Source organism: Ambystoma mexicanum, chromosome 11 (assembly GCF_040938575.1).
Source record: "Ambystoma mexicanum isolate Mex_15411 chromosome 11, UKY_AmexF1_1, whole genome shotgun sequence".
NCBI lineage: Eukaryota > Metazoa > Chordata > Amphibia > Caudata > Ambystomatidae > Ambystoma > Ambystoma mexicanum.
Window position 1 is genome coordinate 1,446,663,452 of NC_090934.1, and position 72,089 is coordinate 1,446,735,540.

Genomic DNA, 72,089 nt, shown 5'->3' on the forward strand with positions numbered 1-72,089 from the left:
ACACCCTTTCTGATCTCTGGCCCAAGCCCCGTCAGTTGCCCACCTGCACTGCCTCCCTGGTAACCCCTGCACTTTGGGACCATTTTCTGGATCCCTTCAGCCCCCCTACCAGCACTTATGTCTGCACTTCCTTGCGAATGCCACTATCTGGCTGTTTTATTTGTCTTATTTATCTTATTTCTTCCGCTTTCCCACGTACTGCACTTTCCCCTCTCCCTTCCCCCTGTGCACTTCTCCTTCCCCCCCCTTCCCATGCACTTGCATGATCTGAATGACACCTGGCCTAGTAGGATCGTTGTCTGTCCTCCCTCTGCCCCCCCTTTGCAACATCACGCCTTGAAACACTTGTGTATAGGTGCGTTATAAACGCCTTATCATATCATATCACAACCATACAAATGAACAGCAGGATTTATTTTTACAACAGAAGGTGAAGTTGAAGCTCGGAATGTTGTGTAATGGCTTCAACTCGTTGGATGAAGGAGACATCAGAATCAAATGTCACTCTCAGGTTCTTAATTTTAAATAGTGGTACTTGAGGTGGACCCATTGTCTTGGGGAAAAAGGAATGGAAGATAAGAAGGAGCATCAAAATGAGGATTCGAGATTTATTGGCTTTGAGTCACAAGTTGTTCTCAATCATCCAATCCTGTATGAGGGTGAAGCAAAGTGAGATGTTTAAGTTGTCACTGTGGTTGAGTCAATGTGAACATTATTTGTGCATTAGCCACATTTTGCTGGGGAACTGCCAATCTTAGCATTAGTGTATCTACTGTAGGATTCCTGTACGAGGTGATGGGCCAAGGCCAGGATGACAGTGTTCATTGATGGATGATGCTATAACTCATGGCACGAGATGGAGCCAAGTATTGACCCAGATTGACCTGAGTCGATATCTCTTCCAGAAAGGATTTGATCTCGTTCAGTACTGCTCGATTTAGGACCATTGAGTGAATTAGATGTCTAAGGGTGATCCTGTGCTCCACCTTGTCCAATGCTAATGAGAGGTCCAAAAGAGTCAAATGGAAGACACGTTGCTGTCTAAGGCTATGAATATGGCTTCACAAATGTTCAGGAAGGTGGATTAAGTACATTATTTTTTTTCTGGCAATGGATTGTAGACCGTTTGTGAGAAGGTTGGTTTATGAGTGGTCACTGAGTTGGCAGATCATTACTTTTTCACTTATGTTGCCCAGGAAATGGATGGTTGATAGGGGACAATAGTTTGCCAGCTTCTCGAGAGTTGCATTTGGTTTCTTCGCAGGGCAGGAAATGGTTTATATCTTGAGCTATCATGGGTCCATTGCAGAATAAAGGGCATTGTTGCATACATCTAATATAGGTCTCCCAGATTCTTGATGTTGTATTGTTTGATAGAGACTGGACACGGATCACAGTCTTTCCCAGTGGATCATAGATTTTGTTATGTTGATAAGGTCTGTTCTGGATATAGAAAGAACATGGGAAAATGGTTTGGGGGTCCTTGATCTTTGCAAAAGGATAATAGCATTTGATATATCCTTTACCTTGACTTGAGAGAACTTGGTAAGGTAATTAGCCAGTTCTTGTGAAATGAGTCTGGGAACATGAGTATGGTCAACTCATCCTTGATGGCATTTGCCAATCGCTAATGAAACAGCACAAAGTTAGAATACCACAATGGAAAATTTAAGATTAACATTCTCAGTCCTTAGAGACTGAGACAAGCTGAACAAAGTGAAGTTGGATTCTACAGGGAAGTGCACTTTGCTAAACAAATTCACTTTCCATCTATGCCAACCATGATTTCACTGGTTACACGCAGACTGGCTTCCTGCCCATGTGTATGCTACTAATGTATGCCATGCAGTGTTCAAGACAGAAGCTCAGGGGAGAGGGGGAGGGGTGGAACTGAACCCTTCCAGAAATAAACTGCACACAGCCTGAAATGTGCTCATGATAAATTAGTCAACAACTTTGATTGATATCTCAGTTTACAAGTTCTGTGGAATTGGGAACGTTTTTAATATTATCTAGATGTCTCTTGGAATCCCTGACCTTGTCAATAACAGAAAGTACTCCACTGATAAAGTATATTAGCCAGAAAGACTTCAGGGCCAAAACCCGCACCTGGGAGCAGTGTGGTTCTATTGCAAATAATGAAGTCGCATTTTAATCTCCATTTTTATTAGCAATGTTCTTTCATATCTGGTGGCAATGGTGAACCGTCCCCCAGCATGCATGGGCTATTCTGTTAAGAATAAAGCGGCATATTGTTAAAGGGATGTTTGGTGGTATGAACAGAAAGGAAGTTATGTGCATATTTGTCTTAACCTAAAGATGCTACACTTGGCATGTACTGACTGGAGTTCCTGTAGCTTAAAGAAGCCTTTCTTTCAGAACTGGCAGGATCTGGCTTGTGCCCAGCCAAGGAAGATCAGTTGCCCTATCATGAAACACATTAACAATTGATCTATGTGGGAAAGGAAACACATATTTAATCAGTGTTTGTCATTAACAATAAATAACAGTACATACAAACCATAAAAACAAATTGTTACCATTTTAAAAACCAGTCCCATTTTTAAAGTAAAGCAAGAAATGTTAAAAAGGTCTGCCATACCATCTAAAACCCTCTCTTACAAATATACAGACATCTGACATATGCATATCAGACATCTGATATAAAATGAATGTCGTTAAAATTCATAAATAAACACACTGTATTCTTGGTATCTCTGATTCCTTTGTTTATATGATGTGTTCTGAGGAGATGCCTTCTAATGTCATCCAACAGGGGGCAAAACAGCAGAAAGCATAAATGGTTTCCCTCATGGCCGAACCCCTCAGCCAAGTCATTCTTGCTAACAAAATTCATTAAAATTATACTCCTTTGCACCGGGGATCTAAATCTACCTACTGGACTCTTCTCAATAATGTTTTTGTTCGCTGGTGCGGTATAACTTTGTTTCATTGGCAGTAATTTCTATGTATGCCTTTTAAACGTGTACGAAATTATGCAAAAAAGGTAATCGAAGATTTTTGGGGGGTGGAAAAGGGCGGATAAGGGGGTGAGGGGTTTGTGAAGAGTAAAAAATAGGTGGCGGGGGGGGGGGGTTGGAGGAGGGTGAACCCACCCAAAAAAAAAAAATTGGTGAGCTTTTTCGTAAATTTGTACATGTTTAAAAGGCATTCCTTATAATGTCTGATGATGAAAGAACATAGAACCGCTGCAACAAAGGATGACATTTGACGGTAGAGTGCAGATCTAGTTTAGCGGACTTGCATGTTCTAACTTAACTGCCTTATCTTTTAGAACCCTCTTCAGATCAGCTGGGCTGTTTATTTGGTTAAGTGCAATGCCCAATTTCCTCAGCAACATATTTCCATATTTATACCATGTATGCATTTTCTGTGCAGTGGACAAACACATTTTGTTCACAACATTTGGCCTATTTGTGTTTGTGACATCACATTTTGTAATTCTTGCAGAGTCCAGAAACGTGCTTTCAGCATGGACTGCAGTGCTAAGTACCCCCAGCTCCGACCTTATGACATCCCCCGGAGCACTGGGGCCAAGCCCAGATATTTCCCTTAGGAGTTCATTTTGGGAGGCATCTAACCTGGGGCAGATGGGAAATCCCCATATTTTGCAGCCATATAATGCAGAGGAGTGGACTTTAGCTTCCATCACCCTTAGGCATTTGTCCAGTCTTTTCTGACTGAAGTTATAGTACAATCATATCAGGCCCCCTAAAACATGTTTCGATCCATTGTGCTACATTTTAATATGATGCAACCAGATGCCATTCCTATGGAACAGCATACCTTAATAATGGTATGCATCCTCAATTGAGATACTAACGTTATGTATTGATCATACAGAGTTATTTTTGCTGTTCCCAAATACCACAATCTTCGTTTCCCCAGGTTCAGTTCCAGACCATGCTCCTCAAAGAACCTAGCTGCATGGAGCAGACTCCGTTGGAGACGGCTCTGAGTTTAATCTATCAGAGCCGTATCGTCAGGGTACAATAACGCCCCATACCTGACCCGATTAATAACTATGGGATTGTTTTTTGTCACTTAATTATCAGGGTCAAAGGCCAAGAAAAAACAAATTAAATAATAGTGGGGCAAAGGGACACCCCTGCCGCACCCCTTTATTACTTGCATATTCCTTAGTATATGTCACGACCTTGACACCTCGCCTGGGAATTCAGGGCCTCTGGCCCTCACCACAGTATTCCTACAAGGCCCCAAGGGCCCAGTCGTGCCCCTCTCGGATGTCCTGGAGCCAGCCCTGGCGTTGTTGGCGCCAGGCTCATATGATAGATGGAGCTTTCATTGAGCAATGGACCAACATGGCTGCCCCCACAAGGATCAATGTTGAACTGCATCATGCAGTCTAGCATCCAGGGCGTGGTCCGCCCTGAAGGCACCTGGGCTACCTGCTGTCTATTTAAGCCACGCCCGAGCTGAGGTAGGTGCTTTGCGTTGTTCTGCACTTGCAGCGTGACGTTCACCTAGACCTGCTCGCAGCATCCTTGGCCTGCATCCTCAGGGAGAAGAAGAACTCAGTTAATTCATCCTTACCTGTTCTGCATCCAGCTCCTCGATCATTCCGGAACCTCCCCTGGAACTCGTCTTCTTCCACTAGCAACATCCTAGAGAGGAGAGACAAGAAGAAGACAATTAGTAAGCGTTCATCTTCCTATTCCATTGCCTCCAGTCTCTGCTTACTTACCGAAGCTCTCCTGGAAATTCTACGACCGCCCGGACCTCTTCCATTCTACGCTCTGCTTCCATCAGCCGCAATTCTTCCAGGAACTTCTCGGCGACCTGCAAGGGAAGATAGCACAGGTTAGCCTTTTTCAAAGACGCTCATAGCGCAGCGCTTCGAGCATTCTCTTACCTACTCGAGCATTGCCCTCTCCATCAGCTCGACATCTCCATCATCCCTTTTGCATCAACGAGAGAAGGAGAAGGTCAACAGGGCAACAACAATTGCGGACACTCATTCCTTTCAAAAGCTAAAGACTTACCTGAAGAGCGGAGTCGCAGCCGGCCTGGACTCCCGGGCCCACGCCAGTGAAGTAACTCGGCGGAAAGGTGTGCAGCCACGACGCGCCCCTGCACAGAACGGCAGGACGGAGAGCGCACCTTATCTAAATACAAGGTGAGAGAGGCTCCAAGGGGGGTTGCAACGGGAACACTTGGGAGGCGGACCCAGAGAGAAGGTGTTTGGGCCTAAAACTGAACTCCTGTCTTCCAGACTAAGCCCACAGCCGCGTGAGTCCCGGGGGAGGTGAATCCGTCCCAGAAGCGCTCCAGACCAGTTGGGTGGCATCCCTGTGGATACAAGGTGAGCGTTACAGTATAACCATCTGAGCCTAAGCATCCTACAGAGGCTGATGTTTACGCATATAGAAGTTGAATCAGCAGCAGTAGTGCCTTTGGTACCCTTAGTCTATTCAGTTTCTTCTAGAGAATTGCCCTGTCTAAAGAGTCAAATGCTCTTGCCAGATTCAAGAATGTGACAAACACCCCCCACACTCCCGATCTTAGCATATTTTTCAGTGATAGTGTTAAGCAGAATACAATGTTCTAGCATATTACAACCTTTTCTGAAACTCGCCTGCATATCAGGAAGGATGTTACTGGACTCTGCCTTTTCTTCTAACCATAGCAAAATGCATTTTGTAAATATTTTACTAGAGCTATCAAGCAAGGACCAGGAGACCTCTTCAACAGTAAATGGTAAGCTTACCTTGGCCCAGATTCCCTTGCCTGTCCTGGTGACACCATCCAATGTTGCCTTAAATAAAATACCCAAGAAATGGGTACTGTAGACCGCGTGCTTAATTGTGCTTATCTCACCGTGCCCGTTGGGTTTGAACTCTTTTGGTACCAGTCTCCAAGACTCCTTAGTATTATTTTCATAGACTATTTATCCAATCAATCCCACTGTTTATCTATTTATTTGGGCAGCTTTTTTCATTTTCAGCAGATTTCTATTGTCAAGTTTTAACTAATGTATTTTGCAAGCTTTCAGACATCTTGCCTTCCTCACAGAGCTTCCATTTTGCAGCTATGCAATCAGAGTCGAACTAGGATGCGTCAGCTCTCCCTTTAGCCATTATGTATGATGTACCCCTTTGCTTCTTAGAGAGAGCCCCTGCAATACTCCGGATTAGCTCCTCAAATACAGCTACAATTTGATATTCAGTTTTATCCGGGTCAAATATATCAAATTTTAGGAGACCAATATCTTCATTATTTAAAGTCCTTACAACCAAAGGAGAGTACGGCACTAACATGTTTATGCTGGTTTTACCTAATCATGTTAGTGCCAAACTCTCCTTTGTTACTCTAGGTCCTCTAAGAGATCTTCTCTTGATATTTTCCATTTGACAGACAGCGTATTATGATCACTCTCCGGGGGCTGATGACTGAAAAATCTAAAATGTTTTTTAGTGCAAAGAAATTCACCAACCCGTACCCAATCAGAGAGGACCACTCCCCTGATCTAAAAGTAGCCATTGGCAGAACATCCCCAGCACATCTCCCATTTAGCGCCGCCAGCCTTGCCTGTTTCATGAGATCAATTATTATATAGCCCCGTGTCCTGTTTTGGAAGGGATATTGCAAGTTTCGACTAATACCCAAATTTCTCACCAAGATCCTTGTTTGCTGCTAAATTGGCATTGAGGTCGCCCACTATCAGGCAGCTTTGCCATTGCACAACTCCGGTCTGCTGTTAATACTTGTGTACTGCACCGCTCAAACTTCGTCCATCTGCTGAGTTACTCTACTGAGAACCACACTGCCCAGTCGCGGTTCCTTGCTGTGTGACTGGAGCTGGGTGAGACAAGTTAATACTTCTGCTTATGCTAAGGGGGTAATCTAGCCACGCCGCTGTGGCTCTCTGCAGCTCTCTGTCCCTGATGCCTTTGGCCCTGGACCTGGCCTAATGCATAATGCTCCTGGAAGGCTCAGATGAGCTCTGGAGGATGGTTGCCCAAAACATCACCACCAATACCTTAACCCCATCTTTGCATCTATACTGACCGGCCTCTAGGGTTAAGGAAGACTTTTGCCCACTGAATACTGCTGTGTCCCTCTGCAGGGTACCGACGGCACTCCCCACTTTGGCATACATGCAGGGCTGAAGAATGGAGAAAGCTTCCAGCGAAGAACAATGGTCCCCCTGGACTCGCAAACACAAGCCACAGATCATCAGAGTTTACTGATAAAGTTCTGTGGCTCTGCTCACGACCAGAGGCCTAGACAAGGCAGGGCCTGAGCAGGCAAGTCCCACCCAAAATCATGAAATGCCTACTCAGCAGCGCTATGTGAGCATTTACAGATGTTACTGGGCCGAACTAAATTAGCTTCAGGCCCCACTCATTAGACAATCCAGTCTAGCCTCTGCTCACGACACCGTAACAGCAACCATCAAGCCGTACTGCGAGGACAAGAAACAGACGCACCTATGTGTGAAGGTAGATTCAAAGATAGAGGTGAACCCATTACACACTGTTGGAGCCCCCATAGGGGCAGGTGGTTAGGGTCAGGAAAAAATGCCCTTGGTTCTTGAGGAGATAGGAGTATGGTGTATGTAAGAAAAGCTAGCATCTGAGAGACAGATTCTGGCACTGCTTAGTCATTGCTGTTCTCTTTTTCTTGGGAAGAATTAACACACTTATCAATAACAGCAAAGACAAGTGATTGACTACTAGGGCAAGAGGGTTCTAATACACATAAATAAAGGTGACTACAATAGAAATTAATCTCTGGTTATCACAGAAAAGGGAAGATGTTTTAGTTTCACAAGCAAGCAGAAATACAGAAATTAAGCGTTTTTAGTATAGATGTGTTTGGTATGTGGCTAAAGACAAGGTAAGTGGAACTAATAAAAAAAACTTGCACAAGGCCGAGCAGGCCAAACACAACCCGCTGGCATTAAGAACCTAAAAGGAAAACAGTCTTCCTTTTACTTGTTTAGACTTTCTGTGATGTTACACATTTACAAGGAACAGGGGCAAGCACAGATGAAATATTTTGGGGTAGGCAAAATAAGGGTAAAAAGGAAAGATGACAAAGGTAACCTTATAAACTCACACACAGATAAAATAGAGACCAATTATCACTGTAATATAATGAACTCTCATGTCAAATAAACAAACCACTCCACATTTACCGCATCTCCCCTAGAATGGAAGTTATGGGTTACCCTGCTCTTACCACCTAACACAATCCACAAGCAGAAAGTGGAAGTGACCTGGTCTTTAGATAGGGCTGCACACTCTAATAGCACACTATGGGCTGCTGTCAATACCAGCATGACCAATAGTACAAAATGAGCATGTTCAGCTCATGCCATGAGCCAGCCTGGGTTTATGATCGTCCAATCATACAAATGACATCACATTGCCAATAACATAAACAGCAGCATCACTCATGGCATTGCCATTTCCACAGTCACTGACACAACTCTGATGACATCAAAGAGCATCGTCATTGGCTGTATAGACAACATTCCTTATTAAATCACAGACAATAAAAAGAGTCTGTAATGGGAAACTATTTCTATAATCTGAAAATGCCATTTTAGATTTCTGGTGGGATATACAAACTTCTCTCCAATTAATTTTGCACAAGAATAACTTGATGGCAGGTTAGGGATACATGTGCACTCTATAATAGGTTTTCATTTATCTTGAGAATTGAAATTACCAATCTTTTTAGTAAGAATAAAGAAATCCTTACCACATGTTGAAAGTGCAGTTTCCATACCTAATTCAATTCAGCTCGTGCAATTTGCTTATAATCGTACAATTGACTTATTATACAATCATTGTGTATATTTATTTTAATAAGAACATATGAGTGTTGGCTGGAACTGAAAATGTTCGTTGACACAATTTCTTATATTTGTATTTTAAACTGTAAAAGAAATGCAGTGAAAATAAAGAATGCTTGCTGGGTGTCTAGGGTATATTTGAGGAAAGTGAAGCGTTTGATTGTGCATTAGTTTAGAATTTTGAAGTGACTTGGCATTTAAATTGCATACCTATGAAACTGCTGTGGAGTACCAGCAAAGGAATTAGTCAGCCTTGGGCGCCTTCGCCGGCTGCTGTGTCTTTCTGATACAGTACCAATTCCATGATAATCCCCCTTGAATGTTAATAAGGGGGGTGTGGACCGGGGAGACTTCATCAAAGAGTTTTCCGTTTGTACTGTATTACTGTGGCCATCTGTAAGCAGTTTCACTTCCTTATCTCTATCCTCCAGCTCGCAGCTTTGCCTTTGTAAATTTAGCATAAAGTAAGAGAAAGGGGGACGCTGGAGAACGGAAGGGGTGGCGGCCGCTGGAGAGCGCGCGGGGTGGACGCCTGAGATAGGCAGTGGCACATAAATGGAGAAACAGACATGTTTGAATTTGTGTTTACCTGAGCAACGGGATCAACAGGTCAACAGCAGTATAGTGGATATTGTCACCTTTCGGGGCTTTAACAATTATATTGATAAATTAATACATAATAGATTTGGCTGTGGTGGTGGGAATGTGGAATGGGGACAGCAGACTGGCATCACAAGGATCATACATCATGTACAGTTATGTATGTAAAAAGGCAGACAGGCAGAGTCTGATACAAAGTGTGTTCATCAGCTGTCCGTGAATACATTCTGAATACACTACTCTTATTTTTGGGTTAGCGCTCATAATTTCGACATATGTAACTTTGTAATTCAAACATGTGCAACGTGTTATGAAATGATCCTAAGATGGAAAATGGAAACTATTGCTGAATAAAAGAACATACTATTCCAATGTAATTATCACAGAGGCGACTCACATGTTTGCATATCACCACATTTGTGAATAGTTTGTTGTGCACTATAATGAAAGGTATAAAGATATGAAATTCATATGTTCAGGGATTAACGTGGCTCCTAACTGCCAAGTGGCCTTTATTCAAACCTTAGGTGAGAAGCAAATCCTGCAAGGCTGTCACATTCAACTTGTGGTTGCTTCTGCTGAGCTGTCTCCTAGATGCTGGTGACAGCCATCATAAACAGGTCGTATCTGGTTCTGTAAACTGTATCCCTCACACTAAGATTAAGGCAGTAGCCCAGCCATTCTGGGACATACATACCCCACTCACTTTCTCTTGAGAACCATGTCTGGCCATATATATATAGGTATTGGATTGGCAAAGAGGTTTCCATTGAAGGCAGCCCTGAAGTAGAACTTGTTGGATCACACTATAACCAGACATATCCTACTGCCACGCATTTCATCACAGACATCCAGCTGTGCACAGAGACTGGCTAAGGAACACAAGATGCATTGGGGAACCCTAAACATGAGGGTCTTGTGGTCTCTCAGGAGCACAATTGTTATGTGTATCACTGATGACGCCTCTGATTCAATCATATCAGGGAAAAGTCAGCTGAGCAAAGTCAGAGAAAATCATAACTATTCAGGGCAAAAAAACATAAGTGTAGGATGAAACTTTCACTCTAACAAACCTCTAGCCTAACACAATCCATAAGGTGCACCTCGATCAGAAGAGCTTGGGTCCTATGAATGAAGCCTGGAAGTCAGTCTTCTTTAAACCACATGTTCACACTAACCTCTGGATGGTGATTCCCCGCTTTGTACTTTCCTCTTTTCTCTGAAATTCTGGTTATTTTATTTTCCTTTGTGTAGTATTAGGTTTAAATTCTGAGAGGTGCCATCTCTAATCTGATGTTGTAGTCATGGCTAAACTGTGAGGAATATTCTCAGAATATGTACGAATTAATCATGATGACTTAAGTCATGGACCATATCAGACTGCTGGGTTTTAGGGTGCAGGGAGAGAAAATTGCATGTGCATTTTGATTGTTCACATCTATGGGCAAAGGCAGATTTTTTCTGCGCATAAATTAATCCCATATAAAGGTAATCTAAGCAGTGAAAGTACACACATTAGCATTTCTGTTTACATCTTTAAAAAGCTATATGCGTCTGAAAGGAATTCCGATAAAGGAAGATTCAGTTAGTTTTCTTCATCACCTCTGATAAGCTCTCCAACATATTCTCTATGCTAATTCTCCTTGACCTGTCTGCTCCCTTTGACACTGTCAATCACTCTGATCTCCTTAATACTCTCTTTATTATTGATCAAAATTTCAAATGGCATCTCAGCCGTTAAATATTGGATGGGATTGCACTCACTGATGTTAAACTGTACCAAAACAGAGGTGCTCTCCTTCCCTGCCAAAAGCGCCCTCTCATCTCTTCTTCTGCGTATCCAGTTCCCACCTGACACTCTCCCGTACTCTTCTTTGGGTAGAAACCTTGGTGCCATCTATGACACTTTTCATACCTTCTCAACTTTCTTCTCCAAAACTGGAACAGCAGCTCACCTGAACATCCTAAATATTAGGAAAATCAGGCACCTCCTTCCTTTCAACACTGCCAAGCATCTCTTAACCACTTTTATCTTCTCCTAACCTGACTACTGGGCCAGCATCCTCTTTGGTCTCCCAACTAGGCTTTCTGTCCTCTCGACAAGATAATTAACTTTGCTACCAGGACTCTCTTTTATTTATTTATTTAATGTGTTACAGTTTAGCTAATAAACTTTACACATGAATGACAACAAAATACAATGATAAGATTAAGATTACACAACTAAGTAAAAATTGAGAATGCTAATAACAATAACAATAAATAAATAAAACTAGCCTAGACACAATCATGCATTCTAAGACCTAAAACAACCTAGATCGTCCTAAATCAAACCCTGTGGAAATCACATCAGAACTCACCAGGATACGAAATACTGACAATATTTGGGAAGACGGTTAACAGTTGGAATTCATAATTACAGGATTCACCATAAATAAATAAATCTAGCCCAGACACAATCGTGCATTCTAAAACCTAAAACAACCTAGATCGTCCTAAATCAAACCCTGCGGGAATCACATCAGAACTCACCAGGATACGAAATACTGACAATATTTGGAAGAGCGGTTAGCAGTTGGAATTCTTAATTGCAGGATTCACAATTACAGAGTCACGCATGGCCCAGGAAGGGTTCTAGTAAAGGTGTATCCCATCTCTGCACCTGGGTGTAGATAATGCTGCCCATTCAGATCCTAATGCACAATTTTCCCTCTATGACCAACCAGATGTTATATAAAGCAGTAAAAATGTGGATATTTTCGGAATTTAAGCAGTGATGCCAGAATAATGCCTTAGAGGTTGTTACAGAGTCATGCGTATACTTTCCCATATGTTGATATATTATGTTTGTCATCCCACTGCATTGAGTCAGGACATGTCTTGCTGTCTCGAGAACATTATCGATTTTACACAATCTGCAGATCCTTAGTGTCGACAGCAGTCGATCTCTCCTGCCCGTGACCCAAAGGGTCGGGAGTTGGCCCAGTCTTAATAGGAGTACAAAACGTCGCAGTCTTTTGCAAGGGCATAAGTTAAGGTAATCTTGCGGTCTCATATATGTATACAACCTAAATTTCACAAATTCATAACTTTTCAATGTACTGAGGTGGGCAAAATTTTCCAACCAATCCCACATATCTATTCGCTTGTCTAAGGCTCTCTGAACTTGCCGGGTATAGTCCCCTTCACGATACGTCCATCCTATATCAGCGAGATATTTTAACATTATAGCAGCGGGTGAGAGGATATTTTGTTTTTTACATATTTCCTTGTCCACAGCAGTCAATATTGAATTTGTTGTACCACTAGGCATTTTGATAAAAAACCCTAGTCTCTTTTTCATCACTGTAGCTTTCAATGATGGTATGCCCAATTCTAGGCGTAAAATGGCCATTGGAATTCCTGGGGGCAGCCCCAAGACCCGCCGCCAGAATTTCCCTTCTATAACTTGTAGCCAGCTAAGATCTAGGTCGAACAAGGCCTCTAGACCATAGGTTATCATGGGAGTAAAAACCTGCACATATAGTTGGCGAGTGCCCCATAACGTGAAACCTCCTTGCTTGTTGGTAAAGTTCGCAACCAGCGATGTGACCTGCGCTGCTCGCGTCATCCGAGAATGTTTACATATGGTATAGTCACCACTAGGTTCGAAATCGATACCCATATACCGATAATGTGGGGCGTAAGGGATTATGTTCTTACCCACCATAAGATTTACACGTGACACTCTTTTATTGGTAAATCGCAATACCTTAGTCTTGTCCAGATTGATAGTGAGGCCGTTATGATTCGCATAATCCCACAATGCAGTGGCCGATCTGCGTAGGCCACTGATTGTGTGATCAAAAATGACCAAGTCATCTGCGTAAGCCAGAACAGTGCATACCAGCTCCCCAATCTTAGGTGGACAGTTTGAGACGGCCGTTATGGCCACTGGTATGTCATAAACATACAGGTTATATACCAAGGGGGACGTCACACAGCCCTGTTTCACCCCCCTGTTCTGCAGCACTTTGTCAGTCAGATGTCCTTCTTGATCTAATTTCAGTCTGACTGACATATTGTAGTGCAGCAATTTAAGGTAATACAGGATGCCTGCTGGGCACCCCAGACCGTTAAGTTTAGCCCACAAACGTTCCCTAGGGATGGTGTCGAAAGCTGCTTTAAAATCAATATATAAAGCATATAAAGGTGGTACACCTTTGCTGCGTGCTTTAGTTCTCAACAGGTTCATGACCATTAAATTGTGACTCGTTGAATAACCTTTCCTAAGTCCACACTGGAAGATGGACAAAATGTTAGCCCTTTCTACCCATGATTGTAATTCCTCAAGCAGTAAAGAGGCAAACAATTTACCCGTTGTATCCAGCATGGAGAGGAGCCGATAATTAGTGGGATCTAGGCGATTGCCCTTTTTAAAAACAGGTATCAGTACTGCTGTTTGCCATGAGCTCGGTATTTGCCCCTGTAACATTATCTTTTTGAACAGAGTTGCTAATAAACTCGCCCAGAACTCGGGCTGTTTTCTCATAACTATATTGGCTAGGCCGTTCGGTCCTGGAGCTCTGGACGGTTTGAGCGTCTTTATCTTGGAGATTATGGCCGTATATGAGGTATCAAAGGCCAGATGGGGAGCCAAGGTTATCTGAGGGCCCAATTTGTCTCTCGGTAGTTTTGTGTTACGGGCAAGTAAAAACTCAACCCATGTCTCAGCTTTAATTGGATTAACCATTTGGCCCTTCGATGACTCCCTAGTTTCCCCCAGAAGTGCCCAAATACTACGAGAGTTTTTAGAACAAATCGTTTGCACTAATCTCTGGTGAGCCCAGGTATTAGCGACAGATTTAATATTTTTAATAATAGATCTATACTTATTTTTGATTTTCCTCGCAACCACTCGTAAAACATCAGACGGTCCTAGCTTTTTCTTGCTCATACGCAGTTCCCGTCTCAAGTCCCTTTTGGCCTCTCTAATCTTATTATTATAAGAGCAGGGCCCACCCTCCGGTCTATACATGCTAGTGGTCGGAACCAAAGCATGTGTATGAGAGAAGGCTTTTATCCAATTTTCTATGGATTCAATAGACATGGAATGGAAATTGGGTAGATTTGGCCATTTATCCATCTCGAGTGCCAGTGCAGCCTGATTAATATTCTTAGCCGACCATCTAATGTTGGAGCCTGATTTATTCGCGTAGACTGTGCCCATATTGCACTTGTCGAAAGCTCTCTGTTGTATGTTTAGTATGCAATGGAGAGCTGAATAATCGCTCCATTTGTTTGGTGATACAGACATATCTTCTACTAAGAGCAGCATTTTAGGGCACATGAAGATGTAATCCAGGGTACTACTATATAGCCCATTGGACCAAGTATGTTTCCCCGGGTAGTCACTATTCGTGTAGCCATTCAACATTTCCAGATCCCATTCGTCAAGCAACCGACGCCAACGTGGTCCCTCGATGTCGGTTTTGGTATGTGTTAATAGATGTTTCTCTCTTAACTTGGGGTTTTGAGGATATTTCCCTGTCACAGCAGGAATGCGACAATTAAAATCACCCACAACAATCACTGCTCGGTTACCAGGTAGTACAGACCAGGAGGCCAGTAATTCATGAAGGGCTTCTTGAATAGGTTCACTAGTTCCCGCATGCGGGGGATTATATATATTTATCAACAGAAACTTCCCCTTATCATCCTGTGATCCATATTCAACCTCTACTGCCAGCTTATTATCACAAACATTACAGGGTATCTGCCTCGAGGGCAGAGAGCTGATCACACCTATCAAGAGCCCTCCAAACGGTCTCCCTTTATCGCCCTTCTTAGCATAAGATTGATAATTCATGTATCCATCAAGTAATAAAATGTCCATTGCCCATGTCTCCTGTAGGCATATCAGGCTATGTTTCACAATAAAATTAACCGACCCCTCCGACGTCAACAGATGAGCAAAACCTCTTGTGTTCCACGATAACAATGTCAAATTTCAATGTTTAGGTAAAACCTCAGGAAGAGATTCCGCGAGCCATTTTAGGACCAACTGAACATCAGCAATTTCAATTTTCTTTCCTTTAGGTATCAAGGGATACTCCTCTGGTATGCCCGGCCCACTTATTTCCACAAGTTCGGCACTGGAGTCAACTTCGTCCAAGTCTGCATCAACCTCAACATCCACAGCCCTCAGCTCTTCACGGTATTTCCTAAGCATCTGTGCGGTGGATATAAATTTACAATGTATTGCCGAAACACAGGGGTTAAGGCCTTTTAATGGTTCCACAAACAGGAAATCATCTGATTTTAAGACGCGTAGTTCAGGGACCGAATGCAGACGTATTAGGAACTCTGATCGTGGCAGCCATCTACGTTCGCAGGTTTTATATAGGTTTTTGATCAGGCAGATTCTGTTCCCTGAGAGATCGGGTCCGTCCATAACTGATCTACCGGGAGAGATGATGGTACTAGCCGGGGCTGGTTCCGATTGAAGTACCAGGTCAGGGCCCCTGATCAGTGTTTCTTCCTCCTCTTGAAGGTCGGCCTCAAATCGTTCCCATTCGTCTGCCTGGTCCTCTGTTTCATCCACGGTCGGCAATCTTTCCACATCATCAGTCGGATCCACCGTCACTGGTTGATCATATTTGGACGGCGAGACTAGCTTCGTATCTTGATGAGTGATAAGCCAACTGCAGAGGCGACCTTCTCCAGAGCCCATCTTTTTCTTAGCTCTGGCTGCCCTTTTTTTTGCTTTTTTTGAGCGCCCCCCAATGTGCGCCGTCTTATCTTCTTTAGTTCCTTGCATCGTGTTTTCCTTATTCTTTTGCGCTTTCTTAGCCAGTTTGCGTTGTTTACGGGAATAGAAGACTGACTCATTCAAGTCCTCATTTACCGAGGGATCTTTGTCAGGTATCTTATTTATTTCCTCAGCGATACCTATAGCCTCCAATAGATTGATTTCCGCCTCATCCTCCTTATTCTTTTCTTCTATTTGTGTATTAGGCAATGGGTTGGTATTCGTGAGTATCCGACCCGTCATTTGAAGCAAAATTTTGAGTGCAAATTGAAGGGAGGCCACTGAGGATTGAATCTCTGCCAGTTCCTTTGCCCCAGGGAACAGGGTGGAGAGATTTCCTTCCTCTGACTCCGGTCCGTCTTCCATAGAAACCATTACTAGATTAGGGGAGGCTGACAGTCGGCCCAGAGGTATCTCGTGGCCTATGATGTTATCAGAAGATGACATAGAATTATTCTCCTGTCGCAGACCTGTGTCTTCCAACGGCCTGAGGGTCTGGGGAGTCATCCCCCGCTGGATACTCAAACACAGGTCTAACAGCGAATTGTTATCTATGTCGTCAAAGTTAGTGGAACTCATTGGGTCACCACCCCTATCATCCGATGAGACGGGGTCCTCAATGATCGTAGAATTAGTTTCTGTTAAGGGAAGGGGGGCAAAGAAACCAGTTATGGCTCCCTGTCCCGAGGGGATGGTTATGCTGGATTTTCCCTTATTATTTATTTTAGATTTTCTCATCTCATCGTTCGTTAGGGTTGCAACTTCCAATTGTTTCTTTGTCTTACGCAGATTGTACTTATTTTGTGTCATTTTCTTCCCTGGCGCCATTAGGTTTATTACAGAGATCAAGGTGCCTTCTCTCTAGCCAGTTTTCTAGATTTTGCTGCACCCAGATCCGAGCTGGATTTCAACACGTAACCTGCACTGTCCTTATTAAGCTGAAGAGGCGCAAAGCCAGCTGTCACCAAATCGTAGCGCCCCTCAGGCAGGCCCTCAGGCAGGCACTATGCAGGTTCAGCACACGCACCCAGATGGACTCCTCACCATATGGTGGCTGTACCATTAAATCAAACCAAGGGAGGGAGACTGGGTATAAAGCTGGGGGGGGACAGGTATCTAGGGGGAGGGGGGGAAGGGGCTCAATTTAAGTGAGTAACACTGCTTACTGGGCAGTGTAATCACTGCAAGTCAGTATAGCTCCCCCCTGCACTTTTTCCCCATGTGCTAGATACCCACCACAGCCTCTATCCGCTCCCACACCGAGAGGAGTCACTCTCCCACGGGCGTCCCGCGGACGGCGAAGTGCTCAGAGCAAGCTGACACTCCGGCGGCTCCCGTGTGCTCCAGCTGGCTTCCCACCAGGCTTCCCGCAGGAGGAGGTATCCAGCCGCGGCCGCGGCTGTACGATGAACGCCCACAGGAGCGGACAGGCACCGCGAGCAGATTCGTACGTCGTCGTACGCTGGCAAGCGAGGGCGGGCTCGGTCGGGCTCAGTCTCAGGGTACTGAGGAAAGGACCCAGAAGGAAAGAAAGAACATCCGCGTCGACTCAAGCCGCACCTCGTAGAATCGTGACGTCACAACGATTGAGGCCGCCTCCGAGTCACCTCTCTTTCAACTTCCTCACTTCGCACCTACTTTCTCGCCACCAGGCTGGATAGCTGATGATGCAAAACAGGGGCAGATTGAAATGTCCTCTCCTGGTTCACAAATCTATTCACAGTAAGGCATCACTGTATCATTCCTACTCTATCCAATCCTTCAAGCTGTCTCGTAATCTCTGTTCTGCTTCCTCGACTACCCTTTTGGCTCCTCATCCACCCTGTGCTTCCTCTCTCGCTTCCGCGCTTTCTCTCTTCTTGTTCCACTTGCATGGAATTGTCTTCCCAGAGACATCCGAGAAACAGACCACACAGCTTTGTTCAAAATCAAACTAAAAGCCTACCTCCTGACCTTTGAGTTACCCTACCTCTTATCTACCTGCTAGCCAAAAATGCCCCTCACCTCTAGCCTCTCTCTGCCCCTCCCTTCCTCTGCATCCACTGTAGCACTTCACCCATCATGGTCACATCCCAAGCACAGCTTGCCATACAGCCTACCTGCACTTAAAAATATCCAATGTTGCTTGTCCTTAATCTATGTATGTCCACTCATGTATTTTTCCCGGTGACTGTTCCATTTACACTCCTCCACAATCTTATCAGAATGTCCCTCATACTCACCCCATTGTAAGACGCCCACTGCTTCCCATCAAATCTGATTTCTTAGTTATTGTATGCTCTTTTGTGATCAAACGAGCATAGGTCCTACTGTATATAAACATATGTATTGTCCCCAGTGACTGTTCGATGTACTCCCCTCCACAACCTGGTCAGAATGTCCCTCAGCCTCACCCCATTACAAGAAGCTCACTGCTCCCCTTCAAATCTGATTTATTTTCTATTGTATGTTATTCAAAAGAGCATAGTTCCTTCTTTATATCAATGTACATAAAGAACTATAAAAACATAAACTCATTACATTACAACTCATGGTGCAGACACACTGATGTCTATTGCTTATGGTGGTGACACAGGAATGTCAACAGAACATGCAGAAAGTATAAGGAGATGGTTCTATACGATCTTTATGAGACACACGCTGGAAGATGTTTGACAAGAAACCAAGGAGACTGTGAAAGGAGTACCAATAACTCATAGAACCATTGACCACAGAAAGTGCTGCCAATTTATTGTTGAGTTTTATCAGAAGAAGGAATTATTTTTTGCTTCGGGTGGTGAGAAGGAAATGAATGGAACCTTTGAAGTCCTTACCATAAGGAGGTCTAGGTTGGAAATATATCTGAGTCAGGGTATTATATTCTAATTTATGTACAGTGATCACTAATGAGCATGACTTGTAACCCAGACTTGGTCTGGTTTGTTGATCTGTGTTCATGATATGACTGTGCCTTTCATTTGCCTGAGCACTGTGATCCAATCATATGTGCTTTTATGGGTGGGTCCTCAACACTTCTCTTTTCAGGATTCTCAGCACCTCTCTTACTGCCTGGGAACTTTTCAGGATTCTTGGAGCCCCTCTCATGTTCCAGGTGCCTTTAAACTTTTTGATCACTACTTCCGGGTTCCATTTGCTTTTTAAGGCCCACAATTCTTCTCTTTAATTCTATGCACTTTTTAGTATTCTTAGTGCTACGTTGAAGTCCCAGGTGTTTTCCAGGTGCTCTTTAACTCTCAGTTTCTAGTCACTGTTCTTGGTTTTCAATGTTTTTTTTCTGGTTGCAAGTGCTTTACAGAGGTCTCGGTTTCCAGGCAATTGTAAGGGTTCTTAGTAGCTTACCCTAGGTTGTGTGCAAATGTCAGGATTATCAGCATAATTCCCAAGTTCTAGTCACTTTTCAGGACCCTTAATGCTACGGTAAGGTTCTAGGCACTTTACATGTTTTTCATCACACTTCTCAGGGTCAAGACATGTGTCTAGGTTCTCATCATCTGTCTTAGGCTCTAGACACATTTCAGAACCTTTACTACAACTCTTAAGGTCTACCTGTTTCACCAGGATTTAATTACCACTCTCAGAATCTGAGCACTTTTGAGGAGATTATTCCAGCAACCTGGGTGTCATCTTCGACTCCTCTCGCTCCTTCTCACCTCATATTGCTGCCCTTGCCTAGAAGGCCCACTATTGGCTCCACCTTCTAAGAGAGGAATTCTCCCTTTTCTCGCCTTCCCCCAGAAACTCAATGTCTCTGGAGGTCTGATTCTCTTAAGACTGGACTACTGAACAGCCTCTTCCTCAACCTGCCTCTTTCCTCCCTTTACCCTCTTCAACTAATCCAGAATAGGACTGCAAGACTTATCCTTGGCCTCAATCACAGGCACTACATCTCTCCATCCCTAAAGTCTCTCCACTGGCTCCCGGTGACTACAAGGATCAAAATCAAGACCATCTGCATTATCCAAAAGGATTTCATGGGCACATAGTGCCCCACTATTCCAATGTTCTCTCCCTAAAAACCTTCCTGCTAGAGTCCTCCAGTCCTCTAGCTCCAATTATCTGCAGGTCAGATGTCTCTCCAAGCAGAGAGTGGCGCATTGATCTCTCTCTTTGACAGGGTCTTCTCTCTGCAACGGCATCCCTGCCCCTCTCAGACATGAGCTGTATCTCCTTAAGTCCAGAAGCTCCTTAATAACTTCATTTTCTCCTCCTCCTTCCACCTCCCTTGCTAATTTCCCTCTGCCATTGTGACTGCTTCCTGGTCCCTTATGAATCTTCAGGGGCCTGGCCCTCCTTGACCAGTGTCTCTGCCCAAACCCCTCTTCAACCAGCACTTGCCCTCTGGCACCGCACTCTAGCCTACTGAGTCTGGTCCACCCTACTTGCAAAGGTCTACTCCTGCACCTTCCCCTGGCACCTGCCCTCTTGCCCCCTTAGCCCTTCTTAGCACCTTAGCCCCCCCTGCACTCTTCCTCTTGGCTTCCTTAGCACTTGCCTAGCCCCTGGGCCTCTCGCAACCCCCTGCACTTCTCCCTTCCCTCTCCATATCCTTCCTCCTCCCTGACTCCCCCTTCTCACTCCCTGTTCAGCACTCACACGTTCTTAATGTTAAAGGTCCTAGTAGGAACATTATTGTTGTTTTCTCCTTGTCCCCTTACCCTGCCTTGTGGCGCCTGGAAACACTTTGGCTGTATAGACACCATACAAATGTATACTAAATAAATAAATCAAAAAATGGCCCTCCTCAGATGACAGCCAGATACTGGGCTCCTAGGATGTCTCAGCCATTAAGCATGACCCTCAATACTTAATCCTCCTGTTCCTGCTGCCAGCTGCTTTTTTATATACAATGTATTATTTCTATGCTCTTGCTCTGGAACCCTGATTGGTAAGGAGCTTCCCTCCGCATTTTTTCAAATTGTATTGTCTGTGGGATATTCAGCTCAGCTACTTTGGACTATCCTTAAATAGATCGGCTACCAATTACAAGCTAGACCAAAGTTCTATAGAAGCTGAACTGAAGTTAAAACCAGCAATGCATCAGTTAAGAATCTGAGCAAATCCTCTGGCTACTCTCACACATTTTATTATTAGAGAATATTCATAAAGAATGATGCCCTTAAAATGCTATGGTTAAATATATTAACCAGAGTTTTATGAAAAATGACGCACAAACACTTTTTGTACAATTGACTGCACTGGATGAAAAGTAGTAATCAACATTATAAAACGCTTTTAACTGCTCAGTCTAAGGACTCACGTGAATCCAGAGAGTTCCCAAATAATATTTACTGTAGTCACACAGCTATTTCAAGCCCATATACTTTACATGTCTATTTGACATGGAGCAATAAACCCCATAATAGATGGTTAATAACAAGAGCGCAATTTAATACTCTGCCATTAAAAGCTATTACCCCTAAGCGGTACGGTCAGTCAGAAGATACAAGCTGCCGCTATCCCACCTTCCAAATGAAGATTTGTTATATTTTGTACTATTCTGTCCGGCATATTTGGGTATTAGATAAACAACAATTCTGGTAATTTTAAAACAAATGAGATTTAATCAGTGTCAACCGGCCCTCTTTCATTTGCTCATGGCAAGTTGGAAATGTGCAGCCTGTGCTCTCTTATTCTTTTCTGAGAGATGCGTTTAAGATAAGGAAGACTTTGTATTGATTCATTATGCTATGGAATGTTTCTGATGTAATGTTATAGGATGAGGCCTGTACTCTTTTATGGAGGAAAAAAACATCCTAAATAAACATTTTTTGACTGATTAACTGATTCAGATCAGCTCCTTTTTACCTTCCAGCTGTACTCTCTGGATTCTGCCACAAGTTAATTTGTTGAGTGAACAAGTTGTTGTAATGTCTGTTTTAAAGTAACTCAGTGTTTTTACTTACATGGAAAGGGTGATTTGTCACAATACATTCAAACCACACACAATGCTATGCACTTCTATTTAAATTGTGCGTGTTTGCACTTAAGCATACATGCATGGTAAGTAAGGAAATTGCTTACCTTTGTTAGACAGCTAAGAATTGGTTTCTCAAACTGATAAATACTGTGAGAAACCAGAAGATGTCTCATGCACTAGTCCCTGGGGATCTGTCATCCAGTTGGCCAGGACATGGTCATTGCTTTTGGATCCTGTTCCTGGAGGTGGACCAGTGCGGGAGGATCACCTGGGTGAGGGGTCTGTAAGTGATTTCAATCAGGCACTCACCCAAGTCACGCCCAGTGTGTAGTGCACAACTGAAACCCTTATTTATTTTTATCTATAAGTTCAATATTCTGAACTATATACCACTCGTATCACACCCTTCTCCTAGACCCCCTACCCCCTGGTAACACTGAACCAGGAATCAGGCTAGATTGCAAAGGTAAATATTTATTTATGTGTTTAAAATGTAATCACAATATATATTTTAATAGGTAAACAACAATCACCAATGAGGTGATAGAACACTGTATAATATCTTTAATACACTAGGAATCAAATAATGAGCACAAAAACAAATGCAGCACAGACAAGAATACTTTGAGTTGTGTGGTATAGATAGCACTATGGTTAAAAGTTCCCCCTGCAACACCCCTCAACCCCCCCAATAGGCAAATAAATAGATGTGAGAAGAGAGTAGGGATTCAGGAATAGCACAAGTCAAACAGAATATCACTCCCACCTTCCCCCTTCAAACACAAGAGAAAAACGGAATAGACTTTTCAGCTTTTAGATGGCTTTGAAATTGTCTGTGGAATTGACTTTGAAATTAACTGAGCAAAAACACCAAAAGTGGTCAAAAATACTTAAATTATTATAAATTCTTATGGGAGCCGCTTTGAACAGTTTCACACAATCACAAACAATGATTTACTCAAAAGAAAACAATGGAAATCTCAAAGTCCAAGTTGGAAGCAGTTTAAAGCTAATTCACATGTGTAAAAACCTTTCAGAATTTCAATTTGCGGCAAACTTTTCCCTACGCGATATTCGCTATAACGGGCAAATCACACTGAAGGAAGTTATAGAGGTTTTAGTAAAGGTCATTTTTGTAAAATAAGTGCGAGAATGGAAAACAGAAATTCGGGTTTAGAAATGACAGTTTTTCTTAAGCTATATTAAAGACTACAAATAGGATAATGCCACACAGGAAGGTCATTCACAGTCGCTCATAACAATTCATGTGTGATACTCTAGTTTCCACTTGGTTTGGCAATTACTTTTCTTAAACAATAAATAGGAAGTTAGGGTTTAGGAACACATATGAGAGAAGAGCCAGCGCAAACATAGTTCTAGAAATACTATGGTTCTGAATTAAAGATGGGATAGGTTTGAGATAGGGATCATACAATGCAGATATATTAGGGTAACTTTTCCTTCCTATTAATACTCACAGAATAAGTTATTAAATGTACCGTCAGTTCTGGTCATGGATTGGATCTGGTCTAGGAAGAACAGCACATCAGGAACGGAATCGGATCAGCTAGTCCGGTCACCGGATTTGCACAGAATTTCCCCTCCTTTTCTGTGTGTATTTCAATCAGCTGGATAGCGAGTTCCTCATGCAAGCCTTGTAGTAGCAAGCCAGAGAATTTCAGGATACTAGTTCAAAAGGCCTTCTCACACCACAGCACTTCACTGGTTTGCAAGAATAAGTTTGAGGATTTAGGCCTTGCTGAAATCAATAGTTCTCTACTGTTTTGCAAGAGTCTTGGCATCTGGATCTCAAAGGATGTTGAAGCTGGATGTAGAATGCTTGATCAGAGTGCTTCGCCGGAATCAGGAAAGTGAGTGAATCAGTGAGTCCCTATGTGTTGTCAGCTGTCTCTATTTATCCCTTAAAATGACATCACAAAATGGGTGTATGGGCTGGCTTAACTAAGCCTGCCCCTGTTACCTGAGATTGGATCAAAACCTCATCTCCGCCTTGCAACTGATTGATTGGATCAAGGCCGGATGATATCACATTTTATGGTTTGCTTTACAGTTCTTAGAAACCTCCCCTCAGCTACTGGTCTCAAAATCAGATTTTACCCTAAATACTTATTTCTACATTGGTCACTTCTACACAAATCACACACAAAGATGCCATATTTTATGTAGTAGCTGTTCATCAAAATCCCGCAGCTGTGGGGTCTTGTTTCACCTTTCTACAGAATTGTATCCTTTTTGCCATGAACACATTTTCCACTTTGCCCCTTTGTCTCTCCCTGCAGTCCAAGAATAGCCCCCTCCTTTGGGAGCCCCTTCCAGGAGCAGTTTACAACCCCCTTCATTACTCCATTTCCTGGGCTGAAGCTCTGCCATTGTTCCTTCTCTTTGTGTAGACAAAAGTCTGGGCTAACCCGCAATTAGAATCACCCAGTGAGTTTCTGCTGAGAGGATTTCCACTCCCCCTGGGAGAAACCTACTTTTCCAGTTCTTGCAGCTCAGTCAGGCTAATTTATTCTTAATTAAAATCCAGCAAAACCAAACTTATTGCATCAAATTACATAAATACATTACTTTTCTAGCTTTCCATCTCTGGGGTCAAAAACACAACTAAGATCTGTATTCCTTTTAGCAACAATCCGTTTATGTTTGCTAAGCCAGCAGACTTTTAGTTTAATACTTTGCAGTTTCATCAGGAGCTCCTCTGACAGCTGTCATCCACAGGTAACCCACGTCCCACAGAGCCCCCTCTCCCGACTTGATTTTGACCTCCCGTTGTGGGGAAGTCGGGAGATTGGTATGTTCTTTTCTGTCTATGTGGAGAAATTCAGTCACTTCTCCCATCAGTGCTGGAGGTGACCCGCTCTCCTTGATAGTTCTGGTTGGGAGTATTGCTGGTTCTGGTTGGGAGTATGGAGCGGCAATCCGGGCTCCTTGGGTCTTTCCTCCTGTTCCCCGAGTGGTCCTCCTTGGTGATTTTTGGGATGATTCTTAGTCCAAATGCTAGAAAATAGAACATAGCATGGTTATGGAAATGTACCCACTACTGTGTCCACGCATCTTCGGGGGATGTCAGCAGTGGGAAAGACATTTGCATTGGTTACAATTGGCAATATTCCCCATCTATGTTCACTAATGGTCTTAACACTCTTCTCACACATACACGGTGCACATTTAGTAATTCTTTTATGTCTCTGGATTTTCCCCCACTAGGTTTCCGGTCAGATCCTCTATTTGCCGCAAAGTATGCCTGGGATGGCAACTCTTCAGCTGGTTTATGTGGACCCACTTGTCTTCCCCTTCTGCCATTAGTGACGCAGATTCTGTAGGCGCCTGCTGAGATTCTGTCCACAATTTCAAAAGGACCCAGCCAAGTTGGGAGGAATTTGCGCTCTTTGGCTTGGTTCCTTTGGAAATTGTACAAGTAGACCCCGTCTCCTAGTTGATATTCCTTTTTAGTTTCTTAAGGTCATAGTGGGTCTTCATACTGTCTGCAGATCTTTCTAGATTTCGCTGAGCATAGGCAAAAAATGTTGAAGGTGTTTTCTCAGATTCTCATCATACTTATGGGTTGTGGAGGCATTTATCAAGGTCTGCTCTTGGGTTCTGTAGAGCAGAAGCTGGGGAAGCACCATTCTTCATCAAGTCATCAGCTCAAATGGAAACATTTTTGTTGCAGAAGAAGGGGTAGATCTGATGGCATTCAGGACCCGGGGTAATTTAATGTCCCAACTTGGCCCAGAATCTGCCACAAACTTTTTTAATATGCTCACAATAGTTTTATTGTACCTCTCAACTCCACCACTAGAGGACTGCTGGTAAGCAATGTGAAGTTTCCTTTTGACCCCAAGTATCTCCCACATCTTTGTCATCACTTTGCTAATGAAGTGACTACCTCGGTCTGACTCAATCCTTTGGAGTAGTCCAAAATGCAAGAAGATGTGATTGATCATCAGGGCAGCTGCTGTTTCTGCCTTGCAATTTGGGGCCGGGAGACATTCCACCAATTTAGTAAACAAGCATGTTACGGTCAACATGTACTTGTTCCTTCTAGAGGAGCGAATCACGGGCCCGACAAAAATCGCCTTGCAAATCTGACCAAGGCAGTGTCATCCCCCTTTTTTGGAGGGGAGCATGATGTGTGAGCGATATTGGCTGAAATTATGCACGCACAAGACACCCCTTCAAGTATTGTGTAGGTCCTGCCCCATGTGTGGCCAGTATGCAACGTCTTGCAAGATTTCTAATGTCGTATGAAACCTCCGATGACCTGCTGTGGCCGCATCATGGGCGTGACTTAGCATCAGGCTTCGGAATGAGGTAGGGACCACCCACTGGTCATGGCCAGATATGGATCTCCTCACCAACAAACCATCTTGGATTCAGAACAGGTCCTCTTTCCCAATGTAATCGGTATCCGTCAGGGGAAAGTTCTCAGGGTCCTCAATGTGTTGATAAAACTTACCAATTATTGGATCCCCTTTTTGATCCGTAATCAAACCCGCTTCTGGGGTCCCCTTACTCCATTGTGCAGTTGAGAGTTCATTGTGAGCATTTGTCTGGGACCTAGTGATAGCAGTGACCTGGATTTCCCCCAACAGGGACTCAATCTCAAGTAGATCCACTTGGATGGCTCTGGTTTTGGCCATCTGATCAGCTAGGTCATTTCCAGTTCTGTCTGGTCCCCCTGCTTTAGAATGACCCTTAATCTTTTTCCAGTAGATTGTCATCCCATTTGAGATGACCAGATCATCAATATTTTTCAGTGTATTGATTTTCAGTGTTTTAAGGATTTATCATTAGCACATAGCTTGCCTCTGGTCTTCCAGTTAACCAGGTGCTCCACGAACCCGCTCCGTACATAATCTGAATCAGTGATTATGACCAGTTTGTGGAGTTGGTGTTGGACAGCAGTGAGGATGGCTTGATGAAAAGCCATCAGCTCTACCACTTGACTACTTCGGGGACCGATTTTATAACCAGCAGAGGAGTCTCCAGAATCAATAATCAATGCATTTCCCACACCGGCCACAAGTTCTTTTTCCCCGTTGTTGTCAACATGGTAGGAGCACCCATCCATACAGATAGTGGGCATTCCTTCACACTTGTCTTCTTCATAGACTTTGTGTGGGGCATTAATGTATGCCTCCATGTTGTCCTAGATTTTAAGACTTTTGCCCTTGAGACAGTTTCCTCTGGCACAATCATGCAATAGCGCGAGGGGACTCTTCTTGTTTAGGCCATATCTGACCTCCACAGGAAAGCCTTGTATTGACAGAATCCAGGAAGTAATTTGGGAATTACTCACATTTGCGGCCCGGGTTCTGCAGAGGCTGGTGTGGAGTCTCCACTATGATGTGTCCCCATGGATAAACGGGTGGTAATTCTTCAATGCCCACACCGTTGCCAGGAGGGCCTTCTCAAAATCGTTGAATTTTCCCTCCACAGAGGATAAAGTCTTACTTGCATAGGAGAATACTTTATTGACCTTGTCATGCTTTTGATATAATACTGCAGTCAAGCATGTATTTGAGAACCCTGTCTCAAAAAAGAACTCCTTGTTTTTGACAGGGTAAGCTAGGCAAGGCGCTTGTGAGAGGCTTCTTTTGAGTTGTCTTACTGCCTCGGCTTGTTCTGGACCACACTCCCACTTGACCTCCCCCTTCAACAAATGGATCAGGGGTCTTGTGATCTCTGTGCAGTCCTCAATGAACTTTCTGCTGTAATTAGTCAGTCCAAGGAGGCTCTTTAGTACCTGCAGAGCTGTGGGGTCTTTTATTTTCTGGAGTGCTTCCACTTTCTTTTCCTCGGGACAGAGACCCTGAGGAGTTATCTCATACCACAAGAAATTGACACGGGTCCTGCACTACTGTGCCTTTTGGAAAGAGAATTTTGCTCCGGCAGCCCTCAACTGTGTCAGAACATAACAAATCTCTGCTATGTTCGCTCACAGTTGAGCTTTTGATTAGAACATCATCTACATAAGCCAGGTAACCCCTTTCACCCAAATCAGGCATGGCCTTATGCACAAAGATGTTAAATTCATTGCTGGAGTTGATGTATCCAAAGAGAGTCCGGGTCCAAGTGTACTGCTGCCCCCCGAAGGTAAAGGCCAGCTTGTATTGGTCCTCCCTACTGACAGGTACAGTCCGGTACCCATTGGTCAGGTCAATGGCAGTGTATACCTTTGACCCCTGGATCTGGGCCAGCCCTTGGCCAATGTAGGAAAGAAGCCATCAGGAAATATGGACCCATTTGTTGAGCTCGCTTAGGTCAGCACAGAGTCTCCACTGGCTGTTTGGTTTCAAAATCCCCAGCACCGGATTATTGAAAGTGCTGTGGACTGGACGAATGATCCCACGGGACTCCAGCTTCTTAATTATTTCAGTAAGGGACTCCGTTGATGCGAGAGGCAAGCAATATTGCTTCACAAACACTGGAGTCATGCCAGGGTCCGTGGGAATTGTGGCTGTGTGGATGTCGGTGCGACCACAGTCAGATGAGTCCACAGCAAAGAGATCTTGAAAATCTAAGAAAACTTGTTTCAATTTTTGCTTTTGCTCCAGAGTCTCACATGCATCAGCTAGGTTGACTCTCTCTTCAATCATTTGCCTGAAGCCCGGAAAGACCGCTGGTTTGGCTATCTCCATGGCCTCATCGAGCTGGGTGGAGAAGTCCCTGGTCAAAGTACAGACTTGGACTGATGGCTTCAGGTGGGGAAGGCAGTCCTGGTGGACTTGAAAGATCATCTCATTCCTCCTGAAGTCACAGGTCACATCTGCCTTACCATAAGGGCAGGAAGAGTACACCAGGAAATTCCCCACGTGCCGGGTGAAGATCCTGTCTGGTGTTGTGTCATTGTCGCTATGGCTGTCAAAGCAGTCATTGGGAATTGGTCCTATCAGTTTGTTACCTAAATCTATGGAAAAATATTGGTCATCAACCGCCATTCCAATAATGGTTCTTGCACCCAGAGTGATATTCCTAAGGTTGCTGTTATCCACCTCTATTGGAATGGTGTTGTGTTCTGTATTGACTAGTGGTGTTGGGTTTAACCCCAACCCTTGCTGTAGAAAATGAGCATTGAGATGAATATAGGTGTCAGGATTGTTCAGTTTCTGTCCTCTATTAATTTTTACTCCAAGTGAGAATTGTCGGGTCCGTTCTGGGTTGGTGACTTCCTCTCCAATCTGTATTTCAACTGCATATGGCAGCAGTTGAACTAACCAAAATGCTTTCTCTGAGTCATCAAAGTCCATGGGATTACCCAATAATCGGGATCAGGCTTTGAAGTTTATTAGGTCCAAACTAATGGCAAAGCAATTGAGAATGTCACTGCCTAAATAAAATGCAGCAGGGACATCGCGCATGACCCAACAATTATGGACTATGCTCTTGTGGCCTATTGAAATTTTGAGTATGCACCTGCTAGGCAGGGGATGTTTGGAAATGGGTGTTTCCAGGTCCATTTCCCATTTGTCTATCAATTTAAATGTGGGAATGGCTGGATCTTTTGGGAGTTTTCAGAACATGGCTTTGCTGATGAATCTCTTACCGTTGTTCACACACACTCGGGCAGGAACAGATTCCTTTCACTCATTTAACTGAATAGGGATGACCAACTGCTCTCCAATTTTCTGAATGTCAGCCAAGCTTTGAGCTGGTTTCTCATCATTTTGGACTATAAGATTGGGATTTTCTGATTGTGAATTTGTATAGCATTTCAGAGTATTCCCTTCCAGTGTGGAATGCCACTTGAGACTGGAAGGAAGCTTGATTTTCAGAAATATAGAGGACTCCCCATCACCAGTTTGTTGCCTACAGCAATTACTGTCACGTCAGGGATTTGGTTATTTTGGAAATGGAATTCAATTTGGTCAGGTTTTTGTTCAAGCATGTGGCATGTGACATTTAAACTAAAATGGTTGGCACTATGTTTTGATTTTATTGGTTGGTTAGTCTGGGTCCAGAGGACCTTACTTACACAATCTATGAGCGGAGAGAATCTACGCAGGATGTCATTCCCTAGTAAACATGGTGTGCCCTCTGGACTCACAACTATGACCGGGTGCTTCACCTTGTATCGCCCAATCTTAATGTCTAAATCCGCCGTACCCTTGACAGGAATTTCATTCCCATCGAAGTTCTGAAGTTGTCCAGGAAGAGGGGTGAGAGGGATTTGGTATTTCTCCCCCTTCCCGAATTAAGCTGATCAAAGGCCCTTTTTGACAGAAGGGTGGCTTGGGATCCAGTGTCCACCAGTGCCAAAAAAGTACATTTCCCCTGTATTTGGACCGGGGCATAAAATCTTCCCTCCTTTTCCGCAAGAGGGCAAAGATAATGCGCATTTTTGGCTAATTGGTGGGTTAATTTCTTTGCTCTGGATTCTGATAGAGGGTTGATTTGGGCAAGATTTTGTTTAGGATCTTGGGAACCTGTAAGAAAAAGGCGACTGTTGGATAAGGGGGGAGTTTTGGGCTCCCCTGTTTCTGAATCTTGGCTGCCACCCCACTTTTTGGAGGCAGCCACCAGAATTGGTTTGAACAAGGTAACTTCCTTGCTGGTCATTCTGGGGTTCAATGTTGGGTGGTTTTAACTCGGTCCCCACATCTACCACATCTACCCAGTCTTGATCAGGATTTCTTGGGGCCCATTTTTCTTTGGGAGGAGTTCCCCATCCCTGAAGGAGAAGATTCTTTTCCCAGAATCCTCTGAGGACCCCTCTCCTTCAAATTGGAAGATTCAAACCTCCTCCACAAAATTGGTCTTTTTAGGCTCTTTATTTTCCCTACCCGCCCTCAGTTCCTTAGGTGGCAGATTTTCAGGGGCAGGAGATTCCGGTTCCGGTTCCTGTGTTTTCAGGGGCTTTTCACAAGTGGGGAAGGAAGCTTCCTCTAAGGCTTTACACCCCCCTTGCCCCTGTGCCTCCTCTCTGGGAACCGGTGGATTATCTGGGTTCTCTCCCTGTCATTGCTCTGGAGCACCAGACCCTTGATTCGAGGAGTTCTGAGTCACCATGCTCATCTGAGGGTTCTGTTGAACCCTCTGCATGTGACCCAGATCCTGTGCCAAGTTCTGACCTGGCGCTCCAGTTGGGACACCCGCTCTGGCTGGTACGGTGTCCTCTGATCTACCCTTGATTGATCACGGGAATGGTACTGTCCCTTCTTCCATAATACCCTTGGTTGGGATAGTGTTGGTACCCCTCCACCCTTGGCCTCCCCTCTCCCAGATTGGTCTCTCTGGGCTCAGGAAAGTGGGGAAAGAAAGAAGGGTTGTTTTGAGGGTTGGTGTTTGCCGGGTATCGGGGAAAGAAACTCAGCCTGGGATTTGGGGGATTACTGCCCTCCTGGGGAACATGAGGAGGGAGGTTTCTTGGGTTGGCAGCTGCCTGGTTGGATTCCCCCCCCTTGGGCTGGGGGAGTCCACACATAGCCCAGGGTGGGTATATTGCCCTTGAAACAGGGGCTGATGTAGTCAGGTGATTTAGGGGTCCCATTTGTGGGGTTACCTCCCTGGCTCCCTGTTTGGGATGGGCCCGAGGGCCTTCTGGTCTTTGATCGGTAGGATTTGGCGCAGGAATGTTTTTAGGGCCTCCCATCTCCAGATCTAAAATGGGGGCAACTTTCATCTCCACCGCCTTAGCAGCAGCAGGGGCGTTGGTTGGATTTGGGCTTTTATTGGCACTTTTATTTTCTACTGGCTTCTGCACTTCGTAGATGCGAGTTGCTTGTTCAATGACCCAGTCTAGTGATCTTTTCTCATGAAAATCCCTCACCAGCTGGGTCATAATGTATTTAGGGAGGGCGTGAAAGAAGGTATTGACAAATTCCCTACTCTCTGTGCCCACCCTCCTGGTGGTCTGCGCAAAGGCACGTTTCAGCTCGTGGACAAATTCTTGTAGGGCCTGGTCTTCCCCACATTGCAGATTGTAGGCCGCCTTGCGAGCCTCTTGAGGGTTTCTGTGTATTGAGAAGTGCTTTAAGATGGCCGCCCTGTAGGTGAACCATCTTGAGTGGTTCTGTTCCTCCAGCCCCGCAAAGAAGCTGGAGTATTCAGGTGAAAATGTCCACTTGACATACTGAATACAGCTTTGGCTGTCCTTAAAGTGGAAAGTCTCCAACATTTGCTCAAACAATTCGAGGTGCTCCCAAACTGAATATTTGGCATTTTTATGATAAGGCGTTATGACGCTCCTAATAGCCTTGATTTGCTTCAGGGGATCTTTCAGTAGGGCCTTCATCATTTTATTGGCCTTTTTAGTTCTGGTCACCCTTGTCCACTCATCCTCTGACTCAGAGGCACTGTTACCAGAGGTGGCTGTCTGATCCTCTAGGCTCTCCCTGATTCTGCAGGCTTGGGAATGGTTGGTAGAATGTGGGGGTCTAGTCTCTTGAAACCTGTGGCGCTCAGAAGAGTCTTCTGACTCTCTCTTGCTCCGAGGATAGGCTGAGTACCCCCCCCCCCCCACTGTCCTAGCTGGGAATAGGTTTTTAAAAGGCTCTTTGTAGGCCTAGTCTCATGGAATTCCCCACCAAATTTGGCTGACTGATCTCTTGTTAGGTAATATTTTTGAGGATCCAGTTCTCTGATTCTCTCATTACTGGAGTCTCCCTGATCAGAGAGGCTGGCCCTAATATTTGGGGACCTGTACGTAGATGCACGCCCATCCATTTCTGGGAGGCGCTGATCTGTCAGTCCCATATTTCGTATTGTGTTAAAGTCTACCACCCTGTGGCCCTTGGTTCATATGAGCCAGTGGACATGAAGTTGGCAGAGTCCATGGAACTGAAGGGATTAAAGTCCCTGATGCCAGGGGTCCTGAGGTTATGCTCAGGGGTTTCTCTTTTCCATCTTACCTCATCTCTTTCAGCCTCTGTTCCCTGGTAACATGCCAAAATTGGACTCTTTTGCTCCTCTATTAAGGTTTTACTGGTCTCTATGATTTGTTCATGCATAGCTATCTGTTTGTGGAGCCTGTCATTCTTTTCACAGAGAGCCTCATTGTCTCTCTGTGCTTCCTGCCTGAATTGGGAGTATTGGGCCATTGCTGCAGGAGACTCACCTCCTGATTTTGGTCCTTACTGGTCTGATTGTTCTTTGCCAAAGCATCCTCCCCCCCTGGTGTGCTCTAACAGCTTTTCATAATCAGTTTTGATTTCCCCATATTCCTGAAGGACCAGCTTTTCTTCCTCCAACTTTGTTTCTAAATGTCTGACTTCCTGGCCTAAGGTGTCCCTCTCCTGACTTAGAGTGCCCCTCTGTGCAGCCAGGTCGTCCCTCTGCTTTTTAAGTGCCCCAGCTTTCTGGTGCTCTTCATCAAACTCTGCTTGGGATTCGAGGTCTTTAATAATTAATATATTAGTGTCCTCTTTTAATTTGTCTATGCAATCTTGTAGGATAACTAACTGTTCTTAAAATGTAGCTGCTGCTCCAGCTTTTGTTGACTCTGTTGTAGAGAGTCCAACCTTTCCTGACACTCTTTTTGCAGTGTCTGTGTCTGGGCGTCTGGCTCTGCATTGCATTCTTTTGCAGTAAGAGAGCCAGATCTTCTTGGAGTTTGGCGGCATACTGCCTAGCCTCTGTTTCAGATTCTTTGCTATCTTGGAGCCTTTGCTCTGCAGAGTCCAGATTGCTCTGAATTTTCTGCAGTGCTTCCCCTTGCCTCTTTGTGAAATCTGCGTGGTCTGCGTACTTTTCCTGTATGAGTCCTATGTGGAGGTACAGGTAGGCTGCAATTTTGGCAATTTTACACTGCTCCTCTTTTATTTTAGGGGTCATATACAATTTGATAAGTGCTTGATGTAATGGACCCTTGTCCTGCCAGATATCAAGGTTAATTTCAGTGATTTGCTGTTTTATTCCCTGCAGCCATACCTGTTCGTCCTATTCTGGCCATTCACACCTGACAAACAATATATGCAGGCAGTGTTCCCTAGCAATATTGATTTCCACTAGGGTTGCCATTCCAGAAATATTAATTTCCTTCTGACTTTCTCATGGTTCTTTTACTTTTGCAAAATAGGCCCAATTCCTTTCAGTATTTCTTTTGAGGGGTGCTTGTACAGTGTAGCACAGTATGGTAACCCAACAAGGTGTATGTACCCCGTCGGCTAGCACGCTGTGTTAGACTGTCATGAATGGTATGTCAAATTCAGGATCCTGGCACCGAGCCGCCAAGTTGTAAGTGATTTTAATCCGGCAAACACCCAAGTCACGCCCAGCGTGTAGTGCACAACTGAAATCCTTATTTATTTGTATCTATAAGTTCAATATTCTAAACGATATACCACTTGTATAACACCCTTCTCCTGGTCAGACTGAACAAGGAATCAGGCTAGTTTGCAAAGGTAAATATTTATTTAAGTATTTAAAATGTAATCACAATATATATTTTAATAGGTACATAACAATCACCAATGGGGTGATAGCACACTGAATAATATCTTTAATACACTAGGAATCAAATAATGAGCACAAAAACAAATGCAGCACAGAAAAGAATACTTTGAGTTGGTGTGGTATAGATAGCACTATGGTTAAGGGTTCCCCCTGCAGTCCCCCAATAGGTAATTAAATAGATGTGAAGAGAGAGCAGGGATTCAGGAATAACACAAGTCAAACAGAATATCACTCCCACCTTCCCCCTTCAAACACAAGAGAAAAACGGAATGTACTTTTCAGCTGTCAGATGGCTTTAAAATTGTCTTTGGAATTGACTTTGAAATTGACTGAGCAAAAACACCAAAAGTGGTCAAAAATACCTAAATTAATATAAATTCTTATGTGAGCTGCTTTGAACGGTTGCACACAATCACAAACAATGGAAATCTCAAAATCCAAGTTGGAAGCAGTTTAAAGCTAATTCACACGTGTAAAAACCTTTCAGAATTTCAATTTGTGGCAAACTTTTCCTTATGCGATATTCGCTATAACAGGCGAATCGCACTGTTTCGGGTTGTATAGAGGTTTTAGTAAAGGTTGTTTTTGTAAAATAGGCACGCGAATGGAAAACAGAAATTCTGGTTTAGAAATGACAGATAGGTTTTCTTATGCTATATTAAAGACTACAAAAAGGAGAATGCCACACAGGAAGGTCATTCACGGCTGCTCATAACAATTCATGTGTGATACTCTAGTTTCTGTTTGGTTTGGGAATTACTTTTCTTAAGAAATCAATTAGAAGTTAGGGTTTAGGAACACATATGAGAGAAGAGTCAGCGCAAAGATAGTTCTAGCAATACCATGGTTCTAAATTAAGATGGGATGGGTTTGAGATAGGGATCATACAATGCAGATATATTAGGGTCACTTTTCTTCCTAATAATACTCACAGAATAAGTTATTAAATTGGACCGTCAGTTCTGGTCATAGATTGGATCTGGTATAGGAAGAAGAGCACATCAGGCACGGGATCGGATCAGCTAGGCTGGTCACCGGATTTGCATGTAATTTGCCCTCATTTTCTGTGGATATTTCAATCAGTTGGATAGCGAGTTCCTCAGGCAAGCCTTGTAGTAGCAAGCCAGAGAATTTCAGGATACTAGTTCAAAAGGCCTTCTCACACCACAGCGCTTCACTGGGTTGCAAGAATAAGCTTGAGGATTTAGGCCTTGCTGAAATCAATAGTTCTCTACTGCTTTTCAAGAGTCTTGGCATCTGGATCTGGAAGGATGTTAAAGCTGGATGTAGAATCTGGATCAGATTGCTTCACCGGAATCCAGAAAGTCAGTGAATCAGTGAGTCCCTATGTGTTGTCAGCTGTCTCTATTTATCCTTTAAAATAACATCACAAAATGGGTGTATGGGCCGGCTTAGCTAAGCCTGGCCTGTGAGCTGGGATTGGATCAAAACCTCATCTCCGCCTTGCAACTGAGTGATTGGATCAAGGCCATATGATGTCACATTTTATGGTTTGCTTTACAGTTCTTAGAAACCTCCCCTCAGCTACTGGTCTCAAATTCGGATTTTACCCTAAATACATATTTCTACATTGGTCACTTCTATACAAATCACACACAAAGATGCCATATTATATGTAGTAGCTGTTCTTTGAAATCCTGCAGCTGTTGGATCTTGTTTCACCTTTCTACAGTATTTTGTCCTTTTCGTCATGAACACATTTTCAAAATGTTTTGCAAATTACCACAAATGTGCGCGTTCAACATGGGGATGTGTGTGTAAATTTTCACAATTCTAGTATTAATACATTTCACATAAGACCACATATATTGCCATCCCTGTCCAGAACATGTTACATGGTTCTGCCACCTCTTGAAACGTGCAGCCAAAAATTAGACTAACAGATATGTCCTTGGTATATTTTTCACCACTTTGAATCACAAGTTATGAGTCTTTAAAAATGGTTCTTTGTTCATGCTTAACAGGAAATGGTCCTGCCCCTTTGTCTCTCCCTGCAGTCCAAGAACACTCCCCGCCTTTGGGAGCCCCTTCCAGGAGCAGTTTATGACCCCCTTCACACCTCTGTTTCCTGGGCTGAAGCTCTGCCATTGTTCCTTCTCTTTCTGTAGACGAAAGTCTGGGCTAACCCGCTATTAGAATCTCCTAGTGAGTTTCTGCTGAGAGGATTTTCGCTCCCCTTGGGAGAAACCTGCTTTTCCATTCTTGCAGCTCAGCCAGGCTAATTTATTCTTAATTAAAATCCAGCAAAACCAAACTTATTGCATCAAATCACATAAATACATTACTTTCTTAGCTTTCAATCTGTGGGTTCAAAAAAACAAAAAAGATCTGTATTCCTTTTCGCAACAATCCTTTTATGTTTGCTAAGCCGGAAGACTTTTAGTTTCATACTTTGCAGTTCCACATGTAACCCAAGGTACTGCACACAGATTTTGACAGGGGCTGTCAGTTTACAAACAATCAATTTTTCCTGAAGAAATGTTTTGCTCTTCACATTTAGGACTTTGTATGTTCGCAATGCATCATAAGATTACATGAATTTTAGTGCAGAGCAAGATTTTGGATTTTGAGAAGTATCGTGTTATAGGCATTTGGGATTTTTTACCAACAAAGTAAATGTAATTTATGGGCACATTTTTGAGTTTCAATTGCAAAGTGCTGCTTCTCCCTCTGCACTCTGTTTGCTGGTCACTGAGCCTACTGGCACATTTTCTGCAGTGTGTGCTCTATTCCACCACACATGTACCATGGGTGCCAGGTTGTGCAGTCATCTTTTTTGTTGTTGCAGGATGCGGTATTTGTAGGTTTTTGGTGCGCACAAGAGTTTTGCCCCCAATTGTTGCTGCTTCTTGCACCATGACTATCAGAGTGATGCTGCATAGCACAGCAAAGTGGGTCAATACATCCCACAGGTCTTCGGGAGTGGGAGTGAGAGTGAGACACTGGATGATGAGACGTGGTATCCGCTCCCCTATAACACCTTTACCCCATCCTACCAAGTAGGATATTTAGGAACTCTACACCCCCCCACCCCCTTACAACACACTCACTTTCTCACGTACAGCCCGCTATGAGAGAAAATGGACTAACACCCAAACCATATACCTGACATGTCCCAATAAAGTGGTCAGGCAAGGTTAATCAATTATTGACCATCACACACACCTGACTTCCATGAAGCATCCCCACACAGATAAAAGACAGAGCACAATAGCACACTCTGAGCGAGGCAAAATACATGAGGAAACAGCAGCTCCAAGAGGATTCATACTCTGGCAGAAAAAGGTGTGAGACTCTGGTGTGAGACTCTGATGTCAATCTGGTCGAGTCAGTACTGCAAATTCATATAAAACAAAGAAAATACATTTTAACCTAGCTTTGCATGGTGGCCAAACAATAGCATACTGCCACACCATGGTTCTGGCATGGACTGAGATGCAATGAAGCATAGGACTAACAATTACTGACAATGAATACCCTAACCTACTAATTTTAAATCCTCACTCATAGCTCAGTCCATAACTCATTCGTGCAAATCATTGGTGCAAATCATTGAGACACATTGTCCCACTTAATGAGATTGCAGCACAGGCTGAAAGGCTGCTTACATAGCAAACAGCCGAATTAAAGCTGTCTTCACTGTAAAGACGTGACAAGTTAATGGTCATGGGATGTGCTGAAAGCTAAAGTCCATTGTTTGAAGCTTTTAGCTTCTAGCACAGGAAGGGGAACATTTAACTCATTGGGATCAATTTGCTGCCCTAAATCTCTGTGCAAAGGCGGCAGGCAAAACAGGTGTTCTCTGGAAGATTAAGAGGTTTGGTCAGAAGAGGTGGTGTCTGATTAGCATGTGACATCACAGTCAGGGCAGGCAGTTCTTACACTTTCCAGAGGGGAACTTACAGTAAGGGGCAGGTTGAGGAGAGATGCCTTAAAAGGGAAGTGCAGAGAGAGAAACGGGGGGGGGGGGTGTCTCTCAGAGAATCAGGCTGTCTCTGCTGACTATCACTGTTTGCTGTTTTTTTCATACCAAAAGGCAGAAAAGAAACTCTCGGCAGCAGAGGAAGGATGGGTGATCAGAGCCCAGCAGATCAAGGGCACAGAGAACTGATTCTTCCATGAATTTACCAGTGAGAATATTTCAAGCGTTCTTTAGGTAAGGACAAAGTACTATGTGTGGTGTGTTTGTGTGTTTGCATATTGTGGGCAGCTGAGCTGCAGGCTGGTGAACCGGTACACTTAAAAATATAGATAGCTATTTTAATGTGTTTTCTGCTCCATCTAAGAAGCAGATTCCAAATATATAATCTAAAAGCTCAAGGCTCTGCTAACATGAACGATATGTTTGAAGGCCATTAGATAACAGTGTTTTGAACTGTAACACAAGAAGTGTAATTGAAATCTATTGTTTGAGAAAGGACTTTATCTCAAGTGTGGCACTTACCGTCAAGTGCGCCCACAGCTCTGATTTGGCAGTGTGGAGTCTGATATCACTTTAAAGGGAAAATATGAAATAGTGATGTGCCTTTTCATTTCTGTATTGCAGAAAATGTCATACTTAACTCATTGCATATGCTGTTTTATATCACTCATGAATCTCAGTTGCTTATAAAGTAGATGAATGAAACATCTGTTTGGTCTATTTGTCATGTGCCATAATCACTTGTGATAACTCATAGAGATGTACAGAGCTAAAGAGGTATTTTCTATTACTGCCGACGTATACCAAAATACTGTGAGCTGGGTCAAATCATAAGGAGCTGATTCTCCATATTGCAGTTTCCAGTTGACCTGGTAAGTCTATTCTAAACCTCTACCACCAATGGAAAACCACCAATAAAATACCATCAATGCAATACCACTAAAATGGAAAAATGGTGTCCCAGTATGCATCAGATCTGGATTTTGGCTTGCCTTTCATGATCCCAATACAATAGTAAAACCAGGTAGTTCTTTGTCTCTGGGGCTCACAAAATGCCCCAACATATTTATTGTGCATTGGCCGGGAAGTGATAAAGCAATGACAGGGCGTGGCTTTGCATAGTATAGCATAGTCATATTGTGTGCTCTTTCCCCGATCTGAAGTGCATTGCGAGGGAAGTGGCAGTGACTGTGCAGTGTGCATGCTGAATTTCTCTTTTTTGTTTTGTTGGCATTGGGTCTAACATGTCGGAAGTAGAAGCTGAGTTTTCTGATCTGTCTGATTTTGCTGCACGGTCATCTGAAAATGTGTTACTTTATGAGACTTTAGCACTGAAGTGGAGAAAGAAACCCCTGAACAGATTTTTGCAAAGGGGGTATTGTACATTTCAAGCAAAATAACGCAACCAAGAGATTGACTGTATTATTCGGTTGTGTGCCAAGTTGCGGATTTCCTTGCATAAACTTATTAGGCGGTGGGGAAAATAATCTGATGTCATTGCTGAGTTACAGTGTAGTTTAGATGCAGCGCGTGAATGCTTGGTACAGATGGAAGAAGATTTGAAACACAGAGAGCTGGACACGCAGCTTCAAACTAAACGTAACAATCTCAGTGCAGTTTATTCAGAAAGACAGTTTGCAAAGGGTGAGGACAAATTCATATATTTGAAAAACATGTTAGACAGTGTGCAAAAAGATAAAAATGTGGCAATTTCAGAAGTTCAGACACTTAGGAAGGATGGTAGTAAAAAGGCCAAGGAATTGCTGGGTATGGAAAATGAAATATTTAAGCTGTTGGATGAAAATTATGGAAAAACCACTCAACAGGGTATGGCTATGGTCCAGTGTTCGAGGCTGAACCACCACATGCTCTCCTATGAGAGAACATGTGGGGGAAATTACACATCCCACAATGCATTGTGCAGTGCATTAAAGATAATGAAGTCTATCAAGGCTTCGATATAATATGATATGATATGATAGCATATGTATTTCAAAGCACTTCAAGGCAAGGGAGGGAACAAGGGTAAATTCAATGACATTCTTACTGGCCATGAACAGTAAGGATGTGAAATTAACTATTCTACTCGGCCTGACGACATTTCAGATAGTGCAAGAGCTAAGACATACATAAGGAAGGGAGGGGGAGAGTGGGAAGGAAATGGAAACAGACAGGCGACTACCATACTAACCCTGATGACATTTCTGGTAGAGCCAGAGAAAAACAAAAGGTGAGGGAGCAGAGTGCAGAAAGGGAGGGGAGGAACAAAACGAGCGACTGTCGTACTAGGCTTGATGACATTTCAGTGCTGGAGCGGTGTGGGGGGGTAAACAAGTAAGGGGAAGGTGGAGGGGGGAGGAGGCAGTGAGGTTGCTATCATACTAGGACCAGGGGCATTTCTGATAGAGTAAGTGCATAGAAGAAAGTAAGGGGAGGAGTGGAGGAGATAGGAAAAGGGAACAGGGGAGAAGAGGAGAAAACAGAGAGTAAACAGTAAAAAAGAGTGGGAAAGCAAGAGGGGAGAGAGAATACAATTGCAGAAGTCAATAGTAACACATAATGTTGCAAGCCAGGATACAAGATGAAGATGGGAACAGCATGATTCAGGGCCACCATGTGTACAAGATGCAAAGGAAGTCCATCATGAGAGTTGAGAAAGGGTGACACACCGTGAATCAATGAAGTCCATAAAAGTAAAATCCAGCATTGGCCCTAAGACAGTGATGTTGAAATCAGAATGTATCAGGACAGACTCCTGCAGAAGTAGGCTGGAAGGGGGCAGAGGGTCAGGTTAGAAGAATCAAGCAAAACAGGCAACATCTGTGTGCAAGAAGGGAGGGGGGGACAAGGGAACAAACCATTCAAATAAGGATCAGATAGCTGTATCGAAGATCACCTAGAAGTTGTGACGGATATTTTCCAGATGCTTCAAATTCGTAGGGCCCAATATGTCCACTGTTTGCACCTTACATTATGCTCTGCCTCTGCCAGTGTTATTCGAGTCCTAAATGGTCAAAGAAATAGTCTTGGGAGGATTTTGAGATAGAGATTGGACAGAAAATCTCACCCTATCATTCCATTTCACAGGCCACCAAGTCTGCTTATAGCATGACAGCCAGCCAAATGATTTGACTCGCCAATTCTTTCAAATCTTAAAAAGGGCATTCTCACGCTTTGATGTGACCTTTAACTCTCATTCAGTATGATTCAAGACTGCTTACTTTTATGGGTTCCAGCGAGATATATCGTATCTCAGCTAATCCATGAATTTGACAGGGAAAAACCACTAGAATGGATAATTGAACATGCAACTAAAATCTATGAAGTAATGTTTATTGAGAAGGAAGAGACAGAGTAGAGAACCTAAACCAAAAGCTAAAGAATCCACAGCAGCAGTTCTAGAGGTGAAGTCTGCAAATATACCACTATAAATAGCCAGAATCCAGGCACAGAATGACACGCCACAAAATCAGAGGGGAGGGACTTCCCAAAGGGCGCCACCCCAAATGCCTGGGTTCCAATTCATAGATCCCAGTGACAGAAATACATACATTAGGCCTTCATATCTTTGTAACTCTTCCAAAGCAGGATTTTGCTTTGATATTCTAGGGCTAAATAACACCCAGAATGAGATGTACAAATGGCCATCTCAGGTATTAGCAGCCCAGAGTAGGTTTGACCCTGCCACTATGGTATAAGGAAATCAAGTGAGACAAATATATGTAGATAGGTTCATTGCAATTGGAAACCAGCTCAGGGTGCAACCACACCAAAATGAAAGACAAGTTGTGAACTATAGACCTTGCCAAAAGAGTCATTCCCCACCAGATTCTGACCATGATCATAGGATGGCCACTCCACACTCTCCACCTCCTGTGTCACAGGAATTCTGGGGAAACAAACAGAAATCAATCTCCTGAAAGGTACCAGATTGGGCCTGATCAGAGTGAATTCAATCACTCCTGGCCTTGAGCACAGAGGGATGAGTTTAGGGGCTCTGACAGATTCCAGTGTTTAGTGACTCAGGTTAAAATGTTTTCTGAGCAAATAGGGAATTTGTGTGCAGTACAAAAACAACAGCCAAATGAAATTGGAGAATGTCACAGGAGTGACTTGTTAGTCATACTTGCGATGGCTGCTCCGTCACTCTGCCAGCTTGTGTGGTGCAGGCCTGTGCAAGAGGTTGGGTTGCCTATTGCGTGGAGGAAGGAGCTGGCGTGGTCTCCCACTGGGAGACTACACCAGGTCAATGAGACAAATGCTCAATGAGATCCTGAGCAATGACGCCACTGAATAAGCTTATTAAGTCACTATTAAGCATATGTGTGCTTGACATCCGGACTAGCACGCTCCTTAGATCATAACTCCACCTAAACAATCTCCCATATCGCTATGCTTACTCTCTACTCTACACCAACACACAATTAGGGTGCAGCTACACCACTCGATCAATTTCAGCCTAGCTGCTCCCATATGAACATTACTCCATGAACACCTCATCATTCTAATAAAGCACAGCTACATCCCATGACAACCGGACTAGCTGCACACATAAGTGTCCTACACAGGCCTAACACATCCAGAACCCAGTCTTGGTGTCCATCCTCCAGACTGCACACATTGAACTGATATGAAATACCACCACACCTAATGCTAGGCTGCAGCCACCATCAGACAATTGCATCGGCTGCACACATATTTGGACACCCAAGCACCCTTGACACCTTACTCTCTCAACTGACCTGGACTACGTCCCCAAGGGCATTCAATCTACCAGCGCTTTGATGTCATACCAATGATATATAGAGTGCTATATGAATGCCAAATAACATAACATAACATGATGAGAACACAAATTACCTTTGAATGAACACACTGAGGTGCTTAGCGATTTAAAACCAAGAAAACGAATGAGCAAACAAGATACAGGGAAATTCATAAAAAGGGTGTGTGGTTTAACTTAGACTTGAACGAGCCCATTCAGGTGTGTGAAACCTAGGAGCAGGAAGTAAAGAATTAACAAGAAAAACCTAAAGAGCAACTTGATAGATGGCAATTTAAAAAGAATGTGCAATCTGAAAATGATGAAACACACACTGTCAAACAAATTATGATTTGTGACAAAGTGGATCATGGCAGGGTTAATGGCACACTGAACATTTCAGCAATGATAAATGAAGAGAAAGGAACAAGTGTCCTATCCTAATCTGATCATCAAAATACTGTTCATTCTTCTACAGAAATGAAAATACCCCTAGTTCATACTTCCACAGAAATGAAAATACCCCTAGAGACAGGTGCACGTCTATCACTTGAAGAACATTTTGAGTCACAGATTTTTCAGGAGGCTAAAATGACAGGTACTGTACACAATGTAGGTAAGTGTCACACACCAGAAACTGACATACTGCCAAATAATACTTGGAAAATATAGATTCACTTAGTTTCAGAATGGAGGTAAGTGGAAAGGACCCAGGCAGTGAGGACAAACAGTAGATGAAAGTGGAATGAACACTGGTGTCCAGAGACAAGGGGGCAGCTGTGGCCTTTCTGTAAAAGGTTCTGAGTCTCACAAGACAAAGAGATACAAAAAGGGGGGTAAAGTGTTATTTCATATGCCCCTTTGCTTAGCAGGAAGTCAGCCCTGAAATCAGTAACAATTCACATTTCCTATGTAGACTAGAAAAAAGCAAGGACAGACATCATGCCCCTCTTACTATCAAAGAGAGGTGCAACAAATTGGAAAAAAATGACACAGCTGCCCAGGCAACCATGAAGTCTCTGAAATTAATGCAAAGCATAAATGAGGGAAAGTCCCCACAGTACATGCTGATTTTGAGACGGAGTGAAGACTGTGCATAATTTCAATGTGGAACACCAGTGGTAGGTGTCACTGAGGTTACAATCAAGATAGGGAGACATAGAATGCGACAGGAAGTGGTGGTCACACTCATAGATGAGAAACCATTCCTCATAGGAACACATTGCCTTAGGAGGCTGTCACCTCTTATTGATGGGGCAAATGGGGTATTGTGGTCTTTGGCCAAAGAAACTTGAAACCTAAAAGTGTAATGCGCCAGAGCAACAATGCAGAATGTTACACCATTGCTACATCAGAAAGTGTGGTGAAAGTGCATTCTAAAATGGATCTGTGCCTAGCATCACTGTCCTTCTCATGTGCCGGAGTGAAATCCAAGGAGAAAAGGAAAAGTTATCGGTAGAGATTTTTCTGGACCCCAAGAATAATTGGCAGACACAGATTGATGAAAACACATTTGGCTTTTATCTAAATGAGGAATATTTTAAATCAAATGTTGCTACACAGTTAGATCACAATTGCCGAGAAACACCTGGAAGAAGGGCATGCCTAGATCCCGGTGCAGATGAAGGGGCATCCAGAAATGATAGAGGCAGTGCTGGTCCTAGAGCAAGAAAAGAGTTTCATTAATGAAAGTTTGTTTAAACAAATACTTGACAGAGAGGAAATACCACGTTTTAAAATAAAAAAAAAATCAACAAATCTTTGGGCTGCATGACAGTGAATTGAGGCAAACAATTGTGGGAAGGTGCATGTTGAAAATCACAATTGCTTCCAAAAGCATTCATCACAATGTTTGGATTGTAAGTGGAACCAAACATACATTCCATTTGGGAAATGACATCATGCACAGAATGTGTATGGTGTTAGATTTCTTGAACCAAAAAGTTTGGTCTATGCTGGGTGGAGAGGCACCTGAATTTGAGAACAAACAACAAGCTTAACATTGTGCCCAAATGATGCCATATGCATTTGAGCTTCAGGTAAAGAAGTATGTCACTATTCGTGCTTTCACCGGAAATTTTACAATAGCAATAAAGTACAGGAAGGGACAAAAGATGGAAGGGTCTGATGCATTTGTGTGCCTCAATGAATCCATGAAGCAGAATGCAAATATACACCATTGGTAGAGATTGGGGATGGCCCCATTCGAATACTGGTGAATAACAAGGGTCACCAGAACATTCATTTGAAAGAAAATACAGCATTAGGGGTGGAAATACAGGAATCCCACTACACTACTGACTTAAATTAACACAGTGATCAAGAATATCCCTGAACGCTCTGTAACTTCACAGGGTGAATTTCAGCAGTCACTGGATTCTAAACGAAAGGGGATTTTCAAGATACAGTCTGTTTACCCCTAAGAACCAAAAGATGTGCTATGCTGTCATCGGGACGATTGCATCCTATTTCAAGTGGGTGAATCTGAAAGTAAAGAGCAGCAAGTTGAACTGCAGCAAATTTCGATGGAGGTTAATGTACCAAAATACTGAGGGTGGCGGCCTACCAAAGAGACACTACCACACAACTGGAGGAAAGCACAGAGGTTCTCCCAGAATGTTATAAAATGACAAAGGAACAAATTCAAGCTTCAGAGGTTTGCACAAATGAAGAAGAGAGAGGTCAGTTGAGAATGATATTAAAGGAGTTCAAATAGGTTTTTGCCAAAAACTCAAGTGACTGTGGGCTGACCGATTTACATATTGCTACACTACCTGAAGGGTATGGCATGAGCCAAAGCTTGAGTCTGGGATTGGGGAGTTGTTTCCTATTGAGCACCTGCTTGGTGAAATCCAGTTCAATGCAATAACATGCTCAAAAACTCAGAGAACAGTTGATCAGCAGGTGGCACAGTGGAGTTCTGATACCCCTGATCAGGACCTGGTCAAGGCACAAAAAGAAGACCCTATTTTAGCCCTATTATATCATCATTTGCTTGATGCAGAGCAAAATCCTCTGACTGGGGAGAACTGTGAAGGGAAAGAAAAACTGAGGCTGTTGCTAAAGACCAAATCCAATAGGTAGTATGTTTGTCATTTTGGGGATTGATGCTACATTATGCCAGTGATACCATAACCATACCATAACCACAGGTCACTGAGGTTCCCAGAAAACTTTGTAAATTGTAAAAGAATATGCCTATTGGCCACACATGTCCCAAGATGTAGAAGCTATATACAAGGGTATGCTTGGTGCATTCACAGTTTCAACCTACTTCCCCGACACACAGGGCACCATCAAGGAAAAAAACTCTGACACTTCAATGGTCAGATTTACAAATTGACTATATTGGTCCCGTCCAAAGGTCGGCACGGGGGAAACAGGTATTTGTTGATGGTCACTTGTTTAATGTCAAGACTCAAGGCGCTTGGATATGTATCCCATTTTAGGTTTTGCAATACACCATGGGTGAGGTGATTGTCAGCCTTAAATTTGGTATGCTTTTGACAAGGTCACACATAGGTATTGAATTACAATTGCAGAAGTTTGATAATTGTATGATATCCTGATGAAAGATGGTTTGTGTCCTTGGTGCTCCTTCTCAGACTTTCTGACAGTATTGCAGAGGGAATTGAATGAAGTGTGTACATTATTCTAGAGACTACCAATTGAAAAATGGTCGTAACATTTCTCTTCAATTGACTGGAGGGCAGTTTTTGAGCTTTAACACTGTTCTGTGCTTTTAAACAGTATTCCGGAATTTCAGACATGCCCTTTCACACATTTGTCTAATTCTGAACAATCATGTGGGCATATACAATATGCACGTGTTTCGCTGTACCTGATTTACCAAGCTTAAAGTTGGAACCAATGCAGGGTTGCCAGGATCATCTTTGAGATGGCCTGAGCACATCTTGGTGAACCTGATTTGAATATCAAAACAGAGGGGGGTCTGGGAAACTCTCTACTAGCACAAACACAGCCTATCGATTTGTTCTTTAGTGGTTGGCCCCTGGGAGAGTCTCAACCAAGTCTTTAGCTCACTGTTCTTTTCAGAGAGAAGACATTTCCCAGGATATCAGTCTTTGTCCTGCCCAGGGGCAGTCCAGCACTGAAACGCTAGGCAATTCTTCTCTGAACAAGAGTACCACAGCAATCCCATACACATGTTTCAGCCTAGTTGGGCATCATCAGTGAGGTGAAGCTCTGCCTCTCTAAGAGCAGTGAGCAACGGGACATCTGGATTCCCCTGGTAACTTAGGGTGAGACCCAAAGTTACTTGGAATGCAAAACAGAGGGGGGGTCTGGGAAACTGATTTGAATATCAGACTCTGGAAGATAACAAAGCATATCCAAATGTGTTCCAAAGTTGTTATTATGTGAATAAAAGAGAGCGGAGCGTATTCATTACAGAGATTCTCATAGCAATCTCCTTATGTATTCCAGTGCAATACTTAGAGAATCAGCCCCCTCTCCCCCCATGTGCAGAGGAAGATGTGTGCTCTGCAAATGCTTTCATGTAGACATTGTACACATGAATTTCTACTTAAAAAGCAGCCAGCTACTATGGAAACGAGTTATGCAGATGTACGAGTTTCTCTTACAAGATGGCTGGTGAAGCATACGGTACTAGCTTAGCAACATGGCAGAAACGGCATGAGCAAATCACCCCTTGATCATCAGATTCCTTCGATGCTGTGGGACAGAAAGCAAATTGCCAGTGGTGTAAGTGTTGCTGTATTCTCTATTCCCACGATTTTACTGTATGCTAGTGCTTTGCTGGCTCCTGTAAACTCTCCTCGTTCAGTCAGCTAGCTGTCAATCAATAAGGTATTAATCAAAGCCTGTAATGGCACATGCATGATCTCTTGGTAAGTGTGTGAGAGGCTGCTCTGAGAAAGAGCCGCCAAATAAAAGCAGCCACTTCAGATTTGTGATGATGAGCCAGAAGAGAAAATGGCCGTGCAATATAGCCGCAGGCCACAAGGAGGAATTCAGATTAATAGCACTGGCTAATGGTGTGAGTCCACTTCGAACATGATAGCAATAACTAATTCATTAGCAGCAAAAAAACGGGGCACCTGGGCGCAAAGCTCTATTGTTAAACTAGAAGAGGACGACGACGTTTAGTTCTGTATTAAGATGAAATGCGTATGGTCGTTCAATGTAGGTATTACCTGGTTTTCTAAATGACGGACATCTGCATTCAGTAAGGTTCGACCTCCCGATTCAGGAAATGGCCCTCATTCCAACCCAGGTGGTAAGTTCCCTACTTTACCACCATGGTGTAAACTCTGTTTACACCATGGTCGATGGCGGATTTACCGCCCCATTCCAAGGTGAGTGGGGCGGTAAATCCCCAATCCCCATTTACGCTTCCCCATTCTCATTTTTGCCCCATAGAGCATAATGGGAGTGGGGAAGGCGCTAATTACGGCACCGTAAATTACGGTGCCGTAATTAGCGCCAAGGACGCTTAGCGCCTTGGTACTTAACGCCTGCTAAAAGCAGGCGTTAAGGTGGAAATCAGGCGTTAAGGGTTAACGGCGCCGACGGCGCCGTTAAGCCCTTAACGCCTGGGTTGGAATGAGGGCCAATGTATTGTTTAGTTGAGAATGTGTATATTGTGTGCAAAACCACAGATCAGGGATGGACATTTGGATTACAAAACCACCACATATATTTCTACCTCATTAACCCTCCTTTGACTTCAGTTACCTGCTCTTCCTGCAGGTTCCTTTTCTCTATCCACATCCCTCCATTGTTCTCTCTTCCTAGTATTCCTGTGTGTCACGTGTGTCACATTCAAGTGCCAGCCCTTCGCATGAAGTGGGAAATACGTTTAAAACAAATACAGTGTTGTGACATTGTCAGATGCCTGCAAACCCATTTAAAGTAAAAAAATAAATAATACAATACAAAAATACCCAATCTTGATATTGGATGAAAGTTGACACCATAATTGAGCTGAACAGGCGTGCCAAGAAACTGAGATGTGATGTGCGTGTATTTTCTCATTAAATGTGAATGGATGATGTTGGTGAAAATGCAAGCAATTAAAAGTCACATCAGGGTAGAAACCCAAGGACAACATCATTACAAAAATGTGGCTAGGGCCAGACATGGAATCAAGACACACCCAGAGATGGAGGTCATCGATTTTCAAAATGGTGGATTCATAGGGGCATCATTGCTAATCCCCCGCCCCCACCTACAGTACTACTTCCAAATAAAAGTATTGTCATGGTCTGAATTGCCTAGCCTTAGAATTCTAAACAAAACACCATCACTGATTTACGTCGGAATATCAGATGTTGGCTGTCATCTTTTATAGGATTGAAGCATACAAGGACAGACCTCAATGTGTGAGGTGCCATGATAGTTTCATTTTTCAAGAGGCCTAGGTTGAGAAAAAGAGTGTATTTATCGTGCTCATATCAGGGTACATACTCTTTATAGTCAATGATTGTTGAACAATGTAATTGGCGGGCGGCAGACAGTCCTAGTATGACTTTCTAAGATTCAAAGGAGTCCAGGCAGCATATCACCTCCCATGCGACGCCTAAAGAATGATGTTACATATATATTTATCAACATATTTAAGCACCTTTTCAAAAGAGTGCCATTTGGTAAGAGCTGTATAAACAAAGCTTTTTTGATTTGAATTAATATAAAATGACGCAGGAAATTCTGTCACTTAAAGGATGGTCTGCTAATTGGACCCATTCTTTTGTTAATTATAGTGCAGACATTTGCCTTTGGTGAGACCAATCTCCTGATGTCTACAGCACTAGCTCTGAACTGCCACAGAGTAGGTTCAAAGTTCAGATGTGGATCCCTGGCAACCGCTGAAATACAACGTTCCTGCATGCAGAGGTTATTTTTGAACGGTGTGTACCTCTAAATTAAATTATAATAATTGTGTAAACTGTCTAGTGACATATACCTCTAAATATAAGACATGCCTGGGTTAGCATGGTGGCTGCTAGAATCACACAAATATAAAGCCACAACAATTTGGTATCATCCTATTGTCAACTCTGCGAAAAAGGCCCAGTTATGGCAGGACTGCTCTGTATGAGTGCCTGGTCAGACTGTCTTCACTAAAGCCATGTGGAACAATGGCCAGGAAGCTGCCCCTTGCCGTGTCCTGCAGGAAGGGTAAACACTTCCCTCAGGGCACACAAACACTCCCAATGGTACCTGCTGCAGCACTGAATGAACAAAGCCAACTTCACGCTTGTGTCCTGACCACTGGAGTTCCTTCGCAGTCAGCAGACATGGAACGGGGCAGAGTTAGAGTAGCCAGAATGAGAGGTGGTCTGAGAGAAGGGTTTCACCACCTTGGTCTACGTTAGGGTTATCTTCCTTTCCCTGCATTTACTGCAGGCAAGGCACTCTGGGTATTATATCATGCGGGAAACAGCACTTGATACCACAACAGGGCTAGGACCCTTCACAGCAGACTTGCTTTGGCGCAATCCTCTGTGGCATTTTTACCTTTATAGGGAGAGGTACATCCACACATTTTGTTTTATTCATCTTTGAAATCTGAAAGAAAAGGGATTCATTTGGGACTATGTTTGGGATCAAGTCTATCCCAACTTTCTCTGTCATAGAGGTGAACACAAAAACTTTGAAAGGCCGAGGAGAGCTTTGACCCCTAAGAATCTCCTGCGACAGTGGGAGTGACACTTCTCTTGGACAAAGGCCTCTCTACTGGCTGTGCTCACTGGAATCAGGATCCCACTCACTGGAGCTCAGGAAGTCCCTGAAGGCTCCAGACAACTTCTTGAAGTTGAAGTGCACAACTAAGGACTCCCCATGCCCATGAAGACACTGGATTGGGCCTCCCAGAAACCCCATAGTGAGGAAACATCTCTGGGGCATGATTCCCACATTGTGCCATTTGTGAGTTAGACTGATTTGGACATTGCCTAGCTGTCTTAACCTTCTTCATGCCATTTGCCATTGATACTTAGACTGCACTGTGTGGTGAACCCCGCTGACCAGTTCACAAACCCAATACTGAATCACCACCTAAGAAAACTCCTATAAAGCCTGGATCAATGCTGTTCAGACCCCAAAGACAAGAGATTGAAGGTACTATAAAGAATCCCTGTTCTTGTGGTCCACAGTTTGGCACAATAGTGACTTCTAAGCTGCCACTTCATACATTCTTTCTACCAAGACATATCCTTGAACTGTTGACATTGCTGCCAAATCTCTTGCCTGCCCACCCCTTGCCTGAGCCCCCCTGCTATCAACTTAGAGTGCCCATTCACAATAAGCTTTGCATTGTCAGTGTTTCCTATGCAGTGGTGGATTTATAGTGCTTTAGTCAGTTAGTTGAAGAAAATGTTTTTATTAAAGTATCTAATTTTGTTTAGAACCTTGACTAGACATTCTTTTATTTTGGAACCATTGTACCAAAGTTGTTTGTGTTCCTACTTCTATCAGCTCACACTATTCCTAAAGTTATAGCCTGCCCTCGACCCTTTCTACCAAAAGAGAGGAAGCAGGTATACGGTCTGACTTTTATGTTTAAGGTTGGGATCACTGCCGATGTAGTAGCAGTGTAGGGTTGTGTAGGCCGTTTAGCAACTACTCATTCCTGTACTCATGCAGAGTAGTAGTCATTTTGTCACAATCTCATTCACTTGAACCCAAATATGGCTGCTTTACACTTTAGATAACTCCCGATCTGTCAACCTCCAAAGTCATGGAAAATAATACTGTATGGAGGCAGAAATGCACTGATGAACTAAGAACCCGACTTCATCCTCAGCCAAACGACCAACCTTGAATTAAGAGCAAGAAAACAAAAATCAACACACACAAGAATATCCATAAAAGCATCAGTTACACAAGCAGGAAGGGCATACTATGGGCCTCATCACGACTTGGGCGGTAACAGTAACGCTATTAGCGCGGGCGGTATTAGCCCTACCGCCAAACTCCCCGGCGCTAATAGCGCCGGATCACGAGTTCGGCGGTAATGTCAATCCCCATTCCCCTTTGAGCCCATTCGGGAATGCCCCATTCCCCATTGGGCTCAATGGGGAAATTTCGCGCTAATACCGCTGGCGGATTTCCCGCCGGCGGTAATAGCGCAAATTTTCGGCGGATTTCCCCCCAGCTCAAAGCTGGGGAGAAATCCGCTGAAGTCCTGCTTTGGCGGACCCTTAAATCCGGCGGTAATAGCGCTACCGCCATATTTAAGGGTTACTGCCGAAGTCGTGATGAGGCCCATCTTAGCCAATGCGTTGACATTGGCATTTGCAGTGAAATGTCATCTTTGGAAAGCCCAACCTCATATCAATCTAAAGCATTGATACTATGATGTATGCAGTTGCCAAATTAAACTTCTCAGTCTTTAATGGACTGAGTCCAAAATCTATCTACAATAGGTCATACTTTTTAAACTGTAAAGGGAAAGTAAAAAATACAAACACGTAAGTATTTAATTAAATCATTTAGGGCCGTAATCACAAAGATTGCCAATTGAACAGGTAAAGTATGATAGGTGTCAGCTCCATCAAATTGTGGTCTTAACTCATGTCTTCAGACAGCGTTAAGAAAGAATCATGTCCAAGACAAAGGGTTCTTCTCCTTTCAGAACGTATCTGTGCAATTAGCATATTCACAACAAAAAAACATGTATGCTTGAATATGCGTGCATACATGTCATATGGGTGATGCACACGGTGTGTAAGTCACTCCTAAGAAATAGCGGTAAAAACAGGGTGTTATGTTACGCTACTGTGCCATCATTCACTGCAAGAGTGCTGTTACAGTGCTGAAGTTTGTCCCACCAGAGGTGAGCCAGACCCTGGTCTGTGGAGAAAGTTGGTATTAGGGAAAATAAAGAAATGCAGAAGAGGAAAAATGTACACACTGACACAAGGATGGAAAGAGACAATGGAGCTATGGTTATGGAAGTAATGCCATCACCAATGCCAAAGCTAATTCCTCCAATGTCCGTATCACCAATGCCAAATCGCAATCTAAAGAAATCTTTGCCATTTTCAATGAACTCATATCGCCCCCCAAATCCCCAGATGAGATTACTAAAGACGAAACCTGGTGCTCTAGTATTCAAGCAGCCATGCTAAACAAAATAGAGCTCATTCAAAACAAATTTAAGGGTCATCACAAAGCCCTAGCCCACACTCCTGGGCCCAAACAATCTGACCCCTCTCCCCATCAACCAACTCCAAACCACTTTTCACCTTCAAAGATATCTCAGAATTGGAAGTCACCAACATCCTCAAAAACTTAAAAACCTCTATGTGTGAAGGAGACATCTGTCCTCCCAAACGTATCAAGGACTGCACAGACCTCCTTGTACCACTTATAACAGCATTCATTAATGCCTCCTTCAGAACTGGAATCATCCCTGCCAGCCACAAAGAAGCGTGGGTACGCCCCCTTAAAAAAAAAAACACCCTCGACCCTAAATAAGCCCAACAACTACCGACCCATAACCACTGTGCCATTACTCCTCAAGATTCTGGATAAAGCTGCTCACTTTCAAATCCAACACTTCCTTGAAACCCACTCAATTCTTGGATGTAGACAATCAGGGTTTCACAAAGGACATGGTTTGGAAACAGCACTGGTAGACCAAAAAAAACAGATCACCCAAATCATGGATAAATGCAAGCCAGCCCTCCTGCTACTCTTAGACCTCTCAGCTGCTTTCGATCTTGTAGATCACAAGACACTTAAATCACACCTCACCTTCTGAGCCAACTTCTCCAAAGAAGCTGCGCACTGCATTACATCCTTCCTAGAGGGCAGGGCAATGAAAGTATTCTCAGACATAGCCCATGATGCCCCCACCACTATCCACTGTGGAGTACCGCAGGGCTTGTGCATTGCACCCACTCTGTACAACTTGTTTACAAAGCCTCTGTACAACTTGTTTACAAAGCCTTTCTTCGACAAACTTGATGCCTTATGTATTGCGTACACCAACTGCGCTGATGATACTCAAGTACTCTTACCACTCACTGGCTCCTACACTAGAGATGCCCAAGGACTTCACTCAATGTACACAACCATCGAGGCTTGGATGGCAGCTAATGGCCTCTGCCGCAATGGAGATAAGAGCAAAATCATCATTTTAGGCCTAAGAACGACATTAGCCAAGCTAGACAAAATGTACTCCAACTTCACCATTGATAACACCATCATCCCTGTTTCCACCTCGGTAAAGACCCTAGGAGTCTACTTAGATTCCACGCTATCCATGTCTAGGCAGGTTAGCGCTATCACCTCCACCTCAGCACACATTGCTAAACTCATATTAAACATGACCTAATTACATAACTAATTCATACTTAAACATCTTTGCATAGTTTGCTGTTTTCCATCAAAAAATTCACATGTTTTCCAAATAGAAGACACAAGGTAACATTCCTCATTTTACTCGCTTACATTTGTCTACCATTTGTTCAGTTAGTTCCACGGAGAGAAAACAAGGATTTCTACAGAAGAGCACGTTCAGCTATTCATTATTTTCCTTTGCTGTTTGAACGGAGAAGGCACTGTTAGGGCAGATGGCATCTAAATTACTGATTAGTACAGCTTCTGTTTAGCTTCAAGTTTCGTCAGTGTAGGATCAACAATCCACCTTAGCAGCTTCAACATTCTTATCTATGTTATGTTAACATCATAAAGCATCACAAAGTTCATTTTGCTCTGTTGGAGCCGAAAACACAAATTCTGAACATGGAACAGAAAGCAGGAGGCGATCAAAATGGCCGACAAATCAAAATGGCGGCGTGGTCTTCAGCCAGTGACACTCTACCAGGCAGCAGGAGATGTTGAGTTTAGGAGTCAAAATATGGAGTAGGATGTAAGATATGGCACAAGGTAGGAGTAGCACGAAGGAACAGGTGTCTCCCATACATGCAAGCAGCAGTATGAAAGTCAATGGAAGGAGCCTAAATGCATAATTTACGCAGCGTTCGCAGTGCGCCTCATGTGTAACACTGTATATGACATGCCCTCCCTTGCGTGCATTAAGACAGAAACATTTACAGGGTGCAACATGCATTTCCTGGCATGCACAGAGCCAGAGACATTTAGGGGACTCCGTGCATTTCCTAACATGCACAGAGGCCGTGATATTTAGGGGGTGCAACGCAGAATTTGTCACGAGTTTGGTTGGATTTGCCCTGAACCCCACTTGCACCATGAATAGGAGGGCAAGGATGCAGACGGGGAATAGGAAAAGAGCAGAAGAAGGGTCAACTTGCTTAATGTGGTGGTGAGCCTATAGGTGCCCCTGTATCACCAAGGGCCACAAGGTTGCAGAGGGGCCAGCCTGCAGAGCAAGAACAGGCAGCACCCCATGAAGAGGCACAGGTGAAGGAGATGGGACCACCCAGAAAGAGGCACTTTACAGATGAGGAGCTGGCTATCCTCACTGATTTTGTTGATGTACACCATGACAACCTGCACAGTTGGGCTGCAGTATCCTTCCTGTGACCCAGTGGTGGAGGAGGTGGCAGGCTGTGAAAGAGGTCCATAAGAGGATTGGCGAGCTCATGCAGTGAACCAAGGATGAGCTCGGCAGCTGTAAGGCCTCTGCCCAGGCTACTGGAGGTGGATCACCACATGTGGAAGTGCTGACTTCATTTGAAAAAGTTGCCAGTGGACTCATCAGCAGTGAGCAGATGGTTGGTGTGGGAGGCATGGACGCCTTAGCAGCCTCATCAGGTAGGTGCCACATGTGCATTTCATGTATACCTCCACCTCCACAAGATATGCTATCAAATGTTGTGGTACAGTTGTCTGGGGTACTTCTGACCCATCCATGAGTACTATAGTGATGCTTCCCGGGCCACATGTTGTTCATCCTACATGGTAGATGATTGAACACCAATACACCAATTGAATGCCAATATACTTTTCTCAAAATGTCCATTGATCATACACTTCTATTTGTATTGTTAATAATTATCGCCCTCCCGCATCCATGACCTGGTTTGAGGAACAACTTCTGGTGGTCCTTGGTGACATCATAAAGAGCACATTCTATCTGGTTATCCTGGGTGACTTTAACTATTGGGCCTATCACCCTAACGTCCATGTTGCCCATGGTCTCCTCCACTCCCTTGAGGCTACTGGTCTGAAACAGTTTGTAATGAGCCCCACCCCTAAGGACGGTCACACCTTGGACTGGGTTCTCACTCATCACTTGGAAATGGATGATCTTGTAATATCAGCTTCTCCTTGGTCTGACCACTGCTTTATATCCTTTACGGTGAACTTTCATGGAAAACGTGTTAGGCAGAACACTTATGCACGCTCTTTGGTGGTTGTTAGGAATACTCATAAGATCACCCCTGCATCATTCTGTGATCAAACTTTGCCTTTACTGGCCAATCTTACCCCCTCCAACAAAGTTATGACTCTCACTGATCAATACAATGAGACGATTGCAGCCATTGCCAACTCTCTTGCACCTCTTTCTACTAAAACAGATAAGACCGAAACTCTTGGTAAATAATGGTTCTCTGATAAGATTCTTCACCTTCGTAAATGTAAAAGACAAAAAGAGCAGTTCTGGCAGAAAAATCCTTCAACGGACTGGCAGCTTATCGTAGAGTCTCCTCTGAGTATAATCTGTCCATCCGGGTTGCAAAACGCAACTGTTATCAAGAACGCATAGAAAAGCCAACTCTTCCCAAAAATAACTCCTCACCATTTAGAGCACGTCATGGCACTGTGCCATGTTGTTGACTCTGGTCAGGTTGCTATGTTGATGCTCCTCGACCTCTCCACAGCGTTTAAACGCGTTGACCATTCTGTGCTGTAGGAGAGGTTGGGGACCATTGCGCACTATTTCAGCAGTACCTTTGATGGCTGGCCTCATTTTTGGGACCCTGCTCTGCCCATGTGACCTTTGGGGGCTTTAAGTCATTTGCTGATCTCTTTACTTGCGGTGTCCCACAGGGTGCTTGCCTTTCTCACACCCTCTTTATACTCTATATTCGTCCTTTCTTTGATCTACTGGATAGCATCAGCATGGGTTACACTAACTGCGTCAATGATACCCAGATATTGATCGAGATGACTGGTGACTATTAGAGGGATCGGTCCAGGATTACTTCTTACTTCTTCCTGTCTCCTTTTGGTTTTCTAGGCTCCTATTTCTCCTCTTACATGCTGCGCACTGAAGCCCACGGGCGAGTTGCGCCCTATAAAAGATATTTACCATTAACATTAACTGTGTGCAGTTGACATCGATCTTACAGCAAATATTACTGTATTCAAATTTGTTGACAATGACAATACACCTTTACGTGGGAATGGCCCGCATGCATGTCACTGGCATGCTCACAGTTTCATGCTTGTGGATAGTGCATTGTGAACAGACATGGAATGACACCAAGCCGTGGACAACGTAAGAGTTATCCATTCACTGGACAATGTCAATGCAAAGTTGCATGAGGGTGTGTTCCAGGTAGGATTTGCAGTGGTTGGCCAGTAGATGCTTGAGTGATGTTTTTTCCACATTTGGTGTGTCCACTGTTCTGAGGTCAGGCAAGAATACACAGGGCAGGTACATGTTGCATTCTCCCCACACATATCTCAATGCATATGGGTTTGGATGGCCACAAATCTGCCCTTGGGCAATGTGGGGGGAGGGGGTGATAGGGATCTTGGCTACACAAATGCCTACATGCAGGTTTGGGCAGCAGGAGTAGATGTGATATTCACACAATTAGGTATGTTTGAAGAAGGGTAGGAGTTCAGCGATGGTACACAGACTTCCAACTGTCTACTGTTAGACCTGCCACCCTCTTGCAGGTCTGTATGTAAGTATGGTTGCCTACTCCTTCAATCCGTGGCATGATGCAGGAACCAATTTGCACTCACATGATTGCACAGGTAATTGAATGCCAGTCACCTGTGTTTTACACATGTCAGAGGGCCCAGTTTCAATGAGTGATATAAGTGTGGCTGGCCCTATTATGTCTGCGTGCATTAGAATTCACATATGCATGCTCATCCAGGTAGTTAGGCCTCTGAATATTGTTGTCTGACGTTGTACAGGCAAGGATGCAGCAGATGAGGAGGTGGAAGAAGAGGGGGAGGCGGATGAGACACAACCATCTACCAATGCAGCCCCGGGTGCTGTGCCTGGTGAGAATCCCCTCATGTTGCAGGCCATCATCAGCATGCCTGCTGACTCTTGAGATGATGCTGCTGAAAATAATGCGAGGGCATAGTGAGAGACATGGTGGAGGGTACACCACTGACTTGTCCAGAGTATGCCATGGTGCTCCTTGAGTTCCTTCAGGCTGCTGATTTTAAGGAGGACATCCAGTAGACCTGGGCCTGGCAGTGGGAATCCATGCATCAATGGTGGATTCAGTGTCTGCAAGTTTGCCTTCACCCATCATGGAGGAAGCAGCAGAGGCTGGTGTCAGTCGGAGGGTTCTAGACCACCATCCAATGACAGGGCATCCACTGTGATGGGCCCAGTCTTCGGCATCCCGGCTTGATAGGCCCCACGCACGTGGTGGATGTGTCCATGCTGGACACTGTGAATGGGAGGAGCATTTGCTGCATGCAAGTGACCAACCGGGAGAGGTCCTGCGCGGAGATGACCAGGGACATCCATTGCATGGCGGAAAATGCCATCTTCTCAAATGATGCACACACTGCTGAACTCTGCCTATCACGGGAGGAGAGGAGAGAGGACATGCACAACTGAGGCAGGCAATTCCTGATGATGGTTTGGCTTTGGGACAATCCCTGCATGACAAGTTGTTGCCTCAAGGGACGAGGACACTAGATGAGAGACAAAAAAGAGCTATTAAGGGTCTGCCCCAGCTCCAGGGTATTATAGCACCAAATATGGGCAGAACCCCCTTTTCTGTTTGTTATGTGCAACCTTGCAATCAGACTTTCTAGAGGGGGATGCTGATTTGTATCTCATTCAGGACACTTGGGGTGCAGAAAAAGGATCCAAAAACAAAGGTGGGGACCCCAACATGGGCATCTGGGGTAAATTCAATATATTCAAAACAGATAGGATGCCCTATGCACTGAAAGACTCAATAAATGTGTTTCAGAAAATTGCATGCAGAGGACCAGAGAGTGTGTTCATTTAAAAAATATATCATTTTATTCTGTTACAAATTCATCAAAAACATAATTTCCAAAAATTAATTTCAAACAAACATATATTTATTGCGAACAAAAATTTTTTGTGTGCAAATAACGCATTTTTGTGTAAACATTTCTCCTGTGCATACATCGCTAATACACAATTCAACCATTCATTTTCACAGCCAAAATTTGGTTTAGATAAAGACTTTCTAAATAACTTTTGCAGTAGTAATATTCCTACTGTGACAGTCCACCATTGTACATCAACTATAAGTATCCAAGATTATTCTAGTAGTATTCCTCTCATCATTTGATTTCCTTTTTTATAGTTTTGACTTGACATCAGTTGACCAGATTTTTCATAACTCATTCGTCAACGTCTTCTTCAGGATTAGTAGACTTATTCAAAGGCTTTATCAATGCTACAACATATGAAACAAAAACAACACAATTTAGAACATTTAAAATTGCTTAAAAACATAGACAACATTAATTATTAAAAAACACAATCTCTGAACAACCTCAGTATGCTACCGTTATTTCATGGGTGGGGAGCAAACTCAAATTTAGTATATACTCAAAGCCAAAATGCTTGATTGCATAGGGAGGTTAACTAACCCCCTTCGAGCATTTTGGCTTTGATTATATACTAAATTTGAGTTTGCTCCCCACCCATGAAATAATGGTAGCATACTGAGGTTGTTCAGAGATTGTGTTTTTGCCACTGCCACCCCCTCTTCTTGTGCCCTTGTTGTCTCTGAGCCCATGGAAGGAGCATAGTGTGTTTTTACTACTTTCTAACCCCCGGCCCTTCCCCACATGGTGGACTACTCATTTGTATTTTCTTACCCCATGTCCAAGGTGGACTATATTTTTTTTTTTACCCCCATCCAAGGCGAATTATATTTTTAATTTGTGGGTCCTCATCCAGGGTGGACTGTTTTTCTTTCTTTGCTCATCCTCCTCCAAGATGAACTATATGATTTTATTTTTTGTCCTCATGTCAGGTCTGTTGTGCTCTCGAGGGCAGTGAGCCCCCATTTTCAAGTTGTGGGACTGGACATACGACCATGCTCAGTGACATCAACTGACATGGTCTTGTGGACTGCTAAAGACTGCCATATACAGGTGAACATTCCAGTCAACATTGATGTGTATATGTGCAATCTGTCAGACAGGCTCCTTTGGGTGGTCCAAACAAATGTCCAATGCCATTTTAGATATTTTACCCGGACCAGTGCCCAGACTCCCTGAGAACACCCTCTGTGCACTCTATTTCCAGCAAAGTGCCCATTCCATCTGCTGGACACTGACCCTCCTAGCAGCAATGTGGAGGTGCAGTGTTAGGTGGAGGTGTTCAGGGATTCACAGGACAACAACAGTACCACCAGGTAAGCTTGTGCACTCTCATTCATTTTCATGGCTGGTGATGTATCCATCCCAATTGTGGCCTGTTGTGGCACAGGTAGGGCTCAGCATGTTCATCAGATGATGATGATGATTGGACGATAGCCACTGTCACGTATGCTGTGAGTTGCACTACATGATTGGTTGTGTGCATGTCTTCTTGATCAGCTAGGCATATGCTTTGTGTTACTGGTTACACCTCCACAACTTGCCGCTTGGATTGAATCTCCTCAGGATGTCCCTGTGCACATGTCTATGTTGAGGGCTGATGCAGTAGCTTCTTTTCTGTGGGGCATTACATTTACACTTCTGTCATGTCAGCCTTGCATGCCATCTCCTGACATGTGTCATGTCAAGTATCCACTCCATGATCAGCGGTGGACTGGCCAATGTGGGAGTCTGTTAATTTATCGGTATGTCTCTGCACCCTGTGCCTCTTTTGTGTGGTATTTCCGATGTTTTTCATGGGAGAAGGGTTTTAAACCACTGGCAATCACCATTAGGTGCCTCACTAATACTGCACTGCTGCACCTCGCACAGACGATCGCTAAAGCCCAATCCAAGAGTACAACCAGAACTGCTTAGGCCCACCAGCTCCTCATACCCAAATTCAGACTGGCCATGGCGGGCAGGCACAGTGTTCCACTGCTAGCAACAAAATGTTGCAATGCTCTCCCCCATGCCCTGAGAGCTGAACAATCCTACTGGGATTTCTGCAAACTTTTGAAAACTTGGCTCTTCACGGAGTGTAGCACCTGAGTTACTCTGCCCCTACTATTTTTCTGTCATTTCTTCAACAATGCTTTTGTAACCTTACCTGTAACAGCGGCTGGATGCCCTTGGGCTTAGTGTGCTTCAGGAATGTAAAAATAAATAAATAAATAAACAAACAAACAAATAAATAAATAAACAAATAAATAAATAAATAAATAAATAAATAAATAAATAAATAAGTGATGACCCAGATGACATGTATGCATGTGATTGAAGTGTGAAGTCTAAAGTATGCTTTGCTGGTCTGTTGCGCATGTCAGAGGACTACATGTCTATCTCATGTGTCATGTGTGATGTTGCTGCTCTGTTCCCATTGCTGTGATCAATGACTGTTGATAGTGAGGGGTGTGTACCTGTACATCATTTCGTTGGTTTGTGTATTCCGTGAGTGGCTACATTGGTTTCTGGTGTTTTTCGAGGACATCTTCATGATCGACAAGGGGCATGTTGAGGGTATGTGAGACATGGATGGGGAGGGCATGGGTGGACAGCTGTTGTTTTCTGCATTGCAGGAGCACCTTCATGGTAGTTGTGAGTGGTGGTGAGCAGAACTAGCAACACTGGTGCAGCGGGACCCAGCATGAAGATTGCAGTCAGCTGACACATTTGTCCTGCACTTGATGCCTGGAACTACGGGGTGCACATGTTATTGAGGTGTTTTGCCTGGGGCTGCCTTTGCAATGGCAGGTATCTGTCCATGTGACATGCAGTTTTTTTTTTCAGCTTGACTTTATCTGAATGATATCAATTAGGTTACTGCATACTTTGAATGTCATGGGGCACACTCAATTTACCGTTCTGAGACATGCATTCTCAGGGTGCTGTTATGGGCATGCTGGATTAGCCAGATTGCCATATTGAAGGCGTGACTTCAGCACTCCAAATGTACGCTCCACTATGCCCCTAGGGGATATGTGTGCTGCGTTGTAGCGCAACTCATCTATGGCGGTTGGATTCCGGATGGGTGTCAACAGGAATGTTAACAATGGGTAGTGTGAGAAACCTGAAGGTGTCTCACTGACTAGTCCCCGGGGATCCGTCATCCAGGGGGCCAGGACACAGCCATTGCTATTGGATCCAGGTTCTGGGTGTGGACTAGTGAGGGAGGATCACCTGGATGAGTGGTCCTCGGGGAGTGGAAGAGGGACACCGAAGGGTGAGACGCAGTATCTCCTTCCATATGACACCTTTTCCCCATCGTGCCCGGTAGGATATTCAGAAACTCTCCCCCCCTTTTCTAACATGAACAATTTCCCACAGCATGAATGACAACTGTCAAATACCCAAGCCATTTACCGGACATGTCCCAACACAAGGGTCAGGCAGAGTCAGGTAATTGCTACACACTACATGACTACCCTTTCCTATCCCCTTTGGGATAAAAGGCAGAGCACACAAGCACAATCGGAGCAAGGCCGAACACACGAGGAAGCAGCCATTCCAGAACAGCAGTTCAAATGGAGGAGAAAGGTGGTGAGACCTGAAAGGACATCAACGAGGGAGTTGCCCTTGCCCTTTTCAACCCAGCTCGGCGAAGCCTCTGACAAAAGATACGTAAGACTGGAAATCATAGCTGAAAGGTGGTTTGGCTGATGTCAGTGGTACATGGCGCCCTCCTGCACTGATAGCCAGGGCGGTGAGATGTTTTGCCCATTGAGGTACCATCCTTGACTCCAGTAGAAAAGTGAACAGAGCGAGTTCAACACAGCCAGTGAGTTAGAACCACCTTGTAGTGGACCGGCTTGTGTTAGGCGCAAGGTTGCAGCAGCAGCAGCTGGAAGAAGATGAAGTAGACAAAGGTCATTTGTGAACAAACACACTGGGTACTGGAGTCAGAGTAGTCCAGCGTCACACAGGTACTCTGTCGAAGGTCTCTGGCTTGTACTCCTCACCTGAACAAAGAGACTGTGCATAATACAAAAGACAAAAGAAACTACAAATACCAGGAGGCCATAGGGAAGGCCGTGCTATAAAGGTGTTAAGGTGATCATACAAAGGTCAAGTAAAATCCTTTGTACAATCAAAGTCCTTGACACATTGCAGAAATGTTGCTGTTACAAATTGGCATTGGCGCCCGGCTGAGTGGAACGCTGTGTGAACTGTGATGGTATAAAGCTGCCACTTGCCGTTGTCTAACATAGTGACCCAGCAAGACAAGATCGCCCTGCAGAAGACTGTGTTTGAATCAGCAAGCTCGCTGGTTGGTCTGAGCCCAGACGAGGGGGGCCTAATCTGAACCTTGTGCTATTGTCAAAAGAGACATTAAGAGTTATGAATGTCATAGAAGAAGAGAAAAGCTAAGTAAAACACACTGCGGCATATCTGAACCCGAGTGAGGGATGCCTAGAAATTCATAGTGATGATAGAACTAGGTGAAGCCTGACTGGGGGCTTCAGAGAAAGCCCGACTGGGTCTGGAAAGCCAAGGGAAGTGAATCGTGCATCGTGTTAAAGCACCTATGAACATTGTGATGACAAGTGTGAACTGGACTGAGGGATGCCCACAGTGAGTGGTTGGTCTGAACCTGACTGAGGGAGGCTGACAATTGAGAGAGGATCGGAAACCCGGATGAGGGAGATCTAAGGTGTGACAGGTATACAACGCACGCAAATATTACCTGAAGGAACATTTGTTTTATTGTTTTGGACTATCAGGCCCTCTGAAGCAAGAGACTTTGCATAAGAAGAGACTTGAGCACCGAAGGCCCTGTTACTGAAAAGGAACTGTAACCTCGTGCTAGAAAAGCCGAGGAGTGTGCTGTGCTCATTAGTCCCGCCTTGTCCCGTGCTAGAAAATGTTGGTAAGGGAGACCCCGGCTATGACATCCTGACCTATCTTTTTTGTGAACACTTCTTTCTTTTCTTATGAAAATTATCCTACACTATTTTGAAATGTAGCGGTATGGATTGGCAATAGGTTTCTTTGTATATGCCTTTCTTTTATTTGACTAGACTCTACTTGGAAAGTATTCTTATGATTTGATGGTCGTAGCATGCTCCCATCTTAAATTTAGTTTTAGATTAGGCATTTATCTCACTCACTTTACTGTTTAATAAACACCCTTTCTTACAATAGTCACTGCCCTGTGTTTCTGTGTGTCATGTGACTGTTTGTATGTGAGCGTGATAGCAGATACTCACATACAATCCAGCTGTTTCCAAAGGTTCCCGATGCCAGGCCTGGCATATAGGTCAATGGCACAGGAAGTAGCTGTCGTGTGTGCATCCTGGGAAATCCTGGGAAATTAGCATTGACATGCATGTTGTATCCTTTGGCATCACAAATCACCTGCACATTGAGGGAATTCCAATGTTTCCTGTTGGGATAGATTTGTTCTGTCTGTATGGGGGGGGTGGGTGGATGGGTTGCAGTGCTACATGGGTGCAGTTGATGGCTCGATTGCGTCGGCTGTGATATGCACCCAATGATGGCTATGGTACCCTGGAATGATCCAGTGGCAGGGAAGTGTAAGGCTGCTAGCACCTTAACAAGAGGTGGCACAGCCTTTGAGCACATGGGTAGTGATACCAGGTGATTCTCCTACTCCCTGGCCAGGTGTGGGATAACATAGGGAGGGAAGCGCTATCTTATATAAACCTTCTCATCTGGCATCCCAAATAGTGTTGTTCGTGGTAAGAAGTTTCTGACCCTCCTCCTTCCATGTTGTAGGATCAGTGCCAGCAAAGCAGGATCCGGCATTGTGGCATTCTATGTTCATTGGTGTTGTGTTGTGCTTTTATGTGTGAGCTTTCATTGAGTTTTGTACTTGGCGACTTGTATCAGGTAGCGGTAAGATCGCAAGAAGTGCATTCTCCTTTGGACTCCAGTAGATTGCGCAATAGCTTCTGTGAATAGGGTTTCCTTAGTGCTTCTTGGGGCGTGTTTGCTGTTTGCATGGTACCTCCTTCCCCACCCCCATGTTTTTCCTCATTTTCCTCCTTGAACAGGGATTTTACATGTTCTGCCCTAATTTAATTCTTTGCTCTGGCCTTTCCCGACCGTTGCGCTCTGTGTCATTCAAGTGAGAAAGCACACTGCAAAGTCTGATCTGTGAATCGAAAATTATTTTTTTGGGGTGCAAAGTGTACTTTTACAGCGCAGAGTCACTTTGTGCCGCATATATATGTTTTGTAAATGGGGGCCCAAGACTGTTTGTGACCAAATAGAGTAACAATACTGAAGATCGAGTTCCTTTACAAAGGTCATGGAACCCTAATGTGGCTTACACGATCTTTTTTTGCACATGATAAAGTCCTTTTAATACATATCTGTACTGCCAACCTCTTGAACATGTAATCTCTTCCTTACTCTAATTCAGGAGTTTTCCACCCAGGTTTTGACACATCTAATCAATGTAGAATCCTGTTGGATGAAAGAAAGCAGTGATCTACAGCTTGAAATATGTTGCAAAAATAGTTTAAGCACTGTAATACAATTAATTGAAAAGTCTTAAAATCCAACAATCAACACATTTATCATACTGCTGTAGACAAAAGATAACTGTGTAAGGCAAAAGCAGTTCATGACAGAGCTCTGCATTTCTAAATGTTTATTTGTACATTATTTGTTGTGCTTTGGCTAACATGTATGTTATGGCCAACATGAGATTTTTCGTGGGGGTGTTTATACCATGAGCTCCTCTGTAAATACTTTTTTTGGTCCACTGTCCAGACTGGATTCCTAAAGGGGAGTGAGCGAGATATATTTGTGGCTTGGGGCTCCCCCATTCCCAAAAGTTTTCAGCTTTGTAAGAATTAACAATATAATTGTTATGTGTTGTGTCCTCGATACATGTGGTTGTCATACCATTCTGGACTGCGGTGACCCGAAAAGATCTCCTGCTACACCGTCTCCATCATTAATTGAAATACACTACCTGGATTATTAACATCAGGAAAACTGATTTTTCACTACAAATGAAATTCATTGAACGAATCAAAGAATCAAGACTACAATACAAAAAAAGTATTAATTATGTAAAAAGTTCATATACCCTTTGACCTTGAGGAAGCCCCCAGTGTCCGAAACACGTGTTGGCCTGAGCACAACAAATGATAAACAAATACAAATTAAAAAAGGCAGATCTCTGCCACTAAAAGTAGTTGCATGTCACTGTCAGCTTTGACCTAAAAATAATGTTGAAGCTCGAGTTTGGAACACTTAAAACTAAAGTTGACCACACATAGGATTACAGAAAGAACTGCACTGCTGAGGCAAGTGTGTCAACAGTGTATCTGCTTACCTTCCACAGCATGAATACTAACATGAACAGTTACTTATCTTATCAATTAATGGCTGTAAGCTATTTTAGAAGAAAGGAATCTGAAAAGCTATTCACAGCTTTAATTAACTGCTCCAGTGTCAGAGGGAGTTCACCTCTATTTTGGTTCAAGCAACAGGCATTGTGATTTTGCAATCAAACTGTAATAGGTGATGACAGTTGTGATGGCATTTTCTTAGGACAGGTGTTACTCCTGTAATGCCATAAATACATTGCACATGATTGTATATGGATTTTGGAGACTGCGATGTATTATAATTAGAATACCATGATGAATATAAATGTGATATATTTTTCGGTATCTGGTCATTCCATCGAAAGCTATACCATCAAATACATTTGCATCAAATTGTTTCGATCTAAAATGTTTGCATGGAATGCATGTTTTTTGGGGGTAAAGGATTAATTTGTGTTTATGTGGATTTTTAAGGGTAAATAACAGGGGTTTCGCGGGGGACCCCCCTAAAAAAAAGAAACAAAATGTGTTCAATGACATTTTTTAGATGGAAAAAATTCGATGCAAAGACACCTCGATGCAAGGGATTCAATGCAATGACCATGAACCATATTGTTCAGATGCAGGCGTCCTAGACATTACCTGTATGTACTTACTAACCTGATATGGCAAACACATATTAGCCTTGCATTTTGTGTGCAGACATGTTAACTTTATTAAGAGGCTCAGTGGTCAAAACAGACAATTCGCTTTGGTGGAGATGTGAGCACATACAATGCCCCTGTTCTAGAACGTTGAGCTGTGAAACAATTATCGGGACTGCACGCCTGACACACTGAAAATGTATTTATGTGAAATCATTCATCGTAAATTGCAGTGCTGCACAGCCCTAAAAACAAATAATGCATTGCAGTAATTAACAGGGATGTATAGAGATGTATTATGCATGGATGTAGGCAGCGATGACAAGGAACTTGCTGAAAGTGTGTGGCGTAAATTACAATGAAGGGCGGCCTTGGATGGATCAATAGTCATGGGTGAAATCAGCACTCTGAACTTTAATTGAAATAAACAGAGGACTCATATTGAATGCACATGTACAAGAGCAGTTACTGTGCTCAGAGGTAGTGCAGCAGGTGCCAGCACCCAAGATGAGAAATGTAAGACATGATGCTGGATAATACTTGACACAATGCAACACCTGAAACCGGTGCAAAGTTTGAATTACTTGCAAGACATCACATGACAAAAGCTACATTTCTTGCATCAGCATCATTTTTATCCTGCTCTGAATTCACTCATGAAACATTTCTGAGATTAACAATTTATTTTTGTTGCAGCAATTTTCAAATTCCATTCATAAAGAAATGGTGACTGGTCTGTGGGATGAGGGGGAACACACCTACTATAAATCGGGCCTTTAACTTTCAAAGGGAATTCGCCTTTCAGAAAATCCGTCAAATTACGTATTATGGAACAAAACGATAGCACAATAAATTACGTTTGAAAAACAGCAAACGGTTGCACATCTGCAGGGGCCAGATTACAGAAACGTTGCACCGGTGCAAGGGCAAAGTTTGCACGGTATTAGCACTAGGGCAAAGTTTGCCCTATTTTAAAAAACACTGGGACACATTAAAAAACCATTGCACCTCGAAAAGTGCAGTTTGGAATATTAAAAGCACAAGGGCAAAAATTGCCCTAGTGCAAAAAAGATACATTTTTGCATCAGGGCAAAGTTTGCCCTAGTGCTAATACCATTTGTATTAGCACTAGGGCAAACTTTGCCCTGGTGCAAAAATGTAGAGAAAATACAAAAATAAAAAAAATTGTATTTTAACCATGTGTTCTAACAGAAATGGTTTATTTGGTTATTGGTGCAATGTGTGTATGCCTCCTAGAACCAGTGTCTTATTTTAATGTATTCGTTTACCTGATGACAAAAAGTTGAATACATGAGTGTTTAATCAAATCGAATGGAGATCCTGGAGCTGGGAGACCTGAGACGCAGCGCGCACTTTGCTGTTCTCAGTTCACCGGTTTGCGTTTAAGGATTTTGAAACCAAACAGCATTTCGGTGCGCCACTGTCTGGGCATGAACAATGCCCCGGCTAGGATTCAAACCTGGGACGTACAGGTAAGTGGGAGGAGACTTAACCACAAGACGACAGGAATAACCAATAAGAGAACCGGGAAATGTCGGATATTGACAGCCCGCTATAAATGACATGTTTTGTTAAATAATCAGAACTGTAAAAGGTACACGTGCTCCTTCTGCAATTAGCAAGCAGTGTTATTAGGACATACGTTCTCTTGGGAAATACCTATATGGTCTGTGCACTTACTTAATTATGAAAGACACGTTTCATGAAATATGCATATTCACTTTTTCAGATCTGTTCACTTAACGTGATGTCTCTTCCCAATGGGTGCCTTAGAGCCCCCCACTTTTATTTTTAGGACTCGAGCCCTGCAAATAATGATGCTGTACATTACTCTACAGTAGATCATGGGCTTTATGTCTCTGGGCCTTTTTCCACAATACAGAACAATGATAAATGTACTGTGTGATAGGGGGCTCATGGAGAAGAAGGTTTTTTTTTTGGGGCAAATGGTGCACTGGTGTTCAGATGGACTGAAGGGGGCTGCAACGTGAGGCAAGGCCCATGTGCAGGACAGAAGTGTGTTTTGGGATATCATAGGCTCTCAGCTTTGAGCCATTTATCGTTATTTATTTATTTATAAAGCGCTAAATCCTGCAGGCCTCAGAGCGCTATAACATAACAACACCACAATACAAACAAAAACATAGCTCATACACATAAAGGGAGCGCCAAATAATGTAACACCATTGTCAGTCGCCCTGATAAAGATTCTTCAAAAGGGATTATCGGCCAGAGTTTAACCCAGTGTTAGATTCAAATTCGATGAGCCCCTAGGCAAATGTTTACAATTTTTTTTAATTTTTTTTATTTTTTTTTTTATTGGTTTGTTACAAACCTTTAAAAAAAGAAAATTATGTACATAAGGTTCGGAAAAAAATCTCAAAACAGCGTTAGAAAATTCATTCTTGAAGAAAAAAAAAAAAAGATCCACAGAAGGAACTCCAATGGAAAAATAAAAGAAATGTAGGCAGCAAGACAAAAGGAAAGCGAGAAGGAGGGACATAAGACGAAGTTTAAGACCTTAGCGGCCCAATCACTCTTGAATTTCCAAAATTCAAGCTATGCTTAAGACGACTTTGGTTTGGTGTCATTTTCGTGTTTTTCCAGTTTTTCGGTCATCTTTTCTAGAAGGAAAGTCAATTCGAGTATAAGGCTGCGTTCCACGTCTTGATGCATCATGTCCCACCAATCCTCAGCGGACAGAGTTGGTCTTGCCACAATGTATTTTCCCAAGTGAATAGAGCGTTCCTGTCGCAATTGTGTGCAGAACAATGTGAGATGTTTCAGTGTTTCCTTTTCCTCCCCACATAGGCGACAGGTCAGCAGTGGAGCTCCATCTTTTTGTCGGATTGCCAGCATTTCTCTTGTTGGGAATTGATTCAAGCAAAATTTCATGAAAGGGAGTCTACGCGCAGTATCTGGGAACTTAAGCAAGTAGGGTTGGGGATCATTTATTTTTCTTGCTTCAGCTGGACATGTTCTCATAATTCTGTGAGTCCCTCGTATGTCAACTGTATCGATCCAGTTTTGTTGCCATAGTAGTGATTTTACTTTGACAGGATTCATATGGAGTAACTCTCTATTGGTGCATAGGTCACTTAGAATGTCATCACAGCGTCTTATCCATTGAGACAGAATGCAGTCTGTCGGGCCTGTGTCTGCATTGGTTAAGATGTGATATTGTGGAGCAGTTGGATCAGTGGTTATCTTTCTAAACTCATTCAGAGTGGTCCACATTACTATTGCGTTGATGGACAACAGACTTAGCTCGTATCTTATACAAGCAGTTGGTACAACCATTGGAAGACGCAAGACTTTGGACCAGAAGTGATGTTCAAGCGATGACCATAAGGTGTCTGGACATCCCAGGGCACTATTGGCTCCATGTGTGATTGCCGGAATGAATTTCATTTTATAGAAATCCATGACAGGTTTTAACAAATGTTTGTCAAATTTCCTGTTGAGTATACAGGCCTGTGCTGTTAGTTGTTTACATTTCTCCTTTGTTTTCTCAACCCAAGGAAACTCATTGATACTTGATTTAATGCACATGCCAAGGTACATGGTTTGGTCAACGCTTTTTAAAGGCTCCTTCCCAATTCTCCATTCAAACTTTTTCGAGCCTGCTCTCTTTTTGTTTATTTGAAGATCTTGCAGAGTTAAGATTACAGATTTTTTGGAATTCACAATTAGTCCATTTTGCTTGTAGTTTCCGTTGCAGTCCTATAGGTGTTAAATCTAGTAGGACTAGATTGTCCGCATACAAGAGCCAATTTACTTCATTTCCATTTATTTTAGAAGCAAAGGCATTGTTGTTCTCAAATGCTTCCTCCAAGTCTGAGATAAACAAATTAAATATTATGGCAGGAAGTGGGCAACCCTGTTTAACTCCTCTATAGGTTTTTATTGGCTCGGAGAGGAGACCCTTTTGATTCGGTCTCACCCTTATCACTGTATCAGTGTGAAGTGCTTTGATGGCCAAAAGTAGACTGAGAGGGCAATTCCAGGTTGCCATTTTCTTCCATAATAGCTCCCTGTCAATGCTATCAAATGCCTGGGATAAGTCCACAAATGCTAGGTAGATTTTCTTATTTACTCTTATAGGTTCCATTTTCAAAATATTCAACAGTAGCAGATTTAGGCCACACCCAACGCCTCGGACAAAACCAGTTTGTCGGAGGTCCAGATGTTTTGTAGATTCAATCCATTTCATCAGTTGATTTTGTAACTGAATAGCAAAGATTTTCCCAAGGACATCTAATAATGCTATGGGCCTATAGTTTTTGGGATCTGCTCTATTTCCATTCTTGAAAATGGGAATTACGATTGCTGATTTCCAGCTAGATGGTATGCTGGCTTCTTCCGCGATCTTTGTGAACAGTAGCATGAGGAACTCAGACCAATCCTCTGGATTTTGTTTTATTAGATGGTTAGTAAGTCCATCGGGACCCGGTGCTCTTGAAGTAGATGCTCGTAGGATGCTCTGTACTATGATCTCCTTGTCAAACTTTAAATCCCACTAAGTGAGCTTCGGTAATTTAGGTTCAATTGTTGAGCTGCTTTTTCTATAAACCGAATCAAAATGGGTAAGCCAATCT